This window comes from Sphaeramia orbicularis, unplaced genomic scaffold (genome assembly GCF_902148855.1).
Source record: "Sphaeramia orbicularis unplaced genomic scaffold, fSphaOr1.1, whole genome shotgun sequence".
NCBI lineage: Eukaryota > Metazoa > Chordata > Actinopteri > Kurtiformes > Apogonidae > Sphaeramia > Sphaeramia orbicularis.
This window is the reverse complement of record NW_021941687.1, coordinates 1-72089: the sequence shown is the minus strand read 5'-3', so window position 1 is coordinate 72089 and position 72089 is coordinate 1. Positions and strand designations below refer to the sequence as shown.

At 35.9% G+C, this 72089-nt stretch overlaps 1 pseudogene; it reads left to right on the top strand.

Moving 5' to 3' along the window:
- Positions 1-25976: 25976 nt before the first annotated feature.
- On the top strand, positions 25977-54505 carry LOC115416811 (protein unc-93 homolog A-like; annotated as a pseudogene).
- Positions 54506-72089: the final 17584 nt, after the last annotated feature.

Sequence of the window (72089 nt, the reverse complement as noted above, 5' to 3'; positions counted from 1 at the left end):
GTTAATTATTATATATTCTGTTAATTTTTACTGATCACTTTGGCTGTTTGTGCTCATTTTATTCTTTTTACTTCAATTTAATCTAACTTTTCATGTTTATTTATTTTGTAATTTTTTTTTATTCATTTTTGTTCATGTTATTTATTGTTTACTAGTAAATTCTAGAAAATGACATGTTGCCCGTTTTGTTCCTTTTTTTTTTTCCATTTTTCTTCAGTTTTGTAGCCTTTTTTTATTCATTTACTATTTTGATGATTAATTATTATATATTCTGTTAATTTTACTGATCACTTTGGCTGCTTTTTGCTCATTTTATTCTTTTTTACTTCAATTTAGTCTAACTTTTTCATGTTTATTCATATTTTGTACTTTCTTTTAGTCATTTTTGTTCATTTTATTTATATTAATATTTATAACCCCAGGTGTCCATCCACTGTCACTGATCCAACTCCATGGGTTTTTACTGGTGAATCAATGTTGTAGAAGATGACGGTGTTTCCATGGTAACCAAGGAGCCTCTGAATGTCCAAATGGGTCATATCTGATGACCATGAAAAGATGAAGAACTGTATTTTATAATAATTATTTATATGTATTGATAGGATTCATGGATCAGAGCTTATTAAATATATTAGATGAGTAGATGCTTTTGGTCATCTGTTTTTGTTTTTTTTTTTAGGCGTTTATGGTTAACATAAAGTCTGTACCATCAGTAGGGTACAGATTGTAGACGGTCACTGCAGCCCAGTGAGACTAAAATAAGACGCTCCACTTTCCCTTTGTTGCTGTTTAATCGCTTGTTTGTCGAGTAATGGGTGAGTTTGTGTGAACTGGACATCACATTGGATCTGTGTCAAAGAAACGAGGCCGACAAAACTAAACGAACAAGAACAAGAGGGATCAGAGAGGAAAGTGACCCACGAGGACTGGATGTAGGACAGACGGTGGAGCAGAGGGAAAATAAAGAAGAAAAAAAGACTGGTCGATACACAGAGCCCTGTTCCAACAGAGATATACAACGATAACGACTAATGTCAGAATATAGTTTTATATGATGGGATAAATATCATTGCATTAGTTAGTTAGTTTGGGTTAAATTGTTATCTTTGTTTCCAAATGCCTCAGAGATGGTTTTGACTTAATTTTTCTTTTTTTTTTTTAATCCATGACTATGATTTTAAATGTTCTTCCTCTAAATTTCTAAATATTTTTCTTGCTCTGACTCTAATAATAATTTTCTAACACTACTAACCATCTACTTTCTTTTTTTTGTCTGTATTTTTGCTCATTATGACACTCTTTTCTTCATTTTTGTTCATTTTAATGCTTTATTTTGTTTGTTTTCATGCTTTTTGTTCTTTGGATGACTGTGTTGTTCATTTTTATCAACTTTGTTGTTATTCTGTTACTTTTTACTGATTTTTTTTTGCTAACCCTCTTCTTCTCATATCTTTACCTACAGAACGTAGATGGTTAGTTGTGGTAGAAAATTATATTTACAGAGCATAAAAAAACTACTTTCTTTCTCATATCTACATTCTTCACATCTCACTGAGGATGAAAAATCTCCCTTTAAACTTTAAGGAAATATTTTGAATTGAATTTTGAATTGAATTGTTTTATTCGCATGTATACACGACAAAAACATAATAATAATAATAACAGTAAAAGACATGCCGGGGAAGCCAAAAACCAAAGTGGTTTATCGAGGGCCTCCCCAAAGACTTGAAATAAAAAAGTATTTGCTGTGTCCTAATAATGACATACAAATCATAAGTAAACAAAATTAACTAAATGAAGGAAATAAGTCATAAACAAGTATAACAAAAAACAAAGAATAAATAAATAAAATAAATGAATAATGAATAAATTGATGTTCTTATCTCAAATCCTCATGAACAGGACATCTTACAGCTTGTAGACATGATGTGTCCCAATATTTATGTCCAATAGTTTAGACACATCAATATTTCCTTAAAGTTTAATGGGAGATTTTTCTTCCTCAGTGAGATGTGAAGAAAGCAGGTGGTTAGTTGTGGTAGAAAATTATTATTTACAGTCAGAACACGAAACATATTTTAGCAATTTAGAGGAAGAAAACCATAGTCATGGATAAAAAAATATATATATAATTTTTTTTTTTTTTTTTTAAATCACTGTTGAGAGAAATTAACCTGTAAAGCCTGAACCATTAAATCATTGACAGAAAATTCCACTTCTTTGATCTTTGGTCCTTCGGAAACAAAAAAAATTGCTTTTCAAATATCAATTTCCATGTATGATTTTCAATTTGTATCATATTTGATCCATCGGGTCTCAGTGCTCAAATATTATTTTTGAACAAAACATAACACAAACTATCGAGAAACTTGTTAATTCCTTTTCTAAATGGTCCCAGTTCTTCCTCCTTCCTCATTAACGTCAGTCCTCTAGTGTCACTAAAGGCCTCTGGAGAATCAGCTCCTCCCCCTGGTGGATATCTGTGTATTGCATGTATCTAATTGTATACATCAGGTTTTCAAGACAAAAACTATCACACTGATCATGTAGAGGGCTTCAAAACTCATGGATCAAATATGATATGTTCAGCGTTATATGGTTAAGTTAAAACCATCTCATCTTGAAAGAAAAAAAACAACAACATTTAAACCAAACTAACCAACGTAATGCTATTTATCCCAAAATGAAACTATATTTGTCATTAGTCATTATTGTTTTTAGGGATGCACCGATACCATACCGATTTTTTCCAGACCGAGTACGAGTACGAGTACTTACATTTGAGTACTTGCCAATACCGAGTACCGATACGAGTTCTTAATAATCCCATTCCAGTTGTTGATTCCTTTTGTAAATGTGCTTTTATTGTCGTTGTCATTAGTCTGACTGGAACAAAGCGCTGCTACTGACATTTACATGTGTTGGACATGAGCGTTTGTCAATTAATCACCAGGGGGCGCCGCTCTGAATAACCATACTGGACAAATACCACGAAGAAGAGGAACGTTTTTTTTGAGAAGAAGAAGAAGAAAGTCCGTAATAACAAACATGGAGACAACAGAGGGAACACTAATGCGATACTAATGTTGCAGCATTTTCTCTGGTAAGGTTTAAAAGTTTAGCTTCAGCAGGAAGAGAAAGAGACATGAGTGATCAGTTTGGTTTTCACTTCTGTTGGCGGTGGTCCGCACCGTTCTGTACACCTGCTGGTATTCTCATTCTGGGTACGCATCTGCCAGCACCTGGAAAACAGATGGAATGTATGCAGAGGACGGACAGAACGCTGCGTCTGTATCTTGTCTGTGTCTGGAACGTTACTGTCAGTCAGCGTTACTTTTATCACCGTCATTTATTTTGAAAAATCTCCACACTCTTCACACTCACACATTATTCCTCCTCCTCGTTCCTGCTGCACTGAACTGGGAATGTCACACGGCCGTAAGTGGTATCGGTGCATTTGTACTGGATTACTTTTACGAGTACAAGTATGAGTACACACACTGAGTATCGGAGCCGATGCCGATACTCGTATCGGTATTGGTGCATCCCTAATTGTTTTGTATCCCAGACCCCTGTTACAAAAAGAAACACCTGAATTCAATGTGTCCACATACTTTTGTCCATATAGTATATGACTTGGGTATTTATGCAACAATGAGGCTAACGATATGGAAATGAAATAAACATCTTGGACTTCTTGAAACTGCGAAGGACTGTGCAGGTTGTGTGGACGTAAACACCCTGGAACAAAACCTCAGACTAAACTCCTGATGATCTTTGGGTGTAGCAGACCTTCTGATAAGCGCACCGAACCCAGGTCTTTAGAAATAAAAAAAACCCCTCCTGGTTCTCTGCCATCCCTGCAATAAAGGAAACACTAAGCTGCCTACGTTTCCCACAGTCCTCAGCTGCACAGAGGTAGAAAGGGCTGTAATTTGCCTGTCTAATTACCGGTCTATTTAAAGTTGTGCGACTATGCGAGTGTATGCGCTCTATTATACAGCACGTACACATTTATACAACACACATCACAACGCCCCGAGCCTCACACTAGAATAGAAACACCACACACACACATAGGACCGGGCGCTCCCAGCAGCTACAATAAAGCTGTCAGAGTCTGTAGCAGAGCAGAAAAGAGAGGATTGAGAGATAAATGGAGAGCAGACAAAGAGAGAGCTGAATAATTCATGGAAGTCTTTTTTTTATTTTTGGGATGGAGCTTTCCTTTGTCATCATCTGTGGATATCTGCACCTCGGCTCACACACACACACACACGCACGCACGCACACGCACACGCACACGCACACACGCACACGCACACACACACACACACACACACACACACACACACACACACACACACAGCACTGAGCAACCACAGGAAGCGCCTTTAACTTCACTGGGATTTTTACTGAGAAAAATCACCAGAACAGCAACGGAATCCGTGATACGAGGCAGTTTGCGCTGCATCTGTAACACGTTCTGGATACTAGGCTTTTAATTTTTCAAAGATCATCACAGAAAGAACAGGAATGAGATCGATAATGGTGTACGCAGGAAGTTAGGGCAGCTTAAACAGGCGATATGTACATGATATGGACAAAAGTAATGGGATACGTTGAATTCAGGTGTTTCTTTTCGAACAAAACAATAATGACAAATGTTAGAATATAGTTTTATATTGGGATGAATATCTTTGCGTTGGTTAGTTTGTTTAAATTCTTATCTTTGCTTCCGAAATGCCTCACAGATGGTTTTGACTTAACTTCTCTCATCATTGATTTAGTTTTTTTTTTTTTTATCCATGACTATGATTTTAAATGTTTCACTTCTAAATTTCTAAATATTTTTCATGTAAGTAATAATTTTGTACCACAACTAACCATCTACTTTCTTCACATCTCACTGAGGAAGAAAAATTTACCATTAAACTTCAAAGAAATATTGATATTATAAGTTAAATCCTCATGAACAGGACATCTTACAGCTGTAGACATGATGTGTCCACATACTTTTGTCCATATAGTTTAGAAACATCAATATTTCCTTAAGTTTAATGGGAGATTTTTCTTCCTCAGTGAGATGTGAAGAAAGTAGATGGTTAGTTGTGGTTAAAAAAAAAAAAAAAAAAAAAAATATATATATATATATATATATATATATATATATAGTCAGATCATGAAAAATATTTTAGAAATTTAGAGGAAGAACATTTAAAATCCTAGTCATGGAAAAAATAAATTAAGTCAAAACCCTTTCTGAAGCATTTTAGAAGCAAATATAACAATTTAAACCAAACTAACAAATGTAATGATATTATCCCAATATGAAACTCTATTCTAACATTAGTCATTATTATTTTGTATCCCAGACCCTTGTTAGAAAAGAAACACCTGAATACAACGTGTCCACATACTTTTGTCCATATAGTGCAGCTCCCAGTAACCCCCCCCCCCCCATATCACACCTCATATGTGCAACCATGATGTATATTGTAAATAAGATTTAATTTCTAATTCTACTTCTTATTATATAAATATCGAATTACTTATTTTGGTCTTTATATTTTCACTTTTCACTTGTTTGTGGTTTTTCGACTCGTCTTTTTCACTGCACTTGCTTGTTGTTGCTGTTAACTGTGAAATTTCCCCACGGTGGGATGAACAAATCTTATCTTATCTCATGACATGATATTTGAGAACACAAAAACATTGACATCCATATTAGGGCTGCATGATTTGACCAAAAATAAAATCCAGATTTTTCCGCTAAAAACTTGACTTTCGATTTGTGTGTGGAGACCAAAACTGTGGAGGCCGCTCTCACAGTTAGGAGGAGGAGCTTATGGTAGCCCAGAGGAGGAGCCTATGGTAGCCCGGAGGCGTGGCCCAGAGACACAAAAGATGAAATTCGATCTGATGATTACCCTTTTTTAAACATTGTCCTAATTAAACCATAAGGACCCAGTTCCTAAATTAATTTTTCTCTCTATTTAACCTTTCCTAAGTGATTTATCACCATTTATTATAATGTCATCCTCTGAATTTAGCATTTTTTCCCAGTGAAAATCATCTATTTTCCTATTTTAATTCACTGATCATGTAGATGTTCATAAAAGCTCACAGTAAATTCAAAGGTTATTATATCAAAACAGAAAAAACAGAAGAAAAGTTGACTTTTTCAGTCCAGTCCAAGGTTATTATCGTTAACGAAAACGAACGAAATGACGAAAACTAAAATTGAAAAAACATTTTCATTAACTGAAATTAATAAAAACTCTAATTAAAAGAAAAAAACGATAACTAACTGAAACTGTATCGTGAGCTTACAAAACTAACTAAAACGTATAAAAATTATGGATACAATTCCCTTCGTTTTCGTCTTTGTCAATGTCGGATTGATATCAAATTAATTTATTTCACTTCAGCAGTTTGAGCTGGTGACACCATACGACACTTCACAGTCTGTCATGTCTGGTCACTGGTGGTTCCCAGTGGTCTTCTGGTCCCCACTCTACCTGGAACATACAGACTAAAGCTGGGACACAGCAGCACAGTCCTGTCTGGGGTTTACTGGAGTGATGCATGGGTGGGTTTTTTGTTTTTTTGGCGTACCGTGTGTGTGCGCGTGAGTGACAGAGACAGAGCAGAGCTAAAGGACAGAGTCAGTGTTGAACTAGCATCCAGGTAAAAACTGGAGAGTTTATCACCATGAAAAGGCCTTCCAAGCCCTGAACTGCACAGTTTAGAAGAGGAGAAAAGAGGAGGATGAAAACTAATCCAATTACAGAGGTATGGAACCTGTTAGAATGTAAAAACGTTTGATGTTACTAGCTACAGCTAGCTGAACTGAACTGAAGCAAAGTTGGCTAATAATGGAACTGGAGATGATTAAGAGATGAGAGATCTGCTAAGGTGTGGTTTACTGATGAGGAACTGGGTTATATATGTTTATAAGTGGTTTATATATGTTTCTGTGCTTTAACTGCTGGTTAGCTGGTTTATATGTTTCTATCTGCTTTAACTGCTGGTTAGCTGGTTTATATATGTTCCTATCTGCTTTAACTGCTGGTTAGCTGGTTTATAATAGTTCCTATCTGTTAACTGCTGGTTAGCTGGTTTATATATGTTTCTATCTGCTTTAACTGCTGGTTAGCTGTTTATATATGTTTCTATCTGCTTTAACTGCTGGTTAGCTGGTTTATATATGTTTCTATCTGCTTTAACTGCTGGTTAGCTGGTTATATATGTTCTATCTGGTTTAACTGCTGGCTGCTTGTGCATCTCCTCTCATGCTTTGCACATCTTCGCATTGTTTCACGTAAGTGACGTTGTGTATGGATTGCACCCCCCCTCAACCTGCTATAGGGAATTTAGACATTGTACGGTACATTGTGTCTCTGCTCAGTCCATGAGCCGCCCTAACCCGACCCCCAAATAAAGTGTCCAGGGTAACACATATCCATGCCTCACTAATTTCTTTGAATAGGATGATGAGGAAGAATAAAATATATGAAATAACTAAAACTAATACTAAAACTAAACTAAACTAAACTAAAACTAAGCATTCAGAACAAAAAACGATAACTAATAAAACTAACAAACCTGCTCTAAAAACTAATTAAAACTAACTGAATAAGAGAAAAAAAAGTCAAACTAATTAAAACTAAACTATAATTAAAAATCCAAAACTATTATAACCTTGGTCCAGTCTCTCATTAACTGAACATAACCCCAGTGTGTCCATCCACTGTCATTGATCCAACTCCATGGGTTTAACTGGGGCAAAAATCTAACTCTTACCAAGTGTATTTTTCTCATTTCTAGTCCAAATATCTCATCACACTTACAATAAGACAGAATCACCTAAAGAGGAACTTTTCAGTGAGACAAAAGAACTGATTTATAGACAGTAGATCTGGAAAATCTGATTTCAAGAAATCTGATCAAGATAATTTTCACTTGTTCCACTGGCAGATTTTTTTGCTTGAATTAAACAAAAAAAATCTTGAATTAAGCATGCCTTTTTAACAGTATCATGATACACCAATAAATAAATAAATAAATAAATAAATAATTGAGGCGACACGGTGGTGCAGTGGTTAGCACTTGTGCCTCACAGACAGAAGGTCCTGGGTTCAATTCCAACACCAGTCCACGGGGGGTGGGACCTTTCTGTGTGGAGTTTGCATGTTCTCCTCATATCTGTGTGGGTTCTCTCCGGGTACTCTGGCTCCTCCCACAATCCAAAGACATGCACTGATAGGTTAATTGGTTAATCTAAATTGCCCATAGGTGTAAATGTGACAGTGACTGTTTGTCTCTATATGTTCAGCCCTGAGATGAACTGCAGACATGTCCAGGATGTACCCCGCCTTCACCTGTAAGTAGCTGAGATAGGCTCCAAGTGACCCCCGTGACCCTGGTGAGGATAAAGCGGGTTCAGAAAAGGAATGAATATCATGATCCACTATTGTGGTTGGATTGTATTGCCAGATTCTTGCCGATACACAGCCCTAGGGATTCCAGTGTTTCTCATCATTTGTTCAAACATGTGACTGTTGTTGGTTTGCGTGTGTGTGTGTGTGTGTGTGTGTGTGTGTGTTCGCATCAGTGTCATTCTCATAATAAAGCCGTGGAGGTTGGGTTCAGCACTCTCTGCTGTCTGCTCATTGGCTGATGGGGAAAAAGCAACAGTAACAGCCCTGCACATGATGCACCATGTCAGCAAACACAGAACAATGGATCGTCTGGCGTTCACACACCCACACACACACACCCACACACACACACACACACACACACACACACACACACACAGGGAATGTTTAGGAGTGACTCCCGGCTGTCACCAGTGGAAAACACAAAGCCTGTTGGCAATATGCAGTGGAGTACAACCACAGGGAGAAGCTGGCGGGGATAAAAACAAGAATACCACAGCATCCTCAGCAGCAGACGACGCTTTAACGGCTTCGAAAACCATTTGACTGCAACAACTGAAGATACTGGAGCAAAAAGTGCAGATTGTAGAAACCAGGTTATACACCACGGCTAAAATGTGCTTAGAGGTCTTATTTGTGTCTTTGTTCATACTAAATCAATCTCAGTGAATCCAAAGGAACTTTGTGTTGGTAAATGACAGTTGTTCAAATGGACAGGATTTCAGTTCTGTTCAACATGTTGATGCTCATATGAACTATGTTTTCAGCTCCAAAATGTCCAATTTCAGCACAATTAATGCTATATTTTCATCTCACAAATGGACAAGTTCTATTTGAACTGAATTTACCTGAAAAACAAATCTTCTGTTCTTTTAGATTCCCCAGTTTTTCTTCCCAGATTCTCTCCTCCATTTCACGTTTATTTGTACAGGTTCAATCTGGAGTATGGTGCTGATCCATCCTGCTTCTGTTCCACCAATACATACATGAAGAATGGCACACAGCACTGTTTACATCAACAGTTTTACAATAATAAGCATTTTTATACACAAAGAACAATTCTAGATTGTTCTTTCCTCTTTAGTCTGATGATAAACTATCCAATAAATAATAGTGCTCCTAGTTTTTGCACAGGGATCATTAGTGTAAACGCTGACATGGCTGCAGAGCATCAGTATGATGGGATCCACAACAACCATGTCACATCCGTCCACTGACACATTTAGTGTTTTTGTGTCAGCTGGGATTGTTTAGATCCACAATACCAACATTTATGAAGAAGAGCAGAATTAGCAATTGTAAATCTATAAGTTTATTCCTAATAAAGTACTGGTACTGACCAGAGCATCATGGGTAATGTCACGTCCGTCCACCAGCAAAAGTTTTCACATACACGTGCTATTCCAAATCCAATATTTATGAAAATAGAGCTTCCACTGTCAAAGAATATCAGTAGTCTGTGCACAAATGGATTAGCATTATTTACACACAGTTCTGTGCATTTCTGACAACTTTTTTTTTTTTTTTGACAAAAATGGCCACTCATTTGACCCCCTAAGGAAATTTTAGCTGACTTCATCCTATTATTTTATAAGCACTTCTCTAAAACTGCACTAATATGATAATCTGAGCTCCAAAATTAATGAATATGAGTCTAAAAATAAGTTTATTCATCATGAAACTGGCACCAATTATCACTCAGAATACATAAAACACTCATAATTACCAAGAAGTATTACAGCTATACTGAAAATTAAATAAATATGATACTTCAGGTCATAAAATAGTCACAATATGAGGAGAAAAAGTTATAATTTCATGAGAATAAAGTCATAAAGAAGGACAAACACCAGAAGGACATGAAGGAAAATGAGGAATAAAATATACTTAACTATTGGCTTCACAAGTAACAAAATACTCCAATTTTATTCTCATTGAAATACAATTTTTAACTCATACAGTTACAAGTTTATTCTTATACTGGAGCAAAATGTGCAGATTGTTGAAACCAGATTATACACCACACCCTATCAGTTTATAAGCACTTCTCCAAAACTGCACTAATATGATAATCTGAGCTCCAAAACTAACAAATATGAGTCTAAAAATAAGTGTATTCATCATGAAACTGGCACCAATTATCACTTTGAAAACATAAAACACTCATAATTACCACGATGTATTAGAGCTATACTGAAAATTAAATAAATATGATACTTCAGGTCATAAAAAAGTCACAATATGAGGAGAAAATGTTTGAATTTCATGAGAATAAAGTCCTCAGGAAGGAGAAACACCAGAAGGACATGAAGGAAAATGAGGAATAAAACATACTTAACTATTGGCTTCACAAGTAACAAAATACTTCAATTTTATTCTCATCAAAATACAACTTTTAACTCAAACAATTACAAGTTTATTCTTATTCTGCTCTCAAAACATTGCAACTTCATTCTTGAAATATTTTGACTTTTTTTTGCCCAAATCTTGACTTAATTCCCTAAATTTTAAGCCGTTTTTCTTCCTAATATTCTGGCTTTTTTCTTGAAGTATAACAATTTTATTCTTGCTATTTTACGACTTTTTTGCATGAAAATTATGAATTTATTTGTGAAATATTTGGACTCTTTTCTTCAAATATTCTGACTTAATTTCCATTGTTTTATGCCTTTTTTCCTCATAATATTCTGACTTTTTTCTTGAAATATAACTTTATTCTTGCTATATTATGACTTTTTTGCACAAAAATGATGAATTCATTAGTGAAATATTTTGACATTTTTCTTCAAATATCCTGACTTAATTCTCACAATTCTATGTTTTTTTTCCCTCATAATATTGTGACTTTTTTCTTGAAATATAACAACTTTATTCTCATTATATTCTGACTTTTTTGCTTAAAAATTATGACTTTATTCTAATGATATTTTTATTTTTTTCTCTAAAGTTTCAGCTTTATTCTAGTTATACTATGACTTTTTCCCCCAAAATGATTACAGCTTCATACTTGTGATATTTTGTATTTTTTTTGTATATTATGACTTCATTCCTTTGTTACATTTACTTCTTTTCTTAACAAATTGGACTTTTTTTTTTTTTTTTTATAACATTCAGGCTTTTTTCTAAACAGTGAGACTTTGTTTTTATTATATTCATTGTGACTGTAATCCTCTACTGTACAAATAAAAACATGAAGCTTTACATAAATTAATCTTTATACCTAGCTGAATGATTCTTAACATAACTCGGTATTTATTGTAGAAGATTTTTTTATTATCTTTTCTTTGCACTTCATTGATTGTATTTAGTACAAGAAACGATAAGTAAGTTCAATAACTTTTACTATAAAATTTGAATGATATAATAAATAACAGTAATATATAATTTTTTTGCACCATTTCAGTGCAAATTGAATATTTCTAGATTTTACAAAACTGTACATTTCAAGGACACAATTTCACTTTTCATAGCGTAAACAGACAAGAAAACAAATGACACAAGAGGTCAAAAATAACTCAAACCCACATAAAAGCAGGAAAACTACTGTGTCGTTCCCTCTTCGCTCGCATACTTGACATAACACACATGGAGACAAAGAGCGGAGCCACCGGCCAAGAAACTAAGGATGAGCTCATCTCTGGTTAAGCTGCAGAAAATACAGAAACCGCTAATGACGGCCAAGTGAAATACCCGCACATGTGACGGCGGCTGGCGGAGGCCGACACCTAAATACAGCGTCAGAGGCCCACAGCTAAAAAGTGGAGCTGCAATTGTTGTCGAATTCTACTCCCCCTTCTTAAGTCAGCCATGAAGAAGATAATACTGCAGTTATGTTTTTTATCTGTTAATGTTCAAGAATGTGCAAACTAAAGGAAATCAACAATATGATAGGAATTGGACGTACCATTTGATTTTATCGTAAACTACCTGGGTAACCTATAGGGGTGTTAGAAAATATCGGTTCAGCAATATATCGCAATATTTCATTTTACAATACTGTATCGGTATTAAAAAGTACTGTATCTTAAATTAAAATAAATAAAAAATTACAAAAATTAAAATAATAATAATAATAATGATCATAAAGTACTGTATTGATATTTTTAGGTATTTATTCAAATACAGATATGGTGAAGGTTCATTTCGGTTTTTTGGTTTTCTTTCCTGTTTGTATTTTATTTATTATTATTTAACACTGTTTTATTACTTGTATATATTCAACATTATCTGTATATATTCTATATTACCTGCATATATATTCTAAATTACCTATATATATCCTATATCGTCTGTATATATCCTATATCGTCTGTGTATATTCTATATTACCTGCATATATATCCTATATTACCTATATATATCCTATATTGTCTGTGTATATTCTATATTACCTGCATATATATCCTATATTACCTATATATATCCTATATTGTCTGTGTATATTCTATATTATCTGCATATATATCCTGTATTGTCTGTATATATTCTATATTACCTGCATATATATTCTATATTGTCTGTATATATTCTATATTGTCTGCATGTATATTCCATATCATCTGATATATTTCTATAATACCTGCATATATAGTTCCATATCGTCTGTATACATTCTATAATACCTGCATATAGTTTCTATATTTGTCTGGTATATATTCTATATTATCTGCCATGTATATTCCATATCGTCTGTATATATTCTATAATACCTGCATATATATTCCATATCGTCTGTATACATTCTATAATACCTGCATATATATTCTATATCGTCTGTATATATTCTATAATACCTGCATATATATTCCATATCTTCTGTATATATTCTATAATACCTGCATATATATTCTATATTGTCTGCATATATTCTATATTACCTGCATATATATTCTATATTGTCTGCATATATTCTATATTACCTGCATATATATTCTATATTGTCTGTATATATTCTATAATACCTGCATATATATTCTATATCGTCTGTATATATTCTATAATACCTGGATATGATTCTATATTGTCTGTATATATTCTATATTACCTGCATATATATCCTACATTGTCTGTATATATTCTATATTGTTTGTATATATTCTATATTACCTGTACATATTCTATATTGTTTGTATATATTCTATATTACCTGTACATATTCTATATTGTTTGTATATATTCTATATTACCTGTACATATTCTATATTGTTTGTATATATTCTATATTACCTGTACATATTCTATATTGTTTGTATATATTCTATATTACCTGTACATATTCTATATTGTCTGCATATATTCTATATTACCTGCATATATATTCTATATTGTCTGCATATAATCTATATTACCTGCATATATCCTTATCTGTTGTACATATTTTTCATTTGTAGTATACAGTTAGCTTTTGTACATTGCAGTAGTTGTAGTAGTACTTCAGTAGTATATGTATTTTTAATATTTTATCCTATAGATTTTTGCACATGCCTACATTTTTTCAGTATTTGTTTTTTTTTTCCCAAGTGTTTTTGTTGCTTTTCATTGTTCCTGTGACAGTGAAAATAAAGATCTGTTCTATTCCATTTTTTGGCTCTGACGTTGCTAAAACTCCTCCCAGGTCTTGGGGTCTGTTCACATGTTCGTTCTAACTCTGCTCACATTCGGACCTGAAGCCCGTCGGTGTCTTCGGTCCAGAAGGATCAGCGTCGGCCTCCGTCTGTAAAAACTCATCTCAGTCTGATTCAGCCCGGTTCACACACAGGTCTGGGATTCCAGGAGGGATTTGAGCCAAAACGCCCCAGGATTGGGTGAGAAAAGAGTGTGGAGGAGGAGGAGAAAGTGTGAGAGCCATGAGGGAGGGTTTTTTCCCATGACTGGGCCTGGGTCCGACAGGTAGAGGTCTGAGATTAGACTGTGTGACCCGGCTCAGGGTGGAAGAATGAAGCCTTCCTTCACAGCTCCGGCTGACCTACATGAGGCATTAACCCCCTTAGACAGCATCAAAAGAACACAAAACCCCATAATCCTCTCCTTATGCGCCAATATTCAACTTACTTTTCACGCTGTAGAATAAAAAAAATGTAGAAAAAGAACAGTCGGTTATGGTTTTCTTTTAGACGATTATGTCTCTGGCGTCACATTTCTCCATTCACTGTCATTCCGACTGCGCTAACTCCTGATCCGTTTGATCTGTTGACAAATTCAAATGGCATCTGAAAGCTGAGATTAGGAGCTTTCATTTGATATACAACACATTAGGTTAGAGGGCATTAGAGCAGAGAGCGGCAGAGAGCGGCAGAGTGCAGTCGGTGAGTGACAGATGGAAGATTTTATTACTTTTATCAATGTTTTAGTGAGGTTTTAGCGATGTTTTATGGTGAATTCTTGTAAATAATTGTATCTACTAGTGACAGTGCTGTTTTGGAGCGTTCTACTAGTGTGCGTTGTTTTTGGCTACGTTCAGACTGCAGGCAAATTTGGCCCAAATTCGATTTTTTTTGCCCATATGTGACCTGTATCCAGTCTGTTAAAGACACTTGAACAGCACAAATCCGACGCAGGCCACTTTCATACGTGGTCCTAAATCCGATATGTATCTGATATTTTGCAATGTGACTTCAGTCTGAACCAAGGTTCTAATAGTTTTGGATTTTTCATTATAGTTTAGTTTTATTTTTTTTTCTGTAATTCACTTAGTTTTAATTAGTTTTTAGAGCAGGTTTGTTAGTTTTTATTAGTTTTCGTTATTTTCTAAATGCTTAGTTTTTTTTAGATCTTTTCTCTTCTTCTCTGTCGTCGTATTCAAATAAATCCCAGACAGGACTCTGCTGCTTTCTCCCAACTTTAGTCTCCATGTTTCCAGGTAGAGTGGGGACCAGAAGACGACTGGAAACCACAAGTGAACACAGGTTAAATATCATTTGGCGCCAGCAGCTAAAATTGCTTGAGGGAAACAAATCAATTTTGTATCAATCCGACATTGACAAAGACGAAAACGAAGGGAATTTTATCCATCATTTTTACACATTTTACTTAGTTTTATAAACACACAATACAGTTTCAGTTAGTTATCATTTTCTTCTTTTAATTATAGTTTTTATTTATTTCAGTTAACAAAAATGTTTTTACAATTCTAGTTTTCGTCATTTCATTAGTTTTCGTTAACAATAATAACCTTGGTCTGAACAGCCAGGTTGCATTTATCCGACCTTTACATCATTGAAATGCAACAAATATCCCAATTCTGCGTCCTGATTTGATCTCAAGTGGGCCGGACCAGTAAAATAATAACATAATAACCAATGGATAATGACAACTCAAATTTTTGTCTTTGTTTTATTGCAAAGAAACCCATTCAATTATGAAAATAGTTTCTTTTACAAACTATCCAAACAAAAAAAGATGTGAATCACCTGAAAAACAGAAATTTCTGAAGAAAAAATAAGTGCAATTTTAACAATATTACGCCTCAACTTACCATTTCTCCATGTGCATTATGGATCAGATCTACAAAGACACTAAACACTGAGGAACAGGAAGAAAAGAGTTCAAATTGTGCTGAATTTTCTTTAGACATTTCAGGTTGTTCATATTTGTTCACGTTATTCACATTTTACTGTTACAGGATAGTTTGTAAATGTAAATATTTTCCTAATTGAATGTTATTTTTTGCACTAAAACAAAGACAAAAATTTGAAGTTGTCATTATTTATAGGCATCATGTAATATTATTTACACATCAAACCGAGAAGAAAACATGGAGTCATTATTTTTTGTAGGTTTTTATGCTGTTATTTTACTTGAGATCACATGTGGAACCTGCACTAAAATGAATTCGACAGCCTTGACAGTGGAATTTTTGCACAGACACAGGCTGAATATTCAAATTAACATCTGATTAAAGTGGTTGTAACTAATCATCTGGATGTATCATGATGTTCCAGATGATGACGTGGTGTAAAACTGATCCATATTTAAACGTGTTCTTCATATTCGCGGTGTAGCTGTAAATGTTCAGACTGATACCGAGGGAACGGACTGATAGTTCACAGTCCAAACAGATAATGCAGTTTATGACGGTTCCACATTCCTTTAAAATGACTGAAATAAAACGTCACACAGACACAAACACCCTCAGCTGACTGCAACACGCCGGCGTCTGATTGGTCGGTTTGATTTAAACTCTGTTTCCTCGAGCGTTTATTGGCTGAAGGAGTAAGAACTGACCTCTGAGTGTTCACATAAACACACACACACACACACACACAGAGGCCTCGGGCTAAAGAATTACAGGTATTAGAGCGGCAGACAGACAGGTATGTCTGAGCAGACTGGCCCAGGGCTTTTTAATAACAGACTTTCAGCCAGAACATGTGTGTGTGTTCAGGAGGAGAATGTTTTATCTGTTACACACAAGAAAGAAAGGCGTTATCGTATTAAGTATTAACTGAGTTTATCACGACCAAGGTTATTAACAAGAACCAAATGACCAAAACTAGAAGTGTAAACACATTTTCGTTAACCGAAATAAAAATTATAATTAAAAAAAAAAAAAAAAAACTATAACTGAAACTGTATTGTGCGTTTACAAAAACTAACTAAAACATATAAAAATTATGGATAAAACTCTGTTCGTTTTCTTCTTTGTCAAAGTCGGATTGATGCGAAATCGATTTATTTCCCTCTAGCAATTTTCTCTGCTGGCACCATATGATATTTAAGGGTCCGTCACTTGTGTTCACTTGTGGTTTCCAGTCGTCTTCTGGTCCCCACTCTACCTGGAAACATGGAGACTAAAGTTGGGAGAAAGCAGCAGAGTCCTGTCTGGGATTTATTTGAATACGACGACAGAGAAGAAGAGAAAAGAGACGACTGAACTAAAATTAATACTAAAACTAAACATTTAGAAAATAACGAAAACTAATAAAAACTTGCAAACCTGCTCAAAAAACGAATTAAAACTAACTGAATTAGAGAAAAAAAAGTCAAAACTAAATAAAATTAAACTATAATGACAGTGATATAATGCACTGATAAAAGCTTCTGTTGCCCCACGACCACTCCGCTCGTCTGGGGAACGTTGTCCGGTGGTCCCGAAACCTTGTACAAGACAATCCAGGCTCTTTCATGGGTCGTTCCACGTTGATGGAACGTTCTACCGAGCACTACCAGAACAGAGGCGTCCCTGCCTGTATTCAAGAAGCTCCTGCAGACCCAGCTCTGCACAGAGCACCTCCTGTCCTGGCACTGGCAGACATTCCATTTTGAATATATTAATAAGGTCTTCCCAGGATCATCTCTGCTTGTTTGTTTTGTGTACAATACCTTCTTGAAAAAAAAAAATTATATAAAAAAAAAATTGCACTGATTCTTCTTAAGACATTTCAGGTTGTTCAAGAGTGAGTAAGTCCTTTGGTTTTGTTGTTGAATGAATCAAAGGTTGAGATGAAATTCCATTGAACATGAATGCAGGTCATTTTGACCCACCTGTGGAAGCGAAAGTTAAGTTAAAAATTGAAATGGCGTGATGTTAATAACATGTTTTTTGAGGAATACCTGGAATATAAAATAACAACTTTACATTACAAAGTTATTACAAGAAAACCACTTTACCTGCTCATTTTGACCCACTTATGCATCTAAGGCTGTGGTTTCCAACTGTTTTTTACTCCTGACCCCATTTTAACATCACAAATTTCTGGTGACCCCAGACATTCAAAACGGAGACATTTTTTTGTTTTTGCTAAAATTAATTTGGTTTTGATCATGTAATAGTTTGCTATAGTATGTTGCAAATGAACATAAATTTTAGAGGACATTTAGTCTATATAATGTATATTATTGTGGACAGAGGCAGTAAATCCAGGTGTAGATTACTGCACAAAGGGAGAATTTTATTTTCCTTGGTCAGGATCTGTCCAGTCAGTCCAGCTGTGATTTACAAGGAGGACAATTAATACTGAACAAACAAGAACTCAAACTATGAATTATGAAAGAGCTGCAGCATCTGAAACTGACCACAATGAACATCTGACAGATAAACAGAACCACAGCGCTGCAGTTTCACACTCACAGTTTGTCATGTTTTTTATGGATTATGATTGTCTCTGTCAACTCACCGTATATTTTTATTACTAAGTTTTTGTTTTATTATCAATTACTAGAAATGTCAGGCGACCCCAAGGCTGAAAAACACTGTTCTTAGGTTAATGTTGTTGACCAAAGTTTTATAATAACAGTAAAAATTCAGAAAACTACAGAAAAAAACTCACTTTTCTAACTATCCATAAACATTTTGTGAATAACTCGCTCATCCTGGAGCTGTTTGTTACTGTACGAGGCAGGTTTAACATGTTTGGATGAAAGTTCAACCTGCAGCACTAGGGAGGAAACAAAAAGAGTGAAAAAACCAGAGCAGATAGTGTGGGAGAGGAAGATAAAGGTGAAAAAGTGAGGGAGTTGCAGAGCGCTGTGACGAAAGGCAGACGGCGAAAAATAGAAATGAAGGAGATGTTTTTGTGCAGCCTGGTTTTTGTTTTTTCTTTTCTTCTGCAGGTTTAGAAAAGGCTGTGGATTAGAACGTTAAATGGAAACAACTGCTTGGGAGGTGAAATGTGCGCAGATTTCAATCAGGATTGGATGGGGGCAGATGGTGTCTTTCTATAAACCAGACTCATCTGAATCCTTTGGTTTTGACTGTATGTGTGGGCAGGTCAGAGCTGGAACACACCAGTATTCTAAGATCACTCTAATGTGGCTTCAGCTGGTATTAAACTGTCAACTCATGTTATTCACATTATTTTATATGTGAAAGGAGTGAAGCGAACATTCAGAAGGTTTGTGTAAAAGTCACAGCACTGTAAAGTAACAATAACTTCACTCTAATGACTTTATTTTAGAATCACGTCATTATTAATTCAAGGTTCAGAGTGTGATATTTGGTGATGTATAGTTTTAAAGTTTTATGTTCCATTAGAGCCAGTGTTTGTTGGTCTCCTCTGGGCTTTTTAATGAAGTCCATGTCGCTATTTCTGTTCGACAGTAGTGTACCTTATTAACTAAAAAGGTAACGGACATTTAGGGATTCAAGGAGACTGGGTCCAAACAAGAACATGGAACATGAGAGGAACAAAATCAGTTACTCAAGTCCCAGTAAAAAAGACAATACCATAAAAGAAACTATAAAAATAGACAATACATCATTTATATTATACCAAAATATTATGTTTGTCAGTAAAAATATAAAATTTTATGTATTATTTTGCAACATTATCACTATAATTTTATACAAAATCATAGTGAGAGCTGGAGCTGATTATAACCAACATCAATTCACACATGATTTGAATTTGATTATGGTGCTGTAACAAAGTCTGATAATGTTACAAAAACACAAGGAAATAAAGAAAACACAACTTTTTGTGTTTTCTTAACTTATCCATAAACTAAGTTTATATTTTGACAATGTTACTACTTGTAGGATACAGTGAAAAGATTGGAATTCACCTAAAAAGGTCCTAAAATGTAGCGTGATGTAATTTACTTTAGTAAAAATATCTTAAATAGTGCTTCAGTACAACAGTACTATACTTCGGTTTTTTGGGGGGTTTTTTGGGGTTTTTTTTTTATCAAATATCAGAACATAACTATAAATTAATGAGTTTTAATTCATGTTTAAGTCAGTTTTTGTAAAAAAAAAAGAAAAGAAAAGAAAAAAAACACATATCTGGTGTCTATTTCACTGTACGTTATGTGGAGTACAGATTTAAACACACTGAACATTCTGAAGAAATAAATTGAGAAAGATGTGATAATATTTGGAGAATAAAGTTGTAATTCTTTAGTAAAAATTACAGTCAAAATACTTTTACTTGCATCTAAAAAGACTAAATATGAAACCTGTGCAATAGTGTAACACAGATTACTGCCTTTGTGATGAAATATTATAAGTGTATTTTTGTTTTTTTTATTTTTAGTGTGTCCCTCATCCTCCTTTATACTTACCATCTCAGTTCATTTGGGTAGATGGTAATAAACTGATGTTATGTTGATGTTTCATGCAGAAAATACACACTACGTTTGAGAAACAGGAGCTGAAAGTGTCAGATTAATACTGTAGATTTGGAGGATATTAATACAGAGTAATAATACTTTAAAAGTTCTGGATGTTTTGAGGATAATTGAAGGTAAGGTTCTGAACTCCCATCAGTCGGTGGTCTCTGTCTCCCTCTAGTGGCCACATTCAGGCTCATTGTGTCATAGACTAAAAGACCTTTTTACTTAACACATTGAACACATCTAATAATTTTTGGTATCCACTGTCTCCAAATGTCTCTATATATTATTATCATATAGGTTATATATAATATCCTAGCATAAAAACACCCGATATTAGGAAATAATAATATATACAGGCTGGGGAAGCAAAATTTACACTGAACATTTAGTTTTTTCTCAGCAGACACTACGTTAATTGTTTTGAACCCAAACATATACTGATGTCATAATCATACCTAACACTATTATCCATACCTTTTCAGAAACTTTTGCCCATATGAATAATCAGGAAAGCAAACGTCAAAGAGTGTGTGATTTGCTGAATGCACTCGTCACACCAAAGGAGATTTCAAAAATAGTTGGAGTGTCCATAAAGACTGTTTATAATGGAAAGAAGAGAATGACTATGAGCAAAACTATTACCAGAAAGTCTGGAAGATACTATTAAAGAAGAATGGGAGAAGTTGTCACCCCAATATTTGAGGAACACTTGCGCAAGTTTCAGGAAGCGTGTGAAGGCAGTTATTGAGAAAGAAGGAGGACACATAGAATAAAAACAATTTTTATTATGGACATTTTCTTGTAGCAAATAAATTCTCATGACTTTCAATAAACTAATTGGTCATACACTGTCTTTCAATCCCTGCCTCAAGATATTGTAAATTTTGCTTCCCCACCCTGTACATAAAAGGTCCAAAGGTGTTAAAAGTTCGCTCAAAACACCAGACGTTAAAGTACATTTAAGACTAAAAAATAATAATAACTAATGCACAGGTGTTCGAACATATTTCCACACATTAAACTGTATTTTATCCTCATCTCTGTTAAACTACTCTATTAAAATTATTTGCTCTTAACATAAATTTAATTACTGGGCATATATTCCAGTATTTTCCTCTGAATTGCAGTAAAGTAAATGTATGGAGCTTGTGGAAGTGCCTTTCAGTCGTTCTAAACTCAGTATTACTACGACTATACTTAGGATTTGACTGGTCACTTAAGGACAGCCGCTGAAATGCTGCTTCTGCTGCTGAATAAACACAACAACAAACTTCATTTTCATTTATTACGTACATCTGAAGACAGTTTGTCATGGTTTTTAATCTTTGTTTTTTGTGTGATCTTCATTTCATAGATAACTAGAAGCACTCGGAGAGCGCAGACCTCCGCCAAGGCTGATCAGTGGCCCCCCCCCCCCCCCCGTGGGCCCCCCCACCCCCGATCACCACCAAAATTTAATCATTTCTTCCTTATCCCATTTCCAACAAACCCTGAAAATTTCATCCAAATCTGTCCATAACTTTTTGAGTTATGTTGCACACTAACGGACAGACAAACAGACAAACAAACAAACAAACCCTGGCAAAAACATAACCTCCTTGGCGGAGGTAAAAATCCATCCTTTCATCACATTTGTTTTCAAGTTTTGCACGGCACACCCCACTTTTTTTAATGCTCCAAACTAGATGCCCCGCACTCCAACTTCCATGACAACTGAATCAACTAGAGCGGGGCGAGGTGGGGCACAGAGGAGGGCCTGAAGAGCAGTGGCATGGTCACACCTTACGTATTAGAAGAGTAAATGGTAAATGGACTGCACTTATATAGCGCTTCACAAAGCCTCACATTCACACTAGGGATGTAACGATATGAACATTTCATATCACAGTAGTTGTGACCAAAATTATCACGGTTATCATTATTATCGCGGTATTGTTGTAATGTGTTCAAAATGTTCAAAAAGTACTAATACACACTGAAATAATGGAACCAAGTTGTATTTTGAAAAAAAAACCCAAAAACAAATAAATAATACACACAATGTACTTTCTGTGGCAGAAACATTCAAATATTAACATGTCAACATCAAACATACAAATGTGTATTAAAGACAGCACCTGACGGCCATAAGAGATATCTGCACCAGGGGTGGAAATAATAGGATTTTATCAACATTAATGTTATTGTGGATTCTGTTTACCAGTCCAATTCCTGATCAAGTCTCCTATTGATTCCTGAGTGGTTTTTTTTTGAGTGGGAAAAAAAGGAGTTGGACAGGTCTGTCTGCTGGATGAGGATCTGAAGCAGTGTGGGGGGGGGGGTTTACAGTAAAGCAGACCCGGTCCGTGCGCGCTCGAACGAACCAGGTCCGCGTACTCGCTCGCTCGGACGGACCCGGGTCCGTGCGCACGGAATCGGACGGACCGGGTCCTTGCGGGAGCCCATTATCCCCAAACTGTGGAGCTGTGTCCACGCAGGTTCCTTCCACCATGTTTTCAGAGGCCAAACATTACAAACTGCACACACACGCCTGCAGTGGAGCTGCTTGACCAGGAAACGAAGAGCATCACCGTGATTTTCAAAGTGCGGTAATCGAACACGGTTATCATAATAATTAGAATTTAAACGGCAAAACTGACCGTCGGAAATTTTACCGCGGTTTATCATTGTACCAGTAATCGTTACATCCCTAATTCACACTTACATTCATACACCAGTAGGCAGCTGCATACAAGGACCTACTGGGAGCAATGGAGGGTTCAGTGTTTTGCCCAAGGACACTTCGACATGTGCACAGTCAAAGCCAGGATTCGAACTGCCAACCTTCAGTCAATGGGCAACCCGCTCTACCAACTGAGCCACATAGCCACAAACACAATTCATACACAGGACAAGTAATTGTACAAATGTAAAACAGGTGTATGTGTCACTTTTAGCAAAAAAAAAAAAAGAAGAATGTTTTCACGTTATAGCACTTTGAAATGTGTCCCATTAGAAACTAATGGGGATTTGTCAAATTTCAAAAATTCATAAAAAAAATTCCAAAATCTATATTTTCTAATTCTTTGAACAAACTTTGCAGACCTTACCCCAAAGATCTTCCACAACAAATAAAGTCATTCTGACTGACGATTTCAGAGAAGAAGATTCTTGAAAAACTGTTTATGGACAGACGATAACTCATACCAATAGTCCACTGGACCTTTCAGGCCGCTGCACTAAAAAAAAAAAAAAAAAAAAGTTGTCAACGTTAAATCAGTGTAGAGTGAATCAAAAATCCAGATTTCATTATTTTCATAAATACCATTTAAAAATCTAAATGGCATAACATCAATAACATGTTTTCGAAGAATACCTGGAATATGAAATAATAACTTTTTATTACACAGACATTAGAATAAAACCCCCTCAGTGGGTCATTTAATGCATGTAAGGGTTAATATAATGTGTGTCAGGTGTGAGTGTGGAATTAACCCACATACTGGTAGTGGGAGATAAGCCGATCTCTGGTGAAATCATGTCAGACATTACAACATGGTTCCGTTATTATCGATTAGATATCGTCACATTATAGTCCCATCAGGGTTTAACCTGCTGTACGTTCCACAACACACAACAATAAACCACAGAACCACACCAAAGTGGACTTGAACAACAGGGTGGAGGAGTCCATAAACATCTGATTAAACCGCAGAATCAACTGCACAAACACACCTTCATCTTCATGGATTCATGCAGTTCACTCTGAGATTTGAATCGACATTAAGTCACACTCATTTCTTATGTGAACTGCTCCAAAAGTCCACCTCGCCACGGTGACACATATTGTTACTGTTATCGTTGCCGATAAGTGCAGCCGTTTATAGATGAGGCTGTTACTCAATAAAATCGGACACATTTATCGGACGTCAGAAGGAAAGGAGTACAGATGAGTTTAAAATAGCAGATGAAACAATGGTTTTGTGTAGAAAACCAGTGCTGGTGCAGAAAATTTAATGTTTCATGTATTTATAGTTTGCATTAAAGACGAATGTTCAACTGTTTGACATGTAATAGGGCCTACCGTTAACTTAAAAAAGAATTAAACATGTTGATTACTTGTTTTTTTCATGATTTAACCCCCCCCCCCGTTATTTTTTATAAATCGCACCCTGGGTCCAGTGGAGAAATAGAAAACTACAGACCTAACACGCTGCTGATTCTGTCAACAGTTACAGATTAAATTATTAGCTCCTCTATGAAAATGTAGTTTTTTATTATTACTATTTTTTTTACAATTGTGTCAAACGGGTACTTTTTAAACTGTGTTTAAAAAAGTTTTGATCTGTTTAACGGCACTTTAAAAAAATATTATTAGTAGTATTATTAATATTATTACGCTTTAAAATGGCAAAAAAAACTAACAAAATAGAATAACCAAGTAATTTCAAGTCTTAAAATGATTTAATTTACAGTCAGTTTTAAGAATTCTACACAAGCAAATTCAGAAGATTTTTTTTGCAGAAAACCAGAGTATTTGATCAAATTTAAGAATATCTGACACATTTCTAGAAGGGCTGTTTTGGGTTCACTGACAGAACTGAAAATAGATTAATATAAACTTTAGTGTCATTTCTTATATTTCTTAGTTTCAAACACATCCATCTGTCTGTTTATTTCCACTTGTACTTTTAAAGGTGCAATTGCCTGTTTTTCCACTTTTTTTCCATGTTTTTCCACTTCTTGTCTTATAATATTTCTTACATGTGTACGTTTGTTGTTGTGCTACTGAAACCTTAATGTCCTGAGGGTTCTGTCCAAAGGACTAATAACGTTCTATCCAATCCAACCTAACCTAAACCAGACAATCCAATCCAATCCAATCCAATCTAATCTAATCTAATCTAACTGCAGGTTCTTGTAATACTGTAGTGAAATAAAAGTCTAAGTTTGCAGAAACTGTAAATACTCAGAGTTGAATTCCAGACAAACGGAGGTGACCTGAGGTCCAGCTGAGATAATAATAACATGTTCCTTTGGTTTTCACTTTTCTCCCACCAACAACCAACTCACTCTGTAAAAAACAGGTCATCAGGGGGAAAACAACCACAAACTAAACCTTTGCACTGTGTTCATGTATCAGCTGTTAAATAGAGGGAAACATACGACTGGAAAACCCAAAAAGAACTGAGAGAAAAAAAAATAAAACCGGAAAAACTAGAAGGAAGCGTCTGCAGCGACTGGGAACGTGACAAGACACGACTACCGCCCCATATACGACGGGATTACAACTAAATCCAGGAGGAGAATGATAAGTGCGTGTTGAGTCAGGGCTGGACTTTGGTCTCAGCTGGTTCTGGTGTGTGACTTTATCAGAGCTCAGTCAGTTCCAGCAGACGGAGGCTGATCAACCACACTCCTGCTGCGAGCATTCCCATTCACTGGGAGCGGTTTGAAGGGAAAAACTGATTTTTTTTTAAATAGTCTGGAGAAGCAGCCATGGTCAGCCGGAACTTTAAGAACGTTCTGGTGGTCTCCATCGGGTTCCTGTCCCTGTTCACGGCGTATGGAGGTCTGCAGAGTCTACAGGTATGTGGATGCACTGATGGAGCCCAGGTAGTCCCACTGAGACTATACAAGACGGGGGGGGGGGGGGGGGGGGGGGGGGGGGGCAAACATACGGTCTGCGGACCAAAACCGGACCGCCAAAGCGTCCAGTCTGACCCCTGGGACCACTTATTTTCAAAACCACTTTAGTTCAGGTTCCACATTCAGACCAATATGATCTAAACTTGATCAGACCAGTAAAATAACAACATAATAACCTATAAATAATGACAACTACAAATGTTTCTCTTCAGTGTTCGTGTAAAAAGTAAAATTTCATAAAAAAGTTCACATTTACAAATGATCCTTTCACACAAAATGTGAGTAACCTGAACAAATATGAACAAAATGAAATGTCTGAAGAGAAGTCAGTGTAATTTTACCAATATTCTGACTGTTATTAAATGTTTAGTGTATTTAATATTAAAAAAAAATTCAGATTGTTCATGACATTCACATTTTTAAGTAAACTTTGTAGATGGGAAACACTTTCATCATGTAATTTTACTTGTTTCAAATATGAACCTGAAATATTTAAAGAAAATTAAGTGCAACTTTATCAGTATTCTGCTGTTACTATGCACTGATGAGCCCAGGTAGTCCCACTGATACTATACAACCCAGGTATCAAACATAGGGCCTGTGGACCAAAACCGGACCGCCAAAGGGTCCAGTCTGACCCCTGGGACCCCTTTTTTTCAAAACCACTTTAGTTCAGGTTCCACATTCAGACCAATATGATCTAAACTTGATCAGACCAGTAATATAACAACATAATTACCTATAAATAATGACAACTACAAATGTTTCTCTTTAGTGTTTGTGTAAAAAGTAAAATTTCATAAAAAAGTTCACATTTACAAATGATCCTTTCACACAAAATGTGAATAACCTGAACAAATATGAACAACCTGAAATGTCTGAAGAGAAGTCAGTGTAATTTTACCAATATTCTGCTGTTCCTATGCACTGATGGAGCCCAGGTAGTCCCACTGATACTTTACAACACAGATGTCAAATATACGGCCCACGGACCAAAACCAGATCACCAAAGGGTCCAATCTGACCCCTGGGAGGAATTTAGAAAATGTAGAATTTATATCATTTTTTTTTTTTTTTTTTTCCAAAATCATTTTAGGTCAGGTTCCACATTCAGACCAATGTGATCTAAAGTTGATCAGACCAGTAAAATACTATCATAATAATCTATAAATAATGACAACTACAATTTTTTCTCTTCTGAGGAGGTAAAATGCCATCAAAAAGTTAACATTTACAAACTATCCTTCCACACAAAATGTGAGTAACCTGAATATGAACAACCTGAAATGTCTGAAGAAAAATAAGTGTAATATGACCAATATTCTGCTGTTCCTATGCACTGATGGAGCCCAGGTAGTCCCACTGATACTTTACAACACAGATGTCAAATATACGGCCCACGGACCAAAACCAGATCACCAAAGGGTCCAATCTGACCCCTGGGATGGATTTAGTAAATGTAAAATTTATATTATTCATATTTTTTTTTCCAAAATCATTTTAGGTCAGGTTCCACATTCAGACCAATGTGATCTAAAGTTGATCAGACCAGTAAAATACTATCATAATAACCTACAATTTTTTCTCTTCTGAGGAGGTAAAATTCCATAAAAAAGTTCACATTTACAAATGATCCTTTCACACAAAATGTGAATAACCTGAACAAACATGAACAAAATGAAATGTCTGAAGTCAGTGTCAATGTCAGTGTAATTTTACCAATATTCTGACTGTTATTAAATGTTTAGTGTATTTAATATTAAAAAAATTTCAGACTGTTCATAATATTCACATTTTTAAGTAAATTCTGTAGATGGGAAACATTTTCATCATGTAATTTTACTTGTTTCAAATATGAACCTGAAATATTTAAAGAAAATTAAGTGTGACTTTACCAGTATTCTGCTGTTACTATGCACTGATGAGTCCAGGTAGTCCCACTGATACTATACAACCCAGGTATCAAACATACGGCCTGTGGACCAAAACCGGACCGCCAAAGGGTCCAGTCTGACCCCTCGGAGGAATTTATAAAATGTAAAATTTATACTTGAGGTGTTAAAAATCATTTAGTTCACTTTCACAATTCCTAAGGACCGACCCCAAGTTGTTTTTTCTGAGACAGCTACCGAGAGACGCATTAAAGAACGAAGACAAAGAGCTCTTTAAAATTCTTATAATCGCTTCCATACGGCCATTACAGGGAACTGGTTCAAAACTGATGCACCCTGTGAGGATCAGTAACAGCAGAGGAAATCTACTCCATGGAAAGACTGACTTATCAACTGATCAAGGGACATATTTCATAAAGCGCTGGAGAAAAATGTCTGGACTATAAAAAAACACAATGCATAATTATTACTGTGTCATTTACATATTTTGTGTTCAACCAATGACTCCCTAGTTTCTGTTGTACTGTCTGTTGATAAAACGACTAAAAATAAAGTAGAAAAAAAAAAAATCATTTTAGTTCAGGTTCCACATTCAGACCAATCTGATCTGAAGTTGATCAGACCAGTGAAATATGATCATAATAACCCAGAAATAAGGACTCCAAATTTTTCTCTTTTGTTTTTGTGTAAAAAGTAAAATTCCATAAAAAAATGACATTGACAAACTATCCTTTCACACAAAATGTGAATAACCTGAACAAATATGAACAACCTGAACTTTTATAATGTGTAGTAGTTTGTGTAGTCATGTTGTACTAGCACATTGAGTGGGTTATTATGAGTGGGTTATTGTGAGTGGGTTATTATGAGTGGGTTATTGTGAGTGGGTTATTATGAGTGAGTTATTGTGAGTGGGTTATTATGAGTGAGTTATTGTGAGTGGGTTATTATGAGTGGGTTATTATGAGTGGGTTATTGTGAGTGGGTTATGGTGAGTGGGTTATGGTGAGTGGGTTATTATGAGTGGGTTATTGTGAGTGGGTTATTATGAGTGGGTTATTATGAGTGGGTTATTGTGAGTGGGTTATTATGAGTGGGTTATTGTGAATGGGTTATTATGAGTGAGTTATTGTGAGTGGGTTATGGTGAGTGGGTTATTATGAGTGGGTTATTATGAGTGGGTTATGGTGAGTGGGTTATTATGAGTGGGTTATTATGAGTGGGTTATGGTGAGTGGGTTATTATGAGTGGGTTTTTGTGAGTGGGTTATTGTTCAGTTGTGGTTTGAGTTGTATAGTCTTATTGTGTCCATGTAGCAGCTGATTTTTGTCACTTTTGCTTCAGTTTGGACATGAAAAATGTAAATTTTTTATGAACATCTACATAAATTAGTAAATTAAATATAGGAAAATAAATGATTTCTGCTGAAAAATGTAATATGCAGAAGATAATGTTATAATAAATGGTGATAAATCACTTAAGAGTTAAATGTTGAGATAAATTGATGTAGGAGTCGCAAAGTTCTGTTAATATTCTGATTTTTTTTTTCAAAGTCACTTTTTCATACATTTTCTCTGGTTTGATACAATAACCTTTGAATTTATTCTAAGCTTTTTGAACATACCTACACGATTAGTGATGGTATTTGATTTGTCCCTTAAACTCCAGAATACTGAAGTGAATTAAATCAGTTGTTTGTTATATATATCTTATCTGCTGTAATACAACATCACTAAATATTACGTGTTTCTAGAATATGTGTATGTTTGTGTCGTCATATGATGTCATACTGGAGGTACTACATCACTAGTTCTACTTGGTGTCCTGTTGTGTTCAGAGCAGCCTCAATGCGGAGCAGGGGATGGGCGTGGCCTCCCTCAGCGTCATCTACGCCTCCATCATCATCTCCTCCATGTTCCTCCCTCCCATCATGATCAAGAACCTGGGCTGTAAGTGGACCATCGTAGTGGGCATGGCCTGTTATGTGTCCTACTCCTTTGGAAACCTCTACCCCGGATGGTAAATACACACTACTAATACTAATACTACCAATACTACTACTAATTACTACTACTAATACTTCATCTTCTACCTTCATCTCCTCCTCCTCCTCCTTCGTCTTCTACCTTCATGTCCTCCTCCTCCTTCATCTTCTACTCTCATCTCCTCCTCCTCCTCCTCCATCTTCTACTCTCATCTCCTCCTCCACCTTCTACCTTCATGTCCTCCTCCTCCTTCGTGTCCTCCTTCATCTTCTACTCTCATCTCCTCCACCTTCTACCTTCATGTCCTCCTCCTCCCTGTCCTCCTCCTCCTCCTCCATCTTCTACTCATCTCCTCCTCCATCTTCTACCTTCATGACCTCCTCCTCCCCCTCCATCTCCTACCTTCATGTCCTCCTCCTTCATCTTCTACCTTCATGTCCTCCTCCTCTTTCCTGTCCTCCTCCTCCTCCATCTTCTACTCTCATCTCCTCCTCCATCTTCCACCTTCATGACCTCCTCCTCCTCCACCTTCATCCTCTACCTTCATGTCCTCCTCCTCCTCCTCTTATACATTCATGTCCTCCTCCATTTTGAACCTTCATGTCCTCCTCCATCTTCTACCTTCATGACCTCCTCCCCCTCCATCTTCTACCTTCATCTCCTCCTCTTATACATTCATGTCCACCTCCTCCTTCATCTTGAACCTTCATGTCCTCCTCCTCCTCCATCTTCTACTCTCATATCCTCCTCCTCCATCTTCTACCTTCATCTCCTCCTCCATCCTTCTCCTCCTCCTTCCTGTCCTCTTCCTCCTTCATCTTCTACCTTCATGTCCTCCTCCTCTTTCTCTTTCTTTCACTATCCTCTGTCTCCCTACCATCTTCTACACCTTTAACTCTTTCTTCTCACATCAGTCCTGACACTTTTCTCCAACTGTTCCATCCTTCCTGAATCTCCTCTTCACCTCCCTCACCAACCTCTCACTGCATCCCAACACTTGACTCTAAACCCCTGTGCATCTGTCTAATGACCCCGGAGCCAAAACTGTACAACAAACTGCTCTAAAATCATCATATATCAACATTTTTTCTGCTTTGGTTTCTGCATAAATCACTAAAAAACAACTTCAGCTCCACTCAAAATCACCAAAACTCATTTTCAGGATTTTAACCCTGCACCCGTTTGTCCTTCAGGTACACCCTCATCCCCACCTCCGTCATCCTTGGTCTGGGGGGTTCGCCGCTGTGGTCGGCCAAATGCGCCTACCTGACCCATCTCTGGGAACCTCCAGGGCGCCGCAGAGGGCAAACGGGGCTCGGACATCATCAACCAGTACTTCGGCATCTTCTTCTTCATCTTCCAGCTCGTCTGCCGTGTGGGGAAACCATGTCGTCGCTCATCTTTGGACAGGAACCCAAATTAGGTAGAAGCACAAGCGACTTTAAGCATTTACATCCATTTCATTTCCTACCTTGAGCCATGCACAAAAAACTGCTATAAAACCATGTACTTTTTCTGCTCAATCTCTTAAACCACTTCAGCTCTGTTCAAACTACCAAAAGTTCAATCATGTTCACAATTTTAACCCTTTCAATGTCAGTTTGAGTACATGACGCCACTTGTTTTATTAAAAAAAAAAAAAACAGGACCAATGGCCCTGTATCTTACCGGCCAAATTCAAAGCTTTGGGAAATGTATCCAGATCCATTTATTCTCCCCCAGTTCTGTGTATTTATTCTATTTCAGAAATAGCCCATGTTTTGCTCATATTCCAATCAGATCTGTAAAAAATTCAAATTCCAACTTGATATCATTGATACTGATTTATTGGAACAATCCACTTCCTATCTGTTCTAATGGGAACATTTTTCAAAGTCACACCAAATCCAGAATCAGATCAGATCCAAATAGTTTCAATCCCTTGTGTTGACATCATCATACAGAAGCTGTATACCAAGTTTGAAGTCAATCAGAACTGGAGTTTGGGAGGAAAGATGATTGAAATGTTTTCCCCATAAGAGCCCATGTGAAATTTTCTGTCAGTTCCAGATTCAGAAGAAGATCCTGATCAGCATGTGGACATTATGTTTGGGTCATCTCCCCATCAGGGCTGGACTGGAGACATTTACACTGGAGATCATTTATATTTACTGAGTTACTGCATCCATCCACTTCCTATCTCTTATAATGGGGACATTTTTCAAAGTGGCACCAAATCCAGAATCAGATCCACATCCAAATAATTTCACTAACTTTTGATGACATCATCATAAAGAAGCTGTATATCAAGTTTGAAGTCAATCGGAAGTCTAGTTTCAGAGAAGAAGATGATTGAAATTTTTGTAACAGACGACAGACGATGACGCCGGACTGATATTTTTACTGAAAATTGGTCAAAGTGTCTCACAGTTACAACATAAGTGAGCCACTTTGACCAGTTTTCAGTAAAAATATCAGTTTTACATCTCAGTTTAAATGTGATTCTCTCCATAACACATACAGTTGGATTTTTTTACGGTCTTTTTTTGCCGTACAGGACCACCCAGCCATGCAATAACTGACATGTGACATGTCATGTTAAGGAAACAGTCGTATTTAATAGTGTTATTTTTCATCCTTTGCTCTTAGTTTTCCATCTGGTGGTCCAAAACAAACCCATCAGTGGACCAGGTACGGAATGAGCTCAATCTCTCGTGAATAAAACAGGGCGTGGGTCCACGAGCGTCGATAGTGTCGATGTGCAGTTGATTATTTTATGGCGTCTTATCAGCATGTGGACAATCACTGGCACCTGCTGAGGAGCAGTTCTTGGAACAGGACGCAGCTTTTAAAACTGTTTCCGTCCTGACTTTGGACGCATTGTAAACATACTCAGATTTTTATACTCCAACATTTTAATGTTTACAACGTGTTAAAGCTGCAGGAGCTGAAGTAAAACTGAAAATGGCATTCAGCTTTAAAGTACTTTGAGGTTTCTGTTTTAATATGAGAAGAAAAATTTGTTGCAGCCAAAAAGTCAGTATTACATGACTTGCATTTGAGAATACCCACATTATTTCTACCTAAATTAAATAGTTCCAATGTCCCTCTATGTCAGCGGAAAGTTCGATCAAGAATCAGTGAGTTGAATTTGTGAAGTTGTCCATGTTCCAGTTCTGTGGTCTGGATTGCAGATCAGTCTCCCAATAGAAGTGGGTGGTACTTTTACTGGAGGAGAACTCAACTAATTCAGTCCAAGTCCATATATGACTTCTATCAGTGATCAATAGGAACTATATTGATAACTGTAACCACTTACATGTTATAAACCATCAAAATATGGACCATTATAAGTAAAGGCACATTTTTAATATTACAAAAATTAGTCAAAAGTTCAAAAATCTAAATTTCTCAAAATTGGTACCTAACTTTGTGACATTGTCCCATGGAAGACCCATAAAAAACTGAAATGAATCTGACCAGTAGTTTCAGAGAAAAAGATGGTTGAAATCTAAACACTGGTGACCTTGAGTTTGACCCTTCAAGGTCACACAAGGTCAAAGGTCAAGGACCTAAATGAAAGTCCACATATGACTTCGATCAGCGATCAATAGGAACTATATTAATATCTGTAATTATTTACATGTTATAAAGCATCAAAATATGGACCATTAGAAGAAAAGGCAAACTTTTTATATTTCGAAAATTTGTCAAAAATTCAAAAATCTAAATTTCTCAAAACTGATAAACTTTGTGACATTGTTCCAAAGAAGATACATGAAAAAACCTGGAATGAAATCCGACCTCAGAGAAGATGTTTGAAGAAACTGCCAACAAAGATGATGACGTCCTGAGCTACTAACGAGTTGAAACCTGTGAAATGACTCATTTTTTTTTGTTTTTTTTTGTTTGACAGCAAATATCACGGCGGAGCAGCTGCAGACCTGTGGAGCGGCTGACTGTGGCCTGGATATCAGCTCCAACAGCACCACCTCCAGGCCGGCACAGTCACTGGTCTGGACGCTGGTTCGGATGCTACATCGGTAACCTTTGACCCCCAAACCAGACTCAGCCCGGTTGTTTTTGTTCTATGGATAAATGTCATAACATACACATGACAGATGGAAAATAGACCATGCAATAATTCAGATCAGTCCCTTTTAAACACTTCATTTATCATAAACATAACAGAAACATGTATGACTGTTTAGATCACTATTTTTACATTTTTCATAATCATCATCTCTATTCACTGTATAAAAAACTGGTGAAACCAAGAGAAATAACAGTTTTAATTTATCACTGCTTTCCACATTATTTTCCATCTTTGGACTGGTTTCCCTTGTTAATATTTCAGTTACCGTAAGTCTGCCCACATAACTTTATTTATGATCCATTTTGGCCTCACCACACAGTTTGTTTCTATTTTGTTACATAGTTAAAGCAATATTTTTTATGCTTTTTTCAGTATAAATTCCTAAAATCAATTAAAATCTGCTCAAAATGACCAAAAGTTTAATTGTTTTCAGAATTTTAACCCTTTTAATGACAGTTTGAATATATGTCACTGTTATTTATGGAAAAAAAAGATTAAAGAGAGTTAAAAAATATGCTCTTTTTTTCCTAAATCAGTGCAGCTGTTTTTGACATCTGGTGGACTGAGCGTTGTACACGGTCAAAAAAAAAGAAAAAAATGGCCAACAAAATGAACAAAGCAGCCAAAGTGATCAATAAAATGAAGAAAAATGAATAATAAACCAACCAAATAATGAGTAACAGTAAGAAATAATCCACCAACTGAACAAAAGTGAAGATAAAATATCAAATGAAAAACAAAATGTGAAAAATAAACAATATAGCAACTAAATTAACAAAAACAAATACAACATTTACAAAATACTAAATAACATGAAAAATACACAAAAAGAACTAACCAGTAGGCCTATTTGAATTTGGTCCCAGTAGTTTGTGTTTTTGGACTACTTTTTTACTAAATCCCTCCAGCTGCTCTTTGACACCTGGTTGAACTCCAAAAGCAGTTCCAAGGTCAAAACTCAGTAAAACACAGTAAAAAAAACAAAAACAAAGAAAGCACCACAACACTGGAAACAACAGTAAAAACATAAACTACAAAGCAAAAAGGTGTAAAAACAAAGCGCCAAACTGACTATTTTCATATTGAGTCCAATTCTACAGGTAGCAGGGATGAACTGAAAAAGGTAGAAAAATAAACAATATAAGCAACTAAATGAAACAAAAACTAATAAAATATTAACAAAATACTAAAACAACATGAAAAAATACACACAAAAAAAGAACTAAAAATGAAGTTACAAAAAAAAGGAAGAAAATAAGCGACTAGTATTTGAATTTGGTCCCCAGTAGTTTTTGTTTTTTGGACTATTTTTTTCTAAATCAGTTCATCTGCTTTTGACACCTGGTTGAACTGCAAAAACCAGTTACACGGTCAAAACTAGAGCTGCAACCGATTAATCAATCAGGTGCTTGAAGCAAACGCAAAAATTCACGATTTGATTAATCGACTTGAACTGATTTAAAGGGAAATATTCTATTGCAGTTTTCCTGAATTGAAGCTTCTTTGTGCGTCACATAAGTGTCCGTGTGAAACAAAAACCGTGGAACCAATGTTTAACAGCAGAAAAATGAAGGAAACAAAGCTTTGTTTCAGGAGAACTGTGGTTGAAGGATTTTTCTGGATCACTTTGAGTCGATTAATCAGTTACAGCTCTAAACTCAATAAAAAAAATTAAAAAAAAACAAAAGGAAAATCACTACAACACTGGAAACAACAGTGAAAACTACAAGGAAAATGATGAAAAAACAAACAAAAAAAACTTTATTTTTATAGTGAGTCGGTTTCATTCACTGCTCTGTTTTACCCCCCATTCCACAGGCGGTGTGTGTGTGTGGGGGTGGGGGGGGTTGAACTGAGCATGCTCAGATGTCTATGGAAAGAACAAGGCCTACTCCATGGGTCGGCAACCTTTGCTAATCTAAAGAGCTATTTTAGGACCGAAATAGAAAAAAAATGTGTCTGGAGTCAAAAGATATCCTTATGTGTTTAACTTGCAATCCAAGTTTCAGTGCATTTACAGAACTACGAATAAATTACAGAACTAAACTAACGAAAACGGTTAAATCTGTCATCATTATGTTGTTATAAAATAAAAAGTCGTCTTGTTTAGTATCACTACAACTACTACTTTTTCATTCATTTGGAGTGTAGTTACATTTTTACAACTGCATAAGATCAGAATAACTTTATGTTTGCAAAAGTAATATCAAACTGTGTTAAAAAAAAAAAAAAAAAAGAACGTTTCCATGTTTTTTGACAAAGCCACTTGAAAAGGGCCGAAGATCCACAAAGTGGGCCAGGAGCCTCAGGTTGCCCACCCCTGGTCTGTTCTATCTGCATGTTTTCACATTCTTCCTTTTGAGCCAATGGTTAAATTTCTCTGAATATTTCAAATAAATCCTACATTCAGAACGCTCACCACAGACACGTCAGGGGTTAAAGGTTAAGTGTCCATATTGATCTTCAGGGGTTCCTCAGACCTACACAAAGCCTCTGTAAAGCTGACGCCCCCCCCCTTCCACCCTCCTTTCTTTCCCGTCCTCACCTGTGGTCCTTCCTCCAGCGTGGGCGTGCTGGCCATCCTCATCGTGGCCATATTCCTGGCCAAACATCGACCGGGAACAGGTCAGCCAGTCTCCGTGGGAACCGTGAACCGTTCTGCCCACACCTTCATGGCCACGTTCCGTCTGCTGAAGGACTGGAGGCTGCTGACGCTCATCCCTCTGACCATGTACAGCGGCTTCGAGCAGAGCTTCCTGTCTGGAGAGTACACCCAAGGTCCCAAACAACTAAACCCATGTGTTTATTGCACTCAGCTGCAGACACTTTAGTAGATCTAGTTTGAATTTGTAACTTCACTTTGGTGTTTGATTTCAGTTTAGTTCCTTTATTTTTACTGAACCGAGAATTGTTTTTGGTTCAATGTGTTTCTTTTTTTGTCTACACTTTAGCAGTAGACTATAGGTTAAATTCATACCAGATTGGGGTTTATAGATTGCCAGTGACCCAGACAGATGTGATTACATTTTGGGAAAAAGAGGTCAACGCTAAAAATTTTGAGGAATTTTTTTAAAATCTACTTTTTCTCCATTTACTTACAATGGGCGAAATTTGTCTACGCTGACATCAGCACTAGGGCTGTGTATTGGCAAAAATCTGGTAATACGATACAAATCACAATACTAGGATCACGATACAATATATCACAATATATCATGATACTGTTAAAAAGAACATTTTTTTGGTTTCTTTTTTAAAATTATTATTTCCTTGAAGAATTGAATTCCAGCAGAAATCTTGCACCAATACTAAACACATTTTATTTGATCACAACAGGATCTAATGTTATTATCATAAAATGTTCCTGTGTTCAAACTGAAATTCTGTTTTACAGACTTACAGTTTCAGATCCTGTTCAAAATGTTCAGATTCTATTAGTTCACACTAACATCAGAACAGGATTTTTGTGCGATTCCAACAAAGGAACTAACATTATTTAATAGATTCATTCATTCATTTTCTGAACCCGCTCTATCCTCACTAGGGTCACGGGGGTCTCTTGGAGCCTATCCCAGCTACATAGGGGCGAAGGCGGGGTACACCCTGGACAAGTCGCCAGTTCATCGCAGGGCTGAACATATAGAGACAAACAATCACTCTCACATTCACACCTTATTTAATAGAGTGTTAAATAATAACGAATAAAACATAAACAAAAGAGAAAAACAAAAAAACAAAATGAACCTCCACAATATCTGCATTTGAATAAATACCTAAAAATATCGATATAGTACTGTGAAAGGAAATATTGCGATATATTGCAGAACCGATATTTTCTTACAGTCCTAATCAGCACATGGATAGACATGATGACATCAGCTGGATCGATCCCAAAATAAGCTCCAATACGTGCGAGGGGTGGGGTATGTGGGTTGTGCCTGGATCCACTTGTTTATTTTTCTTTCTGATTTGACTAGTTTTAATTTTTATTTTATTTTTTTTATTGATTCATTTCCAATATGCCAAGAAACAAAATAAACAACTACAACCTTCTATAACTTCTATGATTTAAGAGGTTCTAGAATTTGGAGTTGTGATTCTTCATAGTTCAGGTTCCACATTCAGCCCAATTCGATCTGAAGTGGGCCGGACTAGTAAAATAATAGCATTATAGTCTATAAATAATGACAACTCCAAATGTTTCTCTCTTCTTTTAGCAAAAACAACACACAAAAAATGTTAAATTATGAAAATATTTACATTTACAAACTATTTAAACAAAAAAGATGTGAATAACCTGAAAAAACTGAAATTTCTTAACAGAAATAAATGAATTTTAGCATTACTACATGTGCATTACAGATCAGATCTATAAAAGGCACAAAACATTTAATAACTGGCAGAATATTGTTCGTTTGTTTCTTTTGAACATGCAAAGAAACAAAATCAAACAAAACGAAGCCAATTAAGACAAAAACAATATAACATTTAAATGAACAGAATCTATCTTCCAGTATATACAAGTCTGAGTTCTGCACGGTCGAAAAGGAGTAGGAAGAAGTATAAACTTATTTAATCCTTCCGTCTTAGTTTTATTTAATTTTACATTTTAAGTCATTATGAAAAAATAAAAAAGGTAAGACCATAAAAATGGAAGATATCAAAAACTAGACACTTCTGTGTGTTTTAATGGCAGTTGGAAACAAGCTGCAGGTGCATTTACTGCCACCTACTGGACTGGAGTGTGGAGATTTAGCAGATTTGGCCTGGAAAAAAAAAACAAAAAACAAATAAATTTAAAAAACAACAACAACAAACCTCTTCATTAATCCTGTTGCTCTAAAAGGGGGGGGGGGTCAAACTCATTTTAGTTCAGGTTCCACATTCCGTTCAATTGTGATCTCAAGTAAATAATAGCATAATAACCTAGAAATGATGACTCCACATTGAAATCAATAGTTCATTGTAAAAAGTCCATATCAGATCAGTATCGGCAAAACCAATTTCAAAAAAAAAAAAAAAAATCGGATCGGAAGCAATAAAATCCAGATCGGGACGTCACTGCCTCAACCTGACCTTGGGTGACTCACTACTCCCTCTAGTGGTCCCATAAATCACTGGAAATAAATTCTCTTCATATCTCTACAATCCAAACTAGCATCAGCTCTTTATTTTACATTTTAGGTCATTTTTTTATATTTTAATGGTATAAATACTGCATAAAGACGCTTTAAGATAAAAAATCATTCACAGATTTATCTCTTGTGTTTTATTTTCCAGAACTACGTGACGTGTGCTTTGGGAATCCACTTTGTCGGCTTTATAATGATGTGTTTCGGTGCCGCCAACTCACTCTGTTCTTTCCTGTTCGGGAGGTTGGCCAGGTACACCGGCAGGGCGGCGCTCTTCTTCTTCGGTAAAGTCACTCTGTTCATCACACTGTAAAGAAACTGTTACGTTACGGTTACAGCCGTCTGTTGATAACACGTCGACCACATCTGAATGAATCTGATCACATGGAAAAGCTGTGTTGAACCCAGTGTTAGGTTTAATTATGGGTAAAAATAAAGGATTCTATGATTTAAGAGGTTCCACAGGTTCCACATTCAGTCTAATTTGATCTGAAGCGGGCCGGACTAGTAAAATAACAGCATAATAGTCTATAAATAATGACAACTCCAAATGTTTCTCTTTCTTTTAGCAGAAAAAAAGAAGTTAAATTATGAAAATATTTACATTTACAAACTATCCAAACTAAAAAGATGTGAATAAGCTGAAAAAACTGAAATTTCTTTAGAGAAATAAGTGCATTTTAACAATATTATACCTCAAATTATCATTTATACATGTGCATTATGGATCAGATGTACAAAGGCACAAAATATTTAGTAACAGACAGAATATTGTTAAAATTACACTTAATTTTTTTAGACATTTCAGGCTGTTCATATCTGTTTTATTGCTCAAGGATATTTTCAGAATTTATTGTTATTTTTTTTGCACTAAAACAAAAAGAAGAATTTGGAGTTGTTGCCAGACTAGTAAAATAATAGCATAATAGTCTATAAATTTTTTTTTTTTCTTTTTATTATTTTGTTAAGAGAAATAAGTGCATTTTAATGATATTATGCCTCAAATTATCATTTACACATGTGTATTATGGATCAGATCTACAAAGGCACAAAAAGTTCAGGAACAGGCAGAAAATTATTAAAATTACACTTAATTTTCTTTAGACATTTCAGGTTGTTCACATCTGTTTTATTCTTAAAGGATAGTTTGTTAATGTAAATATTACCAGCATTTATTTTTTATTTTTTTGCACTAAAAGAGAAGAACCTGGAGATGTTATTGTTTATAGTTCAGGTTCCACATTCAGTCCAATTTGATCTGAAGTGGGCCAGACGAGTAAAATAATAGTATAATAACCTATAAATAATGACAACTCCAAATGTTTCTTTCTTTTAGCACAAAAAAAAACAAGTTAAATTATTAAAATATTTACATTTACAAACTATCCAAACAAAAAAGATGTAAATAACCTGAAAAAACTGAAATTTCTTAAGAGAAATAAGTGCATTTTAACAATATTACGCCTCAAATGATCATTTATACAAGATTAATTTGTAAATGTCAACTTTTCTACGGAATTTTACTTTTTCATTCATTTGTTTATTTCGAGCATTTACAGAATACATGTGAGTTCAGAATTCCAAAATCATTCATTTACATTCAAAAAGGAGTGGGAAGAAGAAAAATTTATTTAATCCCACCTCCATTCTCATCATCAAATAATTTAACATCCTTGATATGTACAGCAAGTTTGTGTTTTGTGTAGGAATTTAGGGTAGGCTGAAGAATGGGAATAGGGGGCGGGAAATTGTAAGTTAACCTTTATCTTGCTCCTTTTTGAATGTTGGACTTTCTTTTATATAATCCTTTGGTTGTTTAGCTATAATGCAAATTCGAAATAAACAAAAAAACAAACGTAATATTTTCAATACTCACTCCTGTCCTTAGACTTCAATCCAGAATAATGAATAAAACTGGGGAATACCAAATTAGAATAAACTCATTCAACAGTGTTTACATTATAGAACCAAACTTTTTACACAAAAACAAAGGAGAAAAATGTGCAGTTGTCATTATTTATAGGTTATCATGATAGTATTTTTCTGGTCTAATCAACTTTAGATCATATTGGTCTGTAAGTGAAAAAAGTCTTAAGAAAAATAAGTGTATTTTTTACCAATATTCTGCTTGTTATTAAATGTTTTGTATATTAGTAGATCCACTGTGATCTGTACGTTATAATGTGCATGTGGAAATGATAAACTGAGGTAGAATATTGGTAAAATTACACTTATTTTTAAGACATTTCAGGTTATTCATGTTCTTCACCCTTTTAAGGAAACTTTGTAGATGTAACGGTTTTCTTCCTGTAATTGTACTTTTTTCACTGTTATTATTTTACTGGTTCTGATCCACTTTGGATCACATTGGGCTGAATGTAGATCCTGTTCGTCACCCCTGGACTCGACGATGTTTACACGGTATTTACGAAAGCGATAAAATTGCTCTGGTCACATTTAAGAACAGATCAGGGTTCAGGTTTAAATATTAACAAAGCAGTGGGTAATCACTTATCACATCTTTATGAACTGTTTCTGTGATAGAAGAAGCCCTGGTGTCTTTTCTCGGACCTCATCATCTGCTTTTAGGGCCTAAATAAAACTGTGAACCAACTCATAAAAGCTGAACGGTGGCGTCATCAAAACCAGCAGGAGGGAAAATTTACACACAGAACTGGACATTAGAGATCCAGTGGGTAAGCAGAAGTCCAGGATGTTCAAGTCATTTCAGTTCAGGTTCCACATTCAGACCAATATGATCTAAAGGGCGGGGTCAAGGGGCGTCGCAGATGGACCGCCCACTACTGTTTGATTCATAACTTTTGAACCAGACAAGTTTACGACAAATATTCCACAGAATTCTAAAGGTCTAAATGTCATCTTAACCCTTTCATGCACAAATTATGACAACCATAGTCAAGATTTTTTTCTTTCTTCTTGTTTTAATCCCCCCCTCAGGCATGAAAAAAAAGCAATTGAGTTTTTTTTTTTTAATGAAGTTACAAAAATGTCCATGCGTTTAATTTTTTGAAGTAACAAAACGTGTTTTAAAAAAAACCCAATATCAGAAAGTGAGATAAAAACAAATGAAAAGATTTTAGTCCTACTAATCTGATGTTTTCTCACATTTTAACATATTCTGCTGCTAGTTATTACTCACTTCATGGAGGTAATATGCAAAAAAAAAAAAAAACTTTTGTCTAACAAATAACAACTGATTTAGACTAAAACATGTTAGTGCAGGTCAGGTTTATCAAGAACAGCAAAGTTACAGTAATGGGATGAATTGCAGTTTATGGGATGATGTATAAGCGCCCACTGTGTTGGCTGAACTAAAACAACAAAACCCATGAATATACAAGAGAACAGCTGGAGAATAATTGTCCACTGAAGTGACCACTATGCATGAAAGGGTTAAATATACTCTAAGGGCAAAATTTTGTTTCAAATATTTTTAAATGAAAAATATCCAAAACTACTGCGTCAAAAATGTACGTCAATTTTTTTGCAAGAATTCCAAAGTTCTCCAAAGTGAAGTTCCTCTGACATTTTCATCCTCAAATGTATTCAGTGTAAAACTTAAACCCTTTATTTTACAACCCAACAACTGGTTAGAGGAAAAAAAATTTGCTCAAACCGAAATAGAAAGAGTTTGGAAAAGTGGCAGCATCACAGATGGACAACAAAAGGAAATATTAAATTACACATTTTTTACTTCAATTATCAATATCATATACATTTTCTTTTTATTTTTACAATATTTACAACATGCACATAATGTTAACATTATATTCAAATGTATTTTGTATAAATATGCATTTATTAATTTATAATATATCAAATATCACTGTATTTGGAATAAATGTAGTTTATGGGAGTTTATAAAATGAACCCAAAACTTTGTCACTTTCCAAACATTCACACTCATAAAACTCCCCAATTTTTTTTTCACAAATTTTTTCTCATTTCAAAATACATTTTCCTGAAAATATATAAGTAATTACCAACTCAAAAATACACATTTGCATGTGTTTATTGTAATTTCCTTTTATTGACCAGATGTTAACCTTCCCTTGACTTCACCCTAAAGTGGATCAGACCAGTAAAATAATAACATAATGAGCTCTAAATAATGACAACTACAAATATTTATCTTTTAGTATGAAAAAATTTAATTACATTATGAACATGTTTATAATTACAAACCATCCTTTCACAAAAAATGTCAACAACCTGAATCTGAAATGTCTATTTCAATACAATGTCTGAGTTTATCGTTTGACTATTTCCTAATTCAGAATCATCTGAACATTTTATTAATCCCAGAGGGGAAATTATTGTGTTACAGTCGCTCCATTCAAGTAGAATAAAAAGTAGCAGGATAGAAATTATAAATGCAACAAAAAGAAAAAATATATAAAATTATACATAAAGCTCTAAATATATAGAAACATATTAAATAAATAAATAAACACATACATCTAATATATATAAAAAACACTCTATTAAGAACAGCAATTTGTACAATATGTACTGGACAATATATTATCAATATAACTAAAGAAATATACATTAAGTGTGCAAAAATATTGCTGTGTGGCAAGGTTATAATAGTTTTGGATTTTTAATTATAGTTTAGTTTTAATTAGTTTTGACTTTTTTTTCTCTTATTCAGTTAGTTTTAATTAGTTTTTAGAGCAGGTTTGTTAGTTTTTATTAGTTATCGTTTTTTTCTGAATGCTTAGTTTTAGTTTAGTTTAGTTTAGTTTTAGTATTAGTTTTAGTTATTTCATATATTTTCTTCCTCATCATCCTATTCAAAGAAATTAGTGAGGCGTGGATATGTGTTACCCTGGACACTTTATTTGGGGGTCGGGTTAGGGCGGCTCATGGACTGAGCAGAGACACAATGTACCGTACAATGTATAAATTCCCTATAGCAGGTTGAGGTGGGGTGCAATCCATACACAACGTCACTTACGTGAAACAATGCGAAGATGTGCAAAGCATGAGAGGAGATGCACAAAGCAGCCAGCAGTTAAAGCAGATAGAAACATATTATAAACCAGCTAACCAGCAGTTAAAGCAGATAGAAACATATATAACCAGCTAACCAGCAGTTAAAGCAGACAGAAACATATATAAACCAGCTAACCAGCAGTTAAAGCAGACAGAAACATATATAAACCAGCTAACCAGCAGTTAAAGCAGATAGAAACATATATAAACCAGCTAACCAGCAGTTAAAGCAGATAGGAAATATTATAAACCAGCTAACCAGCAGTTAAAGCAGATAGAAACATATATAAACCAGCTAACCAGCAGTTAAAGCAGACAGAAACATATATAAACCAGCTAACCAGCAGTTAAAGCAGACAGAAACATATATAAACCAGCTAACCAGCAGTTAAAGCAGACAGAAACATATATAAACCAGCTAACCAGCAGTTAAAGCAGATAGAAACATTTAAACCAGATAGAAACATATATAACCCAGTTCCTCATCAGTAAACCACACCTTAGCAGATCTCTCATCTCTTAATCATCTCCAGTTCCATTATTAGCCAACTTTGCTTCAGTTCAGTTCAGCTAGCTGTTGCTAACATCAAACATTTTTTTAACATTCTAACAGGTTCCATACCTCTGTAATTGGATTAGTTTTCATCCTCCTCTTTTCTCCTCTTCTAAACTGTGCAGTTCAGGGCTTGGAAGGCCTTTTCATGGTGATAAACTCTCCAGTTTTAACCTGGATGCTAGTTCAACACTGACTCTGTCCTTTAGCTCTGCTCTGTCTCTGTCACTCACGCGCACACACACGGTACGCCAAAAAAAAAAAAAAAACCCACCCATGTATCACTCCAGTAAACCCCAGACAGGACTGTGCTGCTGTGTCCCAGCTTTAGTCTGTATGTTCCAGGTAGAGTGGGGACCAGAAGACCACTGGAAACCACCAGTGACCACACATGACAGACTGTGTAGTGTCGTATGGTGTCACCAGCTCAAACTGCTGGAGCCAAATAAATTAATTTGATATCAATCCGACATTGACAAAGACGAAAACGAAGGGAATTGTATCCATAATTTTTATACGTTTTAGTTAGTTTTGTAAGCTCACGATACAGTTTCAGTTAGTTATCGTTTTTTTCTTTTAATTAGAGTTTTTATTAATTTCAGTTAATGAAAATGTTTTTTCAATTTTAGTTTTCGTCATTTCGTTCGTTTTCGTTAACGATAATAACCTTGCTGTGTGGTTTTACATGAATAAGTGCAGTTTAACAATATGTATTTACACACGTACATTACATTTTACAGATCACAGTGGTTCTACAAATACACACAGTAAGACATTTAATAACAGATAGAATATTGTTAAAATTGCACTTATTTTTCTTGAGAAACTTCCAGTTGTTCATAGGTTATTTGCATTTTTTGTGAAAGGATAGTTTCACAAAATAATGTAATTATACTTTTGATATTTTCCACATTAAAGCAAAGAGCTAAATTTGGAGTTGTCATTGTTTACGGGTTTTTATGCTATTATTTTACTGGTCTGACTCATTCCAGATCAAACTGGGCTGAATGTGGAACCTGAACACCCTTAACTGTTAATATGTTCAGTGTAATTTTTGCACTTTGAAAATTCATCCCACGAGCCTTATGTTTGACAGCCCTGGTTTAAATAAATCCTTAGGGAATCCTTCACTAACTTAATGGAAGCCAACCACCCAGTGTCCATGGGATTAAACACATTACACCCTTAAATAGAATGGCATTCACTGCATGTAATCCTCAACTTGGCCACTAGATGTCCTCGGTACATGTGGTCTGTTGTATATGACTGAACAACCAGATAAACAGCAATACTCTGAAGATGATCACTTCTTTATCCATGGGTTTTATTGATGTCACAAAAAACTAAACCATAAAAGTAAAATCAACATTGATCTTCTACAATATCATAAACTAAAAGCTCAGTCTTTAAAACGAGTTTAATTATCAATTTATTGTTTTTTATATTCTAGATTGCATCTCATTATTATGTTTTTAGAGTCAAATATAATATATAACATTGTGGATAATTAAAATCCGCCTTATTTAATGTCATCATCAGTGTGCATTAACTAGAGTGAACATGTTTTAATTTCTAAAAAAGAGGAAACTTGATACTTAAATGATCACACACTACTAAAGGTCGCTTAGAATTATTTTATCATTCTATCAGCAGACGTGTGCCTTTGAATACCGTAACGTCTTGAATATAACTGGAAAAGTGTTTTTTTTTTTCCGGTGGTTTTTGGAATAATTCACTCATAGCGACAGTTGTGGTCATCGGAAGTGCGCATGCGCCAACGTGTCATTTACGGCCGCTCCGATTTACACAGTTTGTCAGAAGAACAACAATGGAAACTGGAAATTTTTACTGTTTTATAAACCCTGCCCCGGATGTTCTCGACAAGACGTGAAAAGAAGACATGTTCGAGGTTAAAAAAAAAAAAAAAAAAAAAAGGACGTTTGGTCACCGTTCATTAACTGCGGTCAGTCCAGCTGACTCTCCTTTTTACGAAGTCAGTCCAGCCGCTCCAACATTTCCAGTGCTCCCGTATTACACACTTTACGGTAAAAACACGGAGGTGGTTGAGAAAGTCAGAGCAAGGATGCTACAGCGTGGATCATCTTCCGGTTTTCAAAATAAAATGTGGGTTATTGATGGGCAATAAACAGACGTGTCAGTGTGATTCTTCACTGGTTTTGAACCATTCTATCGTCCGCGGTGACTTGCCGTACGTGTTTGCCGGCAGCGGTGATTCAGGATACACCCCAGACCCTTTGAACAGATTAAAACATTTTGTTTCAATCTGTTCAATGAATATTTATCTTGTATTGAGCTACAATGTTAACATTTACAATGTTAATTTAATTAAAAATAGGGAAATTATTCAAATGTAATAAAAAGAGGTGTAACTCAACCAGCCCATGGAGTACTACGATCCTGCAGTGATTTGGGGTCAATAGGTCACATGACCTGTAAGCTATTGAGCTAAAATGCTAATATTTACACTAAAAAATCATTTAAAATTGCAACAGTGTTAAAACGTCACAAAAATGACCGTAACTCATTCAGCCAGTATCCTATTACAATTCTGCAGTGATTTTGGGTCAATAGGTCACATGACCTGAAAGCTATTGAGCTAAAATGCTAATATTTACACTAAAAAATTCCTTAAAAATAGCAACAGTGTTAAAACGTCACAAAAATGACCGTAACTCATTTAGCCAGTACCGTACTACGATCCTGCAGTGATTTTGGGTCAATAGGTCACATGACCCGGAAGCTATTGAGCTAAAATGCTAATATTTACATTAAAAAAATCATTTAAAATGGTAACAGTGTTAAAACGTCACAAAACTGACCGTAACTCATTCAGCCAGTATCCTACTACAATCCTGCAGTGATTTTGGGTCAATAGGTCACATGGCCTGAAAGCTATTGAGCTAAAATGCTAATATTTACACTAAAAAATCATTTAAAATTGCAACAGTGTTAAAACGTCACAAAAATGACCGTAACTCATTCAGCCAGTATCCTATTACAATTCTGCAGTGATTTTGGGTCAATAGGTCACATGACCTGAAAGCTATTGAGCTAAAATGCTAATATTTACACTAAAAAATTCCTTAAAAATAGCAACAATGTTAAAACGTCACAAAAATGACCGTAACTCATTTAGCCAGTACCGTACTACGATCCTGCAGTGATTTTGGGTCAATAGGTCACATGACCCGGAAGCTATTGAGCTAAAATGCTAATATTTACACTAAAAAATTCCTTAAAAATAGCAACATTGTTCAAACGTCACAAAAATGACCGTAACTCATTTAGCCAGTACCGTACTACGATCCTGCAGTGATTTTGGGTCAATAGGTCACATGACCTGGAAGCTACTGAGCTAAAATGCTAATATTTACATTAAAAAAATCATTTAAAATGGTAACAGTGTTAAAACGTCACAAAACTGACCGTAACTCATTCAGCCAGTATCCTACTACAATCCTGCAGTGATTTTGGGTCAATAGGTCACATGGCCTGAAAGCTATTGAGCTACAATGCTAATATTTACACTAAAAAATTCCTTAAAAATAGCAACAGTGTTAAAACGTCACAAAAATGACCGTAACTCATTTAGCCAGTGCCGTACTACAATCCTGCAGTGATTTGGGTCAATAGCTCACATGACCTGCAAGCTATTGAGCTAAAATGCTAATATTTACACTAACAAATTCCTTAAAAATACCAACAGTGTTAAAATGTCACAAAAATGACCGTAACTCATTTAGCCAGTACCGTACTACAATTCTGCAGTGATTTTGGGTCAATCGGTCACATGACCTGGAAGCTATTGAGCTAAAATGCTAATATTTACACTAAAAATTCCTTAAAAATACCAACAGTGTTAAAATGTCACAAAAATGACCGTAACTCATTTAGCCAGTACCGTACTACAATCCTGCAGTGATTTTGGGTCAATCGGTCACATGACCTGGAAGCTATTGAGCTAAAATGCTAATATTTACACTAAAAAATTCTTTAAAAATAGCAACATTGTTAAAATGTCACAAAAATGACCGTAACTCATTCAGCCAGTACCGTACTACGATTCTGCAGTGATTTTGGGTCAATGGGTCACATGACCTGGAAGCTATTGAGCTAAAATGCTAATATTTACATTTAAAAATCATTTAAAATGGCAACAGTGTCAAAACGTCACAAAAATGACCGTAACTCATTCAGCCAGTATCCCACTACAATTCTGCAGTGATTTTGGGTCAATAGGTCACATGACCTGAAAGCTATTGAGCTAAAATGCTAATATTTACACTAAAAAATTCTTTAAAAATAGCAACATTGTTAAAATGTCACAAAAATGATCGTAACTCATTCAGCCAGTACCGTACTACGATTCTGCAGTGATTTTGGGTCAATGGGTCACATGACCTGGAAGCTATTGAGCTAAAATGCTAATATTTACATTTAAAAAATCATTTAAAATGGCAACAGTGTCAAAACGTCACAAAAATGACCGTAACTCATTCAGCCAGTACCGTACTAAAATCCTGCAGTGATTTTGGGTCAATAGGTCACATGACCTGAAAGCTATTGAGCTAAAATGCTAATATTTACACTAAAAAATTCCTTAAAAATACCAACAGTGTTAAAACGTCACAAAATGACCGTAACTCGTTCAGCCAGTGCCGTACTACAATCCTGCAGTGATTTGGGGTCAATAGCTCACATGACCTGCAAGCTATTGAGCTAAAATGCTAATATTTACACTAACAAATTCCTTAAAATACCAGCAGTGTTAAAACGTCACAAAAATTACCGTAACTCATTCAGCCAGTACCGTACTACGATCTTGCAGTGATTTTGGGTCAATAGGTCACAAGACCTGGCAACTATTGGGCTAAAATGCTAATATTTACATTAAAATAATCATTTAAAATGGCAGTGAAAATATTAGCATTTTAGCTCAATAGCTTGCAGGTCATGTGACCTATTGACCCAAAATTACTGCAGAATCGTAGAAGTACACTGGCTAAATGAGTTACGGTCATTTTTGTGACGTTTTAACACTGTTGCTATTTTTAATGATTTTTTTAGTGAAAATATTAGCATTGTAGCTCAATAGCTTGCAGGTCATGTGACCTATTGACCCAAAATCACTGCAGGATCGTAGGACGGTACTGGCTGAACGAGTTACGGTCATTTTTGTGACATTTTAACACTGTTGCTATTTTTAAGGAATTTTTTATTGTAAATATTAGCATTTTAGCTCAATAGCTTCCAGGTCATGTGACCTATTGACCCAAAATCACTGCAGGATTTTAGTACGGTACTGGCTGAATGAGTTACGGTCATTTTAGTGATGTTTTAACACTGTTGCTATTTTTAATTATTTTTTAAATGTAAATATTAGCATTTTAGCTCAATAGCTTGCAGGTCATGTGACCTATTGACCCAAAATCACTGCAGGATTGTAGTACGGTACTGGCTGAATGAGTTACGGTCATTTTTGTGACGTTTTAACACTGTTGCTATTTTTAAGGAATTTTTTAATGTAAATATTAACATTTTAGCTCAATAGCTTCCAGGTCATGTGACCTATTGACCCAAAATCACTGCAGGATATTAGTACGGTACTGGCTGAACAAGCTACAGTCATTTTTGTGACGTTTTAACACTGTTGCTATTTTTAAGGAATTTTTTTAGTGTAAATATTAGCATTTTAGCTCAATAGCTTGCAGGTCATGTGACCTATTGACCCAAAATCACTGCAGGATTGTAGTACGGTACTGGCTGAATGAGTTATGGTCATTTTTGTGACGTTTTAACACTGTTGCTATTTTTGAGGAATTTTTTAATGTAAATATTAATATTTTAGCTCAATAGCTTCCAGGTCATGTGACCTATTGACCCAAAATCACTGCAGGATATTAGTACGGTACTGGCTGAAAGCTACGGTCATTTTTGTGACGTTTTAACACTGTTGCTATTTTAAGGAATTTTTTAGTGAAAATATTAGCATTTTAGCTCAATAGCTTGCAGGTCATGTGACCTATTGACCCAAAATCACTGCAGGATCGTAGTACGGTACTGGCTGAATGAGTTACAGTCATTTTTGTGACATTTTAACACTGTTGCTATTTTTAAGGAATTTTTTTTTAAATGTAAATATTAGCATTGTAGCTCAATAGCTTCCAGGTCATGTGACCTATTGACCCAAAATCACTGCAGGATTTAGTACGGTACTGGCTGAATGAGTTACGGTCATTTTAGTGATGTTTTAACACTGTTGCTATTTTTAATTATTTTTTAAATGTAAATATTAGCATTTTAGCTCAATGGCTTGCAGGTCATGTGACCTATTGACCCAAAATCACTGCAGGATTGTAGTACGGTACTGGCTGAATGAGTTACGATCATTTTTGTGACGTTTTAACACTGTTGCTATTTTTAAGGATTTTTTAATGTAAATATTAGCATTGTAGCTCAATAGCTTACAGGTCATTTGACCTATTGACCCAAAATCACTGCAGGATATTAGTACGGTACTGGCTGAACAAGCTACAGTCATTTTTGTGACGTTTTAACACTGTTGGTATTTTTAAATTTTTTTTAAATGTAAATATTAGCATTGTAGCTCAATAGCTTGCAGGTCATGTGACCTATTGACACAAAATCACTGCAGGATTGTAATACGGTACTGGCTAAATGAGTTACGGTCATTTTTGTGACGTTTTAACACTGTTGGTATTTTTAAGGAATTTTTTAGTGTAAATATTAGCATTTTAGCTCAATAGCTTACAGGTCATGTGACCTATTGACCCCAAATCACTGCAGGATCGTAGTACTCCATGGGCTGGTTGAGTTACCCCTCTTTTTATTACATTTGAATAATTTCCCTATTTTTAATGAAATTAACATTGTAAATGTTAACATTGTAGCTCAATACAAGATAAATATTCATTGAAGAGATTGAAACAAAATGTTTTAATCTGTTCAAAGGGTCTGGGGTGTATCCTGAATCACCGCTGCCGGCAAACACGTAGGGCAAGTCACCGCGGACGATAGAATGGTTAAAAACCAGTGAAGAATCACACTGACACGTCTGTTTATTGCCCATCAATAACCCACATTTTATTTTGAAAACCGGAAGATGATCCACGCTGTAGCATCCTTGCGCTGACTTTCTCAACCACCTCCGTGTTTTTACCGTAAAGTGTGTAATACGGGAGCACTGGAAATGTTGGAGCGGCTGGACTGACTTCGTAAAAAGGAGAGTCAGCTGGACTGACCGCAGTGTTCATTAACACCCTAAGAGCATAATTAGCATTAGCATTAGCATGTCAGGTGAAACTCAACCTCAGGCTCGAAACCCACAAAATCCATCAGAGTGTCAACAAACACAATCTACAACTGTACATAATAAAGACAATACATACCCACAACACTGCAAAAACCTCAGATGTTTGCTAATGCTCCAGGATTTGATAAAGAATCACCATCTAATGCTTCTCCAAGCCACGCCCACTCATCCGCACCTGATCACTGGGCGCATAATTATCTATCACATGGTCACGTGACGGTCCATGACTTCCTGTCACCGGCATCCAGTGACGTCACCAGCAGGTGCACAAAAATAAATCAGTTCTTTTTTTTTTTTTTTAGTTGACAATATACAAATATATAAACAACATGGCATGAGTATTAAAGAAAATACAAAGGCACAGGTGCAAAAAGGAATACATATATAATATATAAATAATAATTCAGTTTGTTAACAGACACTGTTCATAAAGTTGGAATAGTTTGGTTTTCAGACACATTTCTATCTTTGTATTCCATTTAATCACCTTTAACCAGATGTAATAATCACATACTGAGTCCAGTTACACTTTATTTATCAAATAAATCACACTGTCACAATCATTTGTGAGAAGAGATACAAAATATTTCATTCCAACTTTACAGGCACACATGATAAAATATTGGCACATTTGAACATGTAAATACAAAGGGTGGATGTGTGCTATTTTTATTTCTGGTTTCAAGCCATATTTTTGGTCAGGTAAAAATTTTCAGAAACCAGATAGTTAACTGTGGTTTTATTACTATTTTTTTCTCTTATTTTTTATTTTATTTATTTTTATGGTGAGAATATCTCATCCACTTTTGGGTCGTGGCCCACCAGTTGAGAATCCCTGGTCTGGTACATATTGTACAAATTTCTGTTCTAATTGTGTTTTAATCTGTATATTTGGTATATTCATGCATTTATATGGGTGCTTCTATGAAACTGGGTTTATTTTAGTATCTGTCACTTTTCCAGCTTTTTAGACCCAATAATAAAAGAGAAATGTAGACATATTTCCCCCCAGGATGGACCTAATGATGACCTCAGAGAAATGCAACAAAAATTGTACTCTTACTCTGAGCCATCCCATAATTAATGAATTTATAATAAAAAATATTGGGTCCAAAAATAGGACCCAAATATGGACATTAAATCTCCCTAGGTGTCAGTGCATTAGCTGTGTAAACATGTAAATGCTCTTCTACAGACTCTAAACACAGACGCTGTGTTCAGTGTGTGGATCCTGGGGGTTTTTCTCATCCACACATGTGGGTTTTTCATCAGTCTCAGTCTCATTCCAGGTTTGGTGTAGAACCCATTGTGTCCACTGGTGTTACATACAGAACCTGAACATTTAAATAGAAATAGTCATTTTTGTGAAACAGTCTTTCTTGAATATTTACTTCGATTCCCAAAATGTACCTGAGAGACTAAAAAGACATTTGAAAAAATAGTAGTATGTAATTTTCGTGTCCTTTTTACCGTGTTACATGCAGATTTTTGTATAAAATAATATAAAAATAACATGAAAATGTGTTTTATCTGAAAAATACTTCCTCTTTTATTTCAATAAATCTTTCTTTTTCAAACAGACCCCCAGTGCTTCTAAACCTGCTTCCTAACATTCGTCTACGTCTGGTTTAATTTTCAGCCCCATGTCCTGTTTTTAGGAGCAGTTTCACAGAAGCACCCACAGACACTTTATTTACTGTTTTCTTTTATTTTCAGTCTTGTGATTGTGTTTGTGGTGAACGCTCTTCCTCTTCCTCCAGCGGCTCTCACTAACTTCGCCTGCATCTTGGCGCTCCTGTTCTGGCGTCCTCATCCTGACGACCTGCCGGTGTTCTTCGTCTTTCCCGCTCTGTGGGGAATGGCCGACGCCATCTGGCAGACTCAGACCAACGGTAAGCCCCTCCCACCCCGCGGCGTCGTCCTCGACCCTCCCGTTTGCGCGGTACTGACCCCCTCTGTCTCCGCCTCCAGCTCTGTACGGCATCCTCTTCCCCAGACACAAAGAGGCGGCGTTCGCCAACTACCGCATGTGGGAGTCCCTGGGCTTCGTCATCGCCTTCGCCTACAGCACCTTCCTGTGTCTGGAGTACAAACTGTACATCCTGTTGGCCGTGCTGCTGCTGACGCTGCTCACCTACCCCATAGTGGAGTACCACGAGCACAAGCACCCCACCCCCCCCATCGAGGAAGGCACCTACACCAGCGGCAGGAAGCAGGTCCAGGAAAACGACAAGGACGTCATCTGTCAGACACACCTATAGAGTAGACCACCACAGACTGCCACAGACCACCACAGACAACCACAGACCACCACATACAACCACAGACCACCACAGACAACCACAGACCACCACAGACCACCACAGACAACCACAGACCACCACATACAACCACAGACCACCACAGACAACCACAGACCACCACAGACCACCACAGACAACCACAGACAACCACAGACAACCACAGACCACCACAGACCGCCACAGACAACTACAGACCACCACAGACCGCCACAGACAACTACAGACCAGCACAGACAACCACAGACCTGCACAGACCACCACAGACCACCGTAGACCACTGTAGACCACCAAAGACCAGCACAGACCAGCACAGACCACCGTAGACCACCGTAGACCACCACAGACCACCACAGACTACCACAGACCACTGTAGACCACCACAGTCCACCATAGACCACCACAGACCACTGTAGACCACCGTAGACCACCACAGACCAGCACAGACCACCGTAGACCACCATAGACCACCACAGACCAGCACAGACCACCATAGACCAGCACAGACCAGCACAGACCACCAGAGTCCACCACAGACCAGCACAGACCACCAGAGTCCACCACAGACCGCCACAGACCGCCACAGACCAGCACAGACCACCGTAGACCACCATAGACCACCACAGACCAGCACAGACCACCATAGACCAGCACAGACCAGCACAGACCACCAGAGTCCACCACAGACCAGCACAGACCACCAGAGTCCACCACAGACCGCCACAGACCACCACAGACCACCACAGACCACCATAGACCACCACAGACCACCAGAGTCCACCACAGACTACCACAGACCACCGTAGACCACCACAGACCAGCACAGACCACCACAGACCACCACAGACCACCATAGACCACCACAGACCACCAGAGTCCACCACAGACCACCACAGACCACCATAGACCACCACAGACCACCAGAGTCCACCACAGACTACCACAGACCACCGTAGACCACCACAGACCACACGACCACCACAGTCCACCACAGACCACCACAGACCACCGCAGACCACCACAGACCAGCACAGACCACCACAGTCCACCAAAGACCACCACAGACCAGCACAAACCACCACAGATCACCTTAGGCCTCTGTAGACCACCGTAGACCCTCATAGACTTCCACAGACCACCATAGACCATAGTCCATGGACCGTATGTTTGACCCCCCTGCCGTGGACTATTTAAAACTGTATTTTTAATGATGCCAAAAAAGGACGATCCAGCACAAATCTATGAACTTTGTTGATGTTTTTTGACAGCTGCTCCAAACTGCACCTGGACGCTCATCTGTGTTCTGTTGTTTTTCTTTGTTGCGTTCACTGTCATTAATAACTAGAAAGGCTGAAAATCTGCAAAGGATGCTGGGAAAAATGGATGCAGACGAAGCATCCAGTTATTTTTTTAATGCGTTTATATCCAGATTAATTATTTTAACGCGGCAAGTTTTGTCATTATAATTAAATTAATTAAATATTTAAAGGATTTTACAAAATATAATTTATCATAAAAAAGAAAAACACCAGATCTGGAGTTGGATTTGTTTGTGACGGACGATTAGAGTCATGTTGAAGAATAAAGAAATATGATTGGAATTTTTTTTTTTTTCCCGGCAACACATGACGGTGAAATCTGATTGGACGAACGCCCTAACACCACACACACCACACACACACACACACACACACACACCCACACACACACACACACACACACACAACTGGAAGCACTGACCAAGAGAAAAGATCTGAACTAAATGAATGAACGCGTCTTCATGGAACAAAAACCAACAGAACTGTAGGTCAGTGGTTCTGGTCCTTCAGACCTGATGGAACCAGCTCCAGGATTTTATTTAATACAAAGAAAGTCCAGTTTGAGATCCGATTAATGGAGAGAAAATGTACAGATGGACCTGATGAGCTTTTAGAAGGTTCACATAAAACCACTGAGACTGGAAGGACTCCTGGAAAAAAAAAAAAAAAGAAAAGAAAAGGATTTTCAGAGTTTTTTTGCACCACCTAGTGTCCATCAGTGGAACTACAACATTAACATAAATTTACACTGGCTTCATTTCGGAGGAGACCCCTCACCCATACTGACAATATTAACCCTCCGGTATCCAGGTGCGCCTTTTAGGAACACTTTGCACTTCATGTTAAAAAACTTCATATTATTTTCACAGTTTAAATCAGGTTAGAATTCAAAAGTTGTTCATTTGTGCATGATCTTTAAAATTCTGTCCACCAACTCAAATGTGCACATTGTAAACAACAGAAAATGAGCAGACTAGCATCTGTCTGCCAAGTGTGCATAAAACGCACTATTTCTAACATTTCATCTGTAGGATTAGGACTGAGCTGGATTTACAAAATAAAATCAAATTAGAGCAGAAAAATAAATCAATATATATATTTAATAGTTTGATTTATAGGTGTGCATTTTACGCACACTTGGTGACAGATGCTAGTAGTTTTGAACATTTGACCTAGCGCCAAAAAATAATGCAAATTACCAGTGTTGGAGTTAATAATTGACAAATGCCAGGATGAAAAAATCAAATAATATGTGATCCACTTTTTATGGAGTATATTGAAAAAATTTTTGTTTTGTTTTTTTTTTTTTTTTTGCATCCAAAAAAAGGGTTTGTTTACATAACAAACACGGCATTTAAAGGTTAAAAATGTGACAATTATTGAGTATTTGGTATTTTATTTACAGCTCAAGTTGATGAAATGGAAAAAAGTGTAAAAGAATTAATAACAAACTGTACGAAAAAATTTTTGACATTATTCTACAAGTGTGCCAAAAAGGCACACTTGGTGCTTAGTAAGGGCCTCACTGGACGGGACACCGGAGGGTTAAGACTTTATTCTGAAATATACTTTTATTTTTTTTTAAAGAATAACTACAAGGTTTTATGATCCAGAAAACATCTGAATTTACATGTTTTTCAGTTTTGTCTTGTTTTTTCAGTTCTTATTAATCTGAAAATGCACATAAGTGTCAGTAAACAGGTGGTGATGGCAGACATTTGGGATATTTTGTCACTTTTTTTTAATTTCTAAAGGTGAACAACTTAAAAACCCTGGTTAACCAGGTTTTTGTTGAACAGCAAAGGAGCTATCTGTTTTTGTTTTGATCAGATATAAAATAGATTAATAAGTGTTTTGGCCTTTTCTACACTTTGACCCTTATGAATAATAATAATAAACATGTCGGTTTAATATTTGCACCTGAGAACATCCATTTTTCATCCAGTTTTATCCTTCAAATACATTTTTCGTACTGCAGAAGTATTTAATACTTCTGGAACTGCCTAATATAAAGTACAAAACTAGTATTTGCAATTTCCTGGAATAATATGATTAATCTTTGTGTGTTTAGAAAAAAGTCATTTAAAATTTTGTTTTTTTTTATAAAGGTGAAAAAAAAAAGTCTGGTTAACAGGTTATTGTTGTTGTTTTTTTTATCAAATATAAAGTAGATTAATACGTGTCTTTTTGCCTTTTCTACACTTTGAAGCTTATGAATATAATAATAATAATAATAATAATAATAATAATAATAATAATAATAATGATAATAATAATAATAACAGGCTGATTAAATATTTACACCCGACAACATCCATTTTTTTTATCCTTCAAATCCATTTTTCTTACTATGGAAGTTCTGAATACTTCTGGAACTGCCTAATAAAATACAAAATTATATTTGCAAATTCCTCAAATAATATGATCAATCTTCTACGTGTAAAAAAAAAAAAAAAAAAAATATATATTTGTTCTTATTTATAAAGGTGAAAAATGTTTTTTTTTTTTTAAACCTGGTTAACAAGATATTAATTTTTTAAAAATAAAATCTAGATTAATAAGTGTCTTTTTGCCTTTTCTACACTTCGAAGCTTATGAATAATAATAATAAACAGGCTGATTTAATATTTACACCCGACAACATCCATTTTTTTTAATCCTTCAAATCTATTTTTCTTACTGTGGAAGTACTGAACACTTTTAGAACTGCCTAATATGAAGTACAAAATTAATATTTGCAAATTCCTGAAATATGATTAATCTTCTCCATGTGTAAAAAAAAAAAAGTCATTTAAAATATTTTGTTTTTATTTGTAAAGGTGAAAAAATGTTTAAAAAAACCCCAAAAAAACAAAAACAAAACTCAACAGGATATTATTCATTAAAAAAAAAAATCTGTGATAAAGTAGATCAGTAAGTGTCTTTTTTCTTTTCTATTGTGATCCTTATGAATAATAATAATAAACATGTCGACCTAACGTCTGCACCGACAACATCCATTTTTTTATCCTTCAAATCCATTTTTCTTACTGTGGAAGTACTGAATACTTCTGGAACCGCCTAATATAAAGTACAAAATTAATACTGGCAAATTCCTGAAATAATATGATTCATCTTCTACATGTAAAAAATAAAAAAATAATAATAATAATTTTAAATATTTTGTTATTTATAAAGGTGAAAAATGTTCTTTTTTAACCTGGCTAACAGGATGTTATTTATTTATTTTAATCAAATATAGATTAATAAGTGTCTTTTTGCCTTTTCTACACTTCGAAGCTTATGAATAATAATAATAAACAGGCTGATTTAATATTTACACCCGACAACATCCATTTTTTTTATCCTTCAAATCTATTTTTCTTACTGTGGAAGTACTGAACACTTTTAGAACTGCCTAATGAAGTACAAAATTAATATTTGCAAATTCCTGAAATATGATTAATCTTCTCCATGTGTAAAAAAAAAAAGTCATTTAATATTTTGTTTTATTTGTAAAGGTGAAAAAATGTTTTAAAAAAAACCCAAAAAACAAAAACAAAACTCAACAGGATATTATTCATTAAAAAAAACAAAATCTGTGATAAAGTAGATCAGTAAGTGTCTTTTTTTCTTTTCTATTGTGATCCTTATGAATAATAATAATAAACATGTCGACCTAACGTCTGCACCGACAACATCCATTTTTTTATCCTTCAAATCCATTTTTCTTACTGTGGAAGTACTGAATACCTTTGGAACCGCCTAATATAAAGTACAAAATTAATACTGGCAAATTCCTGAATAATATGATTCATCTTCTACATGTAAAAAATAAAAAAAATAATTTTAAATATTTTGTTATTTATAAAGGTGAAAAATGTTCTTTTTTAACCTGGCTAACAGGATGTTATTTATTTATTTTAATCAAATCTAGATTAATAAGTGTCTTTTTGCCTTTTCTACACTTCGAAGCTTATGAATAATAATAATAAACAGGCTGATTTAATATTTACACCCGACAACATCCATTTTTTTTATCCTTCAAACCCATTTTTCTTGCTGTGGAAGAACTGAATATCTCTGGAACCGTCGGCGGACAGAAGGTACAGGACGACGTGGTGCATTTCAAATGGTGCTTTTATTGCAATGTGTTGCATTCCCACATTCATAGATGTTATAGATTTGTTAGTCAAAGCATCATTTCCTCAAGGTTGGCATCCTCACCTTGGAAATAAAAAGCAGAGGGATCAAATGCACGAGGTGTTTGTGTTTTTGAGTGTAGTAGAGAAGTGTGTGTGTAAACTTGAGCAGCCACGAAACATATGAATGAACAAACCTCCAAATTTAGACTTCCAGTAGATGCAAATAAAGAGTTTTTTTTTTTAATAAAATCGTCAAACAAAAAACAAAACAAAAAAAAAAAACCAAAAACAAAAAAAGGGCGTTTGTCTATCAGCCTACAGGGCTCTCACTCCTGCAGGGACTGGACCCGGCCTGAGACTGATTGTCTACAACATTCCAAAGAAAAGGTAGATTTCTTTAATTCACGTTACACACCTGAACAGGGGGTGGGGTGGGGGTTTGGGGGGAGGGGTCTGGGGGGTATTAAAGAGACAGAGAGAGAGAAAAAGAGAAAATAACATGCATAAAATTCTCCCAGATGAACATTGTCACTCATATTGTCTTGTAATAGCTGCTCCGATGCCTCTTAAAAACAAACTTTACATGAGTGTAAAATACAAAACTGGACAAAAATGAGTAAATGTATAATATATATAATATATATATTATTTATATTAATTTGTACAGGGGAGAAAGTGGAACCTTGGTCTTTTTTTTTTTTTTCTCAAATTCTCCAGAGAAAGCATCAAACCCCCCCCCCCCCCACCCCAAAAAAAAAACAAAAAAAAAACACACAAAGTGGTGAGTTCATAATAAGAAGAAGCCTTCGTTACGAATCTCTGAACCATTTCCAACCTCAGTCCCGATAAGGCAGCACTTACGATACTCGAATACTGACGCCGTTGTAACGTTCACGCAGAGATGAAGCTCTGAAACCTGCGTTAGGAATGAGCGGGAACACCACGGAGCAGACGGTGGGGGGGGTACGACGGACGCAAACCTGGATCAGCACAGTTTCAGTTCGAAAAGCCTGCGAAGTTCTGGCACGGAATTTTTTTGCACTGAAATTAAGCATCTGAATTTTTTTGTAAATTAAGTATCTGAATTTTTTTCACTGAAATTATCTGAATTTTGTTTTTTTCAACTGAAATTAAGTATCTGATTTTTTTTTTTTTTTTTGCACTGAAATTAAGCATCGGAATTTGTTTTTTGAAATTAAGTATCTGAATTTTCTTTTTAAATTAGGTATCTGAATTTTTTTTGCACTGAAATTAAATATCTGAAATTTTTTTAAAATTAAGTATCTGAATTTTTTTTTAAATTAAGTATCTGAATTTTTTCCTGAAATTAAATATCTGAATTTTTTAAAAAATTAAGTATCTGAATTTTTAAAAAAAAAATTAAATATCTGAATTTTTTTTAACTTAAGTATCCGAATTTTTTTTTAAATTAAGTATCTGAATTTTTTTTTTTTTTTGAAATTAAGTATCTGAATTTTTTTTTTGAAATTAAGCATCTGAATTTTTTTTTGAAATTATCTGATTTTTTTTGCAATGAAATTATCTGAATTTTGTCTTTTTCAACTGAAATCATCTGAATTTTTTTTGCACTGAAATTAAGTATCTAAACTTTTTGTCTCTCAATTTTACTGTGTTCATAAATTTAGAATAAAAAAAAAAAAATTCAGACGCAAAATTTCAGAAGCAAAAAAATTCAGATGCAAAAAATTCCCATCACACGTCCAGGACACCAAGGATAAGCAATCGATTCTATCTCAAGTCGAACTGACAGCCAGCCAATTAAAATACATTAGGTTGGTCATGTGACGCCGAAAAAATTCAGATACTTAACTTCAGTGCAACAAAATTCAGTGCTAGAAATTCAGTGGCTTTTATAATTCAAAACCCGATGAGACAGATTTACTTCCGTAAAACACCGGTTAGAACCAACCACGGCCCACGACCGTTTGCCTTCGCAGATCAAACTGAACCATTTTGTGGAATATATTTAAGGTTTTTTTTTGCAGTAATTATCCCTGACACCTACACCAGCAATTAGTCCGATCCTGGTATTAACACAAGCGAAATGTTTTTTTGACATTAGGCAGCGCAAAAAGTGACGAGACGAAGAACGAGACGAGAGGATGCGCAACACAAGTTTAAGTGTGTTGTCGTTAGTGTCAGTGCACGGTTTGTTTGCTAGAAAGCAGAGGTTAAGTCTCACGCAACCACTTTTTTCTGTTTTTACTAAAAACAAAGCGCTTTGTGTCCACCTTGGTTTAAGGAAAAACACGAAGTTCGAAGGAGAAAAAAAAAACAAAACGTGAAAGGCGGCGAAAGTGTTGGTGTCGTGAGCAGGAATGTTCTGAGAGTTCAAGCTGGAGGAGGTTTATCGGCAGAAAGAGGAAGAGGAGGAGGAAGAGGAAGAGGAGGAGTCACCTGAAGAAGACTGGCATAGTATATTTACTGAGGATCGACCGGCGAAGACGGAAAGAGAGAGAGAACATACAAAGAAGGTGAAGATGTTGAGTTCGGACGAGAACCTGATTCAGTTTGACTTCGAATTCCTCGACTAACGTATTTCCTAATACATTCAGGGGGATGTGACTAATTACTGGATCTCCGAATACTGATCTGATTGAAGCAGTTTCCGATGGCCTTTTCACTCTTGATATAAAGTGCAAAATTAGATTGTATTTGCAAATTCCTGGAATAATTTGATTAATCTTCTACGTGTTGTAAAAAAGTCATTTAAAATACTTCTTTTTTAATTATTATTATTATTTATAAAGGTGAAAAAATGTTTTCTCTTAAAAAAAACCCTGGTTAACAAGGTTATTATTGTTAAACAGCAAAGGAGCAAACTTTACTGCGGAAAATATATATATACACGAGGCACCTCAAGTTTGGTATAAAGTAATGAGATTAAAAGCTGAGAAACGTCATCAGATGTAGAACACTGAAGGGACTGGGGTGGGGTTGTTGTTGTTTTTTTTTGTTTTTTGTTGTTTTGTTTTGTTAAATCTGCGTTTGATTTCTGTGTTGCTCCAGGTGAGGAAATGCTTGTTTCATTTAAGGTGCATAGCTAACGGTTGACATGTTTTTTTTTTTAACTTCTTTCCTGTAAACAAGTGATAGCACTTCAGGCTCAAAGAGAAAAAAAAAAAAAAAAAAAAAAAAGAAAAGACCTCGATTGGCAAAAAGTGGAGACGTCTTTCTATCTAAACGGACCTGACTATGTACTGTTACTGCTGAGAGGCCACGTTATATCGAACAGAAAAAAAGGACAGAACAGGCAGAAGTAACGGTGAAAAGGTGCAGCAGCAGAAGAAGAACAAACGACAGATGTGACAGACCAGGGCCGCTACATTTACGTCCAGTGATGAGGAGGTTTGCATATGATATCTGTTAAAACATCTTGAAGCTTTGGTCATTTACTATTGACGAATGCAAGAAAAAAAAAAAAAAAAAAAAAGCTTCATCAATCAGACAATAAAAAAACAACAACATAAAATCCCACTCATAAACACAACAACCAGAACCAGGCGATGCTTCTCCATAAAACCAAGGCTCCACTCTCCCACATCTGCTTAAAACGTTTGACAACAGAGAGAAAAAAAAAAAAATTAAATAATATGGCCTTTTTTTTTGTGTTTTTTTTTTCCATTTTGTTTTTTTTTTTAAATTAACCCGTACAAAAAAAAGCCAGTCCACGCTGCTTTCTCTCTCAGTAAAATCACATTCAGCAGTCGCTTAAAAACCATTCTCTGGCATAGTTTTATATCTGAACAGCCACAGGTACTGTGCAGGGTCTAAAGAGTAAAAAGAAGAAAAATCAAACCAGGACATCTTCCACTTTTCCATCTTAGAGAACACCAGATATACAGTATTAATCACTTACACACATACATACGTACGTACTTACGCACTCACTTTGATAGTCATATACATACATACATCATCAGAAAAAATAAAAAAGTAGAAAATCAAAAACATCAAAATAAAAACAATGACGGAGGCGAGTAGTTATTTTACCACAAACTCGGAGCACTACTTTTTTTTTTCCGTTGATTCTGAACAAATACATATTCACATTTCTCTGTTATACATTATGTTAACATTTTGAAACCAATGTTATAAAAGAACCTAACCTTGTACCTGTTAATCGTAGTGAGGAGGAGGAGGAGGAGAGAAAGAAGAGGGGGGAGGGGCTGTTGTTTCCTGTTGCGTTAAAACAAAAAAACAAAAAAAAAAAAACACAGATTCCATAAATAAATGCATGGGTCGTATTTGGCATGTTGCGTTTTGTAGGATACGCTGACAGTTGTTGGAGGTTCTGCATTTTGAACTGGGTTGTCACGGAAACCACTTCCATAGGAATGCCTATTCCACGCAGAAAAGTGAAAAGGAGGAAAAGGAGGGGGCGGGGTTAGGGAGGGGAAGGAGGCGGGGCTTATGTGTGAAATCATCAAACAAGAGGAGGCTGGCGCTAACAAAAATCCGTCGACAAATACATGTTTTTTCTTTTTTTTTTGGACCCACTTTGTGTCGACCCGAACGGCGGCGCAGGAACCAGAACCACAACCGACGCTCGTTTTCCTGATCTGTTACCATGACGACCTACATGTTTCACAGCTGATTTTTTTTTTTCAGTTATTTTTCCGTAAAACGCTCGTGTTTCGACATGTTCCTTTTCAGTTTGTCCGTGTTGGGACGGTGGGACGTCTCTGTGTGGAGGTAGAGGGAAGCTTTAAACAGAGACGCCGCCGCCGCCATCGCCACGGAAACCCATCCGGACTCTGAACAGGGGTTAAAGGGCGTCGGACGTCTGCGGAAAGAGGCGGGACTCGATGACGATACATTCAGTCGCTTTCGCTTTCTAGTTCCGTTTCCGCAGAATAAAGTTTTCGCCTAAAACACGACGCCGTCTGAGGGTTTGAGCGTTTCCAGGGTCTGGATGAGGGTCTGGGGTCTTTATTTGACCCCAGAAAAGTCTCCATTTAGGACTGAAGCTGTGTAAATATTCTATCTGTCAATCATTTAAATCAAATGAGCCCAAATCCTCATCAATTTCAGCATTTTCGTGTCTCTTTAGTGACGATAAACTGATACCTTCACAACAAAATTCCATCTGAACACATTATTTTAGGACTGAAGAAGGATTTTTCACTATTTTTGGACAATTTCGAACACTATGTGGACACGTTGAATTCAGGTTTCTTTCTAACAGGGTCAAATGTTATAATAGTTTTATATTGGGTTAGTTTGGTTTAAATCATTGTTATTGAGACAGTTTTGACTTAATTTCTCCCAAAATCGATTTTTTTTATCCAGGACAATGATTTTAAATGTTCTACTCTTAAATATTGACGTTTCTAAACTAAATGGACATAAATATTGGGACGCATCATGGCTACAGCTGTAAGATGTCGTGTTCATGAGGATTTGAGAAAAAAAAAATCATTTCGGAAGCAAACTAACCGATGTAATGATATTTTTCCCCATATAAAACTATATTCTGACATTTGTCATTGTTGTTTTGTTGAAAAACAAAACAATAAATGACATTTTTATTTCAAATCCTCATGAACAGGACATCTTACAGCTGTAGACATGATGTGTCCCAATACTTTTATAGTTTATATTTAGAGGTAGAACATTAAAAATCATAGTCATGGATTAAAAAATAAACAAAATCAATACTGGGAGAAGTTAAGTAAAAACCATCTCAGAGGCATTTTGGAAGAAATTCACTGTGTCCCAATACTTTTGTCCATATAATTTCTAAACACCAATGTTTCCTTTAAGTTTAATGGTAGATTTTTCTAGTAGTTGTAGTAGAAAATTATTATTTACAGTCAGAGTCTGAAAAAATATTTTAGAAATTTAGAAGTAGATCATTTAAAATCAGTCATGGATTTAAAAAAAATAATAATAAAATCAATTTTGGGAGAAATTAAGTCAAACCATCTCAGTAACAATAACGATTTAAACCAAACTAAATAATGCAATGATATTTATCCCCATATGAAATTACATTCTGACATTTGTCGTTATTGTTTTGTTGAAAAACATAACAATAAATGATATTTCTATCTCAAATCAGCATGAACAGGACATCATACAGCTGTAGACATGACCTGTTAGAAAAGAAACCCCTGGATTCAACGTGTCCCATTACTTTTGTCCACACAGTGTAATTCTAAATAAACAGGTTGATTTTCTCCATCAGACCTCGGTGGAAACAGAGCCAATCAGCTGAAGGCGCAGAGTTAAACAGCTGCTAAAAACCTACTGATTCTTTTACAGATTTACAATAAAACGTCCGTCAGATCACGTTTGAGCCGCGCAGAAATCCGAGAGGCTGAGATTTCCTGCGTTTCCGAGCGTCCTTAAAGCTGCTCCGTCTGCTCCTGGGCCGCTGTTTGGGTTCCGTCTGCGCACAAAGTGGTTCTCACATCGTACAACATTGGAGGAGTTGTAGGTGGAATGTTGACCTTGCATACTATCCCTCTTTTTTCGATTCGAGTCATGTTGCATACGGTGAAAACGTCTGTAAAAACAGTACACAGGAAAGCCCTATTCCACTGCATGTTGACCTGAAGCCAGCACATCTGGAACGTCAACATTTACACACGGGCTGATGAAACTTCCTAAAGCCTACGGAACGGCCGAGGCCTGCGCTCCGACGTACGCAAACCCCTCCGCAGAGTCTGCGATTTTAACGACGGAAGGTACAGACGGGTGACGGATTAGAGGAAAAACCAACACCGGCGTCGTCAGAAGGCGGAGAACGGAGCCTCCTTCCAAAAGGACGTCCCACATTTGGTGTTTTTGGATGAAAGTGGTGGAAAGTGTGAAGGTTCAGTCCACATGTACATGGGTTTGGGAAGGTTTTTAACCCATTAAGGCCCAGCGCTACTTTAGTGTCAGTTCCCAATTAATTTTTTCTCCATGTTTAAGTGATTTATCAGCATTAATTCTAATATTGTCCGCTGTATTTTGCATTTCCCATTTAAAAAATCAGGTATTTTCATGTACTTAATTCACTGATCATGTAGTTTTTCATAAAAGCTCAGATTAAAGATAATGGTTATTGTATCAAAAACAGAGAAAACTGAAGAAAAAGTGACTTTTTCAGCAAATATATCATTAACTGAAAATAAACAACTAGTTTTTTGTGATGTAAAAAATTAACCTATTTAGACCCAGTGCCACTCTGGTGTCAGTTCTCTACATTTAACCCTAACTAAGTGATTTATCAACATTTATTCTAATATTATAATATGGATTTTGCATTTTTCCATTTAAAAAATCAGGTATTTTCATGTATTTAATTCACTAATCATGTAGATTTTCATAAAAGCTCAGATTAAAGTTGAGTGTTATATCAGAAATGGAGAAAACTGAAGAAAAAGTGACTTTTTCAGCTAAATGTATCATTAACTGAAAATAAACTAGGTATTTATGATGTAAAAAACATTAACCCATTGAGACCCAGTGCTACTTTGGTGTCACTTCTCTACATTTAACCCTTACTAAGTGATTTATCAACATTTATCATACTATTATAATCTGTATTTTGCATTTTTCCATTAAAAATCAGGTATTTTCATGTATTTAATTCACTAATCATGTAGATTTTCATAAAAGCTCAAATTGAAGTTGAGGGCTATTATATCAGAAACAGATAAAACTGAAGAAAAAGTTACTTTTTTTTTTTTTTTTTAGCAAAATAATCATTAACTGAACATAAACTAGGTATTTGTGATGTAAAAAATTAACCCATTTAGACCCAGTGTTAGTTTTCTGGCAGCTCCCAAGTGAATCCAAAGTTTTCTCTATATTTAAACTTCCTCAAGTGATTTATCAGCATTTATTATTAGAATATTATCCTCCTTATTTTGAGTTTTAACCCCGCCCCTGAGGAGGGCAAGGGGTACTGTTTTGGTTCAGTTTGTTTCTTTTTTCACACTTTAGCAGCAAAACTATTGGTTGAATTGATAATAAATTGGGTTTATAGATCACCAGTGACCCAGAATAGATGTGGTTACATTATGGGAAATGTAGTGACGGACACAAACTGTTACTGTGCTGACTATGAGGTTGAGTTGAGGTTGAGGTATTCTGTATGTATGGTCATAACATAGGTCCAAAATTATGCAAAAATGCATCGTTTTTAGTCAAAAAATTAAAAAAAACAGCAACGATAAGGTAAAAGCCACCGCAGCATCTACAGCTCCTATAACCAGATGACAACAGGAACCTGAAACTGTGTTCACGTGGAAACCAAAGGCCAAAACAGAAGGAAAAGCATGTACACGTGGACTTAACCGAACACCGGTCCCAAATCTGACTGAAGGTGTTAAGATGATGTGGACAAAAGTATGTGGACATGTTGAATTCAGGTGTTTGTTTTCAAACGGGTCTGGGATACAAACCAATGATGACTAATGTCAGAATATAGTTTTATATGAAGATGAATATCACTGCATTGGTTAGTTTGGGTTAATTATCTTTGATTCTAAAATTCCTCAGAGATGGTTTTGACTTAATTTATAATTTATCTCGACATTTTTTTTTTATCCATGACTGATTTTAAATGTTCTACCTCTACATTTTTGAAGTATTTTTCACGCTCTGACTGTAAATAATAACTTTCTACATTCTTCACATCTCACTTAGGAAGAAAAATCTAACATTAAACTTAAAGGAAATATTGATGTTTATAAACTATATGGACATAAATATTGGGACACATCATGTCTATAGCTGTAAGATGTCCTGTTCATGAGGATTTCAGATAAAAACATCAATATTTCCCTAAATTAATTGGGCAACTTAATTGTGATTTCATAACTGTAACCTAAATTATCATTGCTATTAGATTGTGACTATTATCTGTTGCCGATTGTTTGTTATATTCCGCATGACAAAATGATAAATAACTAATAAAATTTTCAAATTTTTAAAATAATTTTCATGCTCTGACTCTATGACTAACAATCTACTTTCTACTTGACAAGAAAAACCATTAAACTTAAGCAAACATTGAGGATTTTCTCTCAAATCAGCATGAATCTTCTTACGTCTTACGGCTATAGACATGTGTCCCAATATTTTCATCCATACAGTTTAGAAACATCAATAAGTAGAGGTAGAACATTTAAAATCACAGTCATGGATGAAAAAAATAATAAAATTAATGTTAGGAGAAATTAAATCAAAACCATCTCTGAAGCGTTTTGGAAGAAATTCAACGTGTCCCAATACTTTTGTTCATATAGTGTATGCGACCAGTGGAGGCCTTAGAGATGGAAGAGACTCCATTTTAAGGTTTTTCCTTTCATTCATCACCCGTATGTAGTTAAAATACAAAGTAAAAAAAAAAAAAATACAATGAACCAAGAAACAGAAACAGGACTGGATCCATCAGGGAACAAAAGGTGATTTTTGACAGGAATTTGGCGGCAGATTTAACAAAAGTGAATAAAAATTAGTGCTTTGAGATTCCGTTGAATGGTAAGTGCTTTATAAATGCACTTTTTTTGTTATTATTATTATTATTGGAGTTCCTCTGTTGTGTTAAAATCACCGCACGCTCCTTGATAAAAACCAGCCTGTTCAGAGAATCCAGACCATAATGTCAGACTGAGGTTTCATTTGCATAAAACGTGCCTGATCATGTTTCGAGGTTGTTGTTGTTTTTTTCGTGTGGGCGGGGGTTGCGTACTGTAAAGCGCACGTCCATCACTGTGTGTAAAAGTGGGTTTTTGCTAACAGAGCTTTGTTATCGCTGAGAGAGACAGTGTCTGACTGAGCAACAGTAGTCAACAGAGAACGGTATGTGTGTAGCCAGTGGAGTGAAGTTTTCATCAGGGACCTGAAGTGGAGGGAGGAGGGGGGCCGAATCCCCCCACCTCACCCCACCCCCAAAAAAAATGACCCTCAATGGGAACAACACTGATCAAACAGCTGCAGAAGGACAATTTTTTTCTCGCGTTTTCCTGTTTTTTTTTTTTTTGTGATTCAACCCGTCCTGTTTCGATTCAATTTCATGACAGCTTTAAAATTAATCATCCATCACATCTTTGTTAAGAACTTCTATTACTAAAGCCTCTACTTAAATGTCATTTATAAAGGAACGATAGCCAAAAAAAAGCGCGTCGTTTGCCGAGTCGGTTACCAAAACCCCGGCAAAGAACGTGGTTTTAAAGTATTACCGTTTTGTTTTTTGTTTTTATACAATGGTTACAAACACATGTACTGTCTGAAAAGTATTCTCGAAAGCATTGTACATACATAAGAATAAAAAAAAGAGGAGAAAGCAAATAAAGATGGCTAACTAGCTCCCTGGTCACCACGAGAGAAAACAAAGCAAATCCGACAAATTTTTGTTTTTGTTTTTTTTTTCCAGGAAAAAAAAAAAGTGTGGGAATCAGGTTATAATCAATCGCTTTAGGATTTCTTTTCACATTTTAGAAGATGGAATAACTTCCTCCTCCACTGCAACATTTAGCGCTTTTACAATATCATGATGCCAAAAACAAAAACAAAACAAAAAAAATATATATATATATAATCTCAAAAAAGCCATGAGCTGATGTTATTATTAGAATTTCTTTTAAAAAGGAAACTAAAAAAAAACCTGGATCGAATCACTTTATACATAGTTTTGCTGTTCTGAGTCGTCATCAATTACTTACACTTTTTTTTTTAATTCCCCCAAAGGAAAGAAGCAGTTTACGAGAGAAGAGTGAGCTCATCCCCAAGTCTTTGTTCTTCTGTACTGTACAATACTACCCGCCTGCATGGTGCACATGGCAAACAACACTGATAGGCTGAGAGATAGCATGAAAGATACACAGAGAGAGAGAGAGAGAGAGAGAGAACCCGAGAGCGGGCTCTGTATTCACAGCTGCTGAGGTGAGGGGTAAAATGTGACGGACAGACAGTTAAATAATCATAACAGTCTCTTTTCTTATACTTTGAAAAAAAAAATAATAATAAAACCTCCTCCCAGGGGAGAAAGACACGTAAGTTCCAAATTGAGCAGCATCCCGTCTGTCTCCCATCCATCCATCCTTACATCCATCTGTCCATTCTGGCTGTTGTCAAAAGCTTGTTCTGGTTGGTGATCATGATGATGAAGATGATGATGATGACGGTGAGAGCAGAAGAATTTTTTTTTTCTTTTAAAACAACAACAACAAAAAAACAAAACAATCCAACCAAAAATAAAAATAAAAACAGAATAGAATAATATGTAGAAGAAGAAGAAGCAGAGCTCGGGAAAAACTCAAACTTCCACCAGGCACTGTAGCTGATAGAGAGACAGTCACAGAACCAGCTGATACTGAGCTTCTATATCCCACAAATGCCACAGAGGTCTGAAACCTTTAACATTCCCACATCGCTGAGAGACAGGCAGAGAAAAAAACGAAACAAACCGACAAATTTAAAAAAAAAAAAAAAAAAAAAAAGCCAGAGGTGCTGCTGTTTAAGTGAGGGATACTCCCCACACTTTAACGCTGAGCTCAGCTGTAATGCTGCAACTCATGCTCCCAAGATGCACTGCTGCTGCTGCTGCGACAGAAACCGTCTGAACAAAAAACAACAAAATAAAAAACAACAAAAAAGAACAAGAAGAAGAAAAGAAGAAGAGAAGAAGAAGAAGAAGAAGAGGCGGCCCTGATTTGACAGTGACGACAACTTGGCAAATCTACAATGACGTCGCAGTTGTTTTCTTGGGTCAGGAAGCAGGAAGTAGGTCACCGAGGAATGAGCAGCAAGACAACACTGCCTTTAATAGGCTGAGGCAGACAGACAGGTTGTCAGACAGATTAGACAGGCAGGTTTAAATACACTGCTGCTCCTTCTGACTTGTTGAGTCTTTTCTGAAAGTACTGGGCGGTAAAAACCAGCCCCGAGCGCCCCCCCCCCTCCCCTCCCCCAGCGCAGAAGTGGTTGGGCTGCGAGGCTCCTCCCACAGCCCACCCCCCTCTGAGCCATTCGTCGAAAACATCCATCCATCGATCCGAAAAGGTGAGACAGAGACAGCAATGGGTCCGGTGCACCGACCTCCGAGGAGGAGGAGGCGTAGAAGTGACAAGTAGAGGGCGTAGGAGAGCAGAAGGGGCGGGGGTGGGAGGGGGGGGAGGGGTCACTCGGTGAGCAGCTGCTGGAGGAGGTCTTCTGCTGGGCCTGGTTGTTCTGGGGCCCTGGGTCCGG